At 39.3% G+C, this 62,756-nt stretch overlaps 5 protein-coding genes across 5 annotated transcripts; 3 read left to right on the top strand and 2 right to left on the bottom strand.

Annotated features, from left to right (window-relative positions):
* The first annotated feature begins 12,386 nt into the window (after window positions 1-12,386).
* fzr1b (fizzy/cell division cycle 20 related 1b) lies at window positions 12,387-24,775 on the top strand. Its single transcript, XM_087811462.1, has 13 exons — window positions 12,387-12,484; window positions 13,492-13,593; window positions 13,736-13,799; window positions 13,886-14,013; window positions 18,852-18,934; window positions 19,590-19,773; window positions 19,841-19,906; window positions 20,872-20,974; window positions 21,036-21,217; window positions 22,478-22,711; window positions 22,782-22,886; window positions 22,949-23,041; window positions 24,413-24,775. Exons 1-13 carry the CDS (start codon window positions 12,410-12,412, stop codon window positions 24,452-24,454), a joined length of 1,461 nt encoding a protein of 486 aa, XP_087667588.1. The 5' UTR covers window positions 12,387-12,409; the 3' UTR covers window positions 24,455-24,775.
* Window positions 24,776-24,792: 17 nt separating this feature from the next.
* Window positions 24,793-34,902, bottom strand: LOC148063409 (importin-13-like). Its single transcript, XM_087811461.1, has 21 exons — window positions 34,714-34,902; window positions 33,442-33,567; window positions 32,748-33,373; window positions 32,550-32,690; window positions 32,353-32,494; window positions 32,070-32,236; window positions 31,890-32,010; window positions 31,680-31,827; window positions 30,447-30,628; window positions 30,349-30,375; window positions 30,144-30,278; window positions 29,294-29,431; window positions 29,105-29,185; window positions 28,064-28,201; window positions 27,906-28,002; window positions 26,458-26,510; window positions 26,338-26,404; window positions 26,219-26,277; window positions 26,064-26,150; window positions 24,973-25,154; window positions 24,793-24,910 (listed from the first exon to the last, which is right to left on the bottom strand). The coding sequence occupies exons 1-21, from the start codon at window positions 34,765-34,767 to the stop codon at window positions 24,817-24,819; spliced, it is 2,865 nt and encodes a 954-aa protein (XP_087667587.1). The 5' UTR covers window positions 34,768-34,902; the 3' UTR covers window positions 24,793-24,816.
* A 196-nt stretch (window positions 34,903-35,098) lies between these two features.
* Window positions 35,099-43,240, top strand: LOC148063408 (uncharacterized). Its single transcript, XM_087811392.1, has 5 exons — window positions 35,099-35,409; window positions 40,505-40,750; window positions 40,826-41,005; window positions 41,077-41,237; window positions 42,693-43,240. The coding sequence occupies exons 1-5, from the start codon at window positions 35,343-35,345 to the stop codon at window positions 42,735-42,737; spliced, it is 699 nt and encodes a 232-aa protein (XP_087667518.1). The 5' UTR covers window positions 35,099-35,342; the 3' UTR covers window positions 42,738-43,240.
* A 1,338-nt stretch (window positions 43,241-44,578) lies between these two features.
* mgst3a (microsomal glutathione S-transferase 3a) lies at window positions 44,579-46,074 on the bottom strand. The gene is made up of 6 exons (XM_087810730.1): window positions 45,990-46,074; window positions 45,357-45,483; window positions 45,212-45,285; window positions 45,054-45,111; window positions 44,918-44,990; window positions 44,579-44,856 (listed from the first exon to the last, which is right to left on the bottom strand). The coding sequence occupies exons 2-6, from the start codon at window positions 45,471-45,473 to the stop codon at window positions 44,711-44,713; spliced, it is 468 nt and encodes a 155-aa protein (XP_087666856.1). The 5' UTR covers window positions 45,474-45,483; window positions 45,990-46,074; the 3' UTR covers window positions 44,579-44,710.
* A 4,585-nt stretch (window positions 46,075-50,659) lies between these two features.
* On the top strand, window positions 50,660-62,145 carry LOC148063406 (leucine-rich repeat-containing protein 52-like). Its single transcript, XM_087810922.1, has 2 exons — window positions 50,660-51,563; window positions 60,772-62,145. The coding sequence occupies exons 1-2, from the start codon at window positions 50,894-50,896 to the stop codon at window positions 61,089-61,091; spliced, it is 990 nt and encodes a 329-aa protein (XP_087667048.1). The 5' UTR covers window positions 50,660-50,893; the 3' UTR covers window positions 61,092-62,145.
* The last annotated feature ends 611 nt before the right edge of the window (window positions 62,146-62,756 follow it).

Raw genomic sequence — 62,756 nt, 5'->3', positions numbered from 1 at the left:
AGTCCTTTCCTTCTTTGGCTTTAACCTGTGTTATCTCAGGGTCAAGGTGACCCGAAGGCCCGAGAACAAATGTGTTTGAGGTATACTTGACTCGACACTGACAAACGCACGCAAAAGAACAGCTGACAGAAAAGAAAAATGATGATGGTACTTCAAAAATATTGACAAATGTACTCAGAAACAGTTGAATATTGATATAAAAACCATAAATACATCAAGATTATTTATTTATATATATTATATATATGTACATACATATATATCGGGACCTAATTTATTTATTTGTTCTATAAAAAAATTGGGAGGGAAAAATAATTAGACTAAATGAAAACATACAAATTTAGAATTTTTAGAATTTAGAAGAATGTGACCTGTTTTTATAAATCCTATAAAAACAACTAGAAATGTCTGTCCTTTCCTTCTTTGGCTTTAACCTGTGTTATCTCAGGGTCAAGGTGACCCGAAGGCCCGAGGACAAATGTGTTTGAGGTATCCCTTGTGTTGTCTCTGGGTCAAGGTGACCCGAATGCCCAAGAACAAATGTGTTTAAGGTATAACTTGTGTCGTCTCTGGGTCAAAAGACTACTGATGGAAAAGAAAAATGATGATGGTACTTCAAAAATATTGACAAATGTACTCAGAAACATAGTTGAATATTGATATAAAAACCATAAATACATCAAGATTATTTATTTATATATATTATATATATGTACATACATATATATCGGGACCTAATTTATTTAGTTGTTCTATAAAAAAATTGGGAGGGAAAAATAATTAGACTAAATGAAACGAAAAAATACAAATTTAAGTAGGTCAACTGAACAGCAAATGACTTGACTACCTGAAGGGACGCACGTGGAACAGAATAATAAAATGTTAAAAAAAAATAATACCAGAAAACTATTCCTAAATTTCCCCCGATACGTTTAGAGGGAAATGCATTTTTGTCAACATTAACTCATAACAGCCGTTGCTAATGTGCTAAGCTAACCGCTAATTCAACTTGCTAAAAAACACTTAATTGCAAAGATAATTGTCTAAGCCATTTACTGTAAAACAAAAAAAACACTTGTCATAAAAAAGGTTTGTTGCTTATTATGTGCTATTATATATTAACTTAATTAATACATTACCACGGACGCTAGCGTGACAGCTAGCAGACTTAGCTTAAGTTACGCAAACAACTAGTTCACCGTAATAATCTACAAATATTTTTTATTATTTGATTTAAATACGGATGATTATTATGGCATTAATTTTTTTTTTAGAACTCAATTAAATAAATAATTATAGATGGTAAGTCCTATTTCATAATTCAAATCCTCAAAAAGAGGTCATTGGATACAATGAGATCATTTATTATAGTAACATAATAATAAATAATCGTAACATCATTGTTGTTATAATACATTTATACAAAAAAAAGGAGAGATTCAATTTTATTTCTGACAATTCTGAGCTTCTAAGAAATAGGCTTAACTGACCTTTTTTTATATTCTTATATGGAACCATTACCATATGAAGGTTTTAATGAGGATGTGACACATACTTTTGAGGTTTCTTTTGCGTCATGCTTCTGGTTTCGTAACTGAGGGGGGAAAAACCGGGTGAAAATGAAACCAACATTTCTGGATTTTTAATTCAACTCCTTCCCCGCAGTGACTCGGGTGATCGAGTTCGATCCCGTTGAACTCCGGCGCCTCTGAACTCGCCGTGTAAACAGGAAGAGACGAGGAGATAGTGGCGCGATGAGTCGGAGTCCTCGGGGCCTTCACTCTCCCGTGGCCTGAAGTTCCTCGACCTGATGATAGTCCTCTGGAAATACTGACATGTTGCGGTAGGATTTTGATCAGAGGCGACAGCTGAGGTATAACTGATGGGTGTTTAAATCCAGGTCAAACCTCAAACAAGCAGGTCGAACAAATGTCTGATTAATGCGGCTGTCACTGAGCTTATCATAATGGGTTCAAGGACACGGGTCATGGTAGGACACGGTGCTCGTGGGTAGATCTGAGTGCACAAAAGTGAAGGTGAGGTTTCTGTCAAGTTAATCAGTTTGGATGCAGACTAGTTAGGGCGGTGGATGATGAAACGTCAGGCAAGAATGTGACCTGTTTTTATAAATCCTATAAAAAACAACTAGAAATGTCTGTCCTTTCCTTCTTTGGCTTTAACCTGTGTTATCTCAGGGTCAAGGTGACCCGATGGCCCGAGAACAAATGTGTTTGAGGTATCCCTTGTGTTGTCTCTGGGTCAAGGTGACCCGAATGCCCAAGAACAAATGTGTTTAAGGTATAACTTGTGTCGTCTCTGGGATAAGGTGACTTGAAGGCCCGAGAACAAATGTGTTTGAGGTATCCCTTGTGTTGTCTCTGGGTCAAGGTGACCCGAATGCCCAAGAACAAATGTGTTTAAGGTATAACTTGTGTCGTCTCTGGGTCAAGGTGACCCGAAGGCCCAAGAACAAATGTGTTTGAGGTATCCCTTGTGTTGTCTCTGGGATAAGGTGACCCGAAGGCCCGAGAACAAATGTGTTTGAGGTATCCCTTGTGTTATCTCTGGGATAAGGTGACCCGAAGGCCCGAGAACAAATGTGTTTGAGGTATCCCTTGTGTTGTCTCTGGGTCAAGGTGACCCGAATGCCCAAGAACAAATGTGTTTAAGGTATAACTTGTGTCGTCTCTGGGTCAAGGTGACCCGAAGGCCCGAGAACAAATGTGTTTGAGGTATCCCTTGTGTTGTCTCTGGGATAAGGTGACCCGAAGGCCCGAGAACAAATGTGTTTGAGGTATCCCTTGTGTTGTATCTGGGTCAAGGTGACCCAAATGCCCAAGAACAAATGTGTTTAAGGTATAACTTGTGTCGTCTCTGGGTCAAGGTGACCCGAAGGCCCGATAACAAATGTGTTTGAGGTATCCCATGTGTTGCCTCTGGGTCAAGGTCAAGGGTCAATCTATGGAAGCCAGGGAGGTCGTTCACCTTGACACAGAGACAAGAACATCAGTTTGTGAATACATGTATACACTGGTATGTATATATTTTATTTTCACAATACTACTGTACTGTATTGATATTCAAATGTATCAATTTGTTTTGTTAAAATATATATTTTTTAAATGTTTTTTGTGGCTTTCAAATTACATTTTATTTTTAGTTCTTTAATGGTTTATAGTTCAATAAAGTGTGTGTAAAATAAAATAATTCCGCTTTTTTTAAAATCTACAGTTAACATGCAAATATTCACTGCGTTCAATCTTGGGTTGCAACAAAACTTGCAGCTGTCGTTACGTCCTTCGCAGCTGAATGAACAATGAAATCCTGGCGATGACTGAGGATGAGAGGATGCAGTCGACTCCAGACGCTTTAAAGCTGATGTTTGGCCGTATTTTGATTTCAAAACAAACAACAACGAAAGCAGTTACAACTTCATCAAGAGTCATGTGGTCTGTAAATTCCAGAGTCAAGCACTCGACAATACTACAAATATATCCTTGTTACTACAGTATCGAAGTATATCGCTATATAGATATCGTATTGTTGCCCCTGTATTGTTCTTGCCAATACGGACCTCTAAGTAAAAGTTCTTAAAACCTTAGAGCTGTTCAGTTTCAGTGACATTTTTTATGAAAAACCACGCTATCTAGAGTATGATATTATGAAGTATATGAAACCGGGGAATGTCTCGATTGAGAAGAACCACGGTGAGTTGTGGCCCAGTTAAAATCTGGTCCGTTGCAAGAATCAGAAGGTTCATGTGGGTAATGTGTATTTAAGTACTACTAAAGACCGACTTGTGTTCTCTGTAAAGGTTATGGTGGGAGTGACCGTCTTCTACTTCCTGTGGATTCAGCAGAACGAAGACTACTGCTGTCAGTAAACACGGACCAGGATCCGCTGCAGGGTTTTTTCTTTCCATGCTGGTGGTCCTCACTGCCATGGCAATAGGCCGTCGGTTTGTTTGAAACCAACACAGGTCCTGCGGTCTGGCGGCGGGTGACGTCAGCCGGGGGTTACTGCAGGCCGATCCCGGGCAGAACTGTCTGGGTTCTGGTCTAGCCCGACTGGATCCAGTTGACAGCCAGTTCACCTCCACGCTTCGCTCCAGAAGCCTTGCAGCGACGAGGCCGGCGGCCAGAGCCAGAGAGGAAGAGAACCACTTCCAGCAAAATAAACCTGCTCCCTCCACATCCACTCTAGGAAAACAAACGTCTTCCTGCCGTTTCTACTCGGCAGCTGCTGTTTGTTTTCAGTCGACTGTGGGAGAAATACAAGGAACTGTCGGGTATTCCAGGAGAGTTTAATAGCAGCCTGTATGGAAGGCTGGGATGAGCTCAGATGGGAAAGGGTGTGGAGAAGAATCTGGAAAATATCAGCTGTCGGCTATGATTTGAAGGAATCACGGAAAAATAAAAATGCAGAGAGAAAGTTTGTGTAACAACGGAGCTTGTGTTATAAATGTGATATATTGATAATATAGAAAGGGCATTCGACAAATACTGTATATCAGTAAATCTTTACCCATTTAATGAGGCTTAAGTGGTTTTCCCCAGAGAGTTTTCCTCCAGCCCTTGAGACGTTCTAATCCCGGGTCTGCCCCGGAATTCCCCTTTGTTGCCAGGAAAACCTTACTTAAGAGACGTCTAGAGCTTTGATCTACAATATAGGAAAATGACACATTTGGGGCAGCTGCATTTTTGGAAAAAAAAAAAAAAAAAACTTGAGCATTTTGTCCAATCAAAGCAATTGTTTTAGATAGAGCTGCGTTTGCTTGTACAATCCACCATTTTGACATTCCACTAGCTTTAGACCAGGAGATTGACTGACTTTGTTAGACGTTTCTTGAGATGAGATAAGCTACGAACGTCAGTCGCCACTCAGGTGTGAGTAAGGGTGTAAGAAAAATCGTTACATTTAAATATTGCAATATTTATTTAATATAATGTATTATTATGAGAAGTCCTTTCTGGTTTATATTTAAAGTAAGATTTATTTAAAATATAAAGATTTATTAATTTACAATTAACATGCAAATATTCAAGATGCTTATTTATTTTTGTGTTATTATTCTTATGGCCACTAGATGGAAGCAGTCATTAGGTCCTCCTCAATGAACTAGGAACAATGAAATCCCGGCGATGACTGAGGACGAGAGGATACAGTCGACACCATTAGCCTTTAAAGCTGATGTTTGGAAATATTTAAGTTTCAAAACAAATGAAAACAGTTACAACTTTGTCAAGAGTCATGTGGTCTGTTAATTCTGAAACACTCAAGTACTCGACAATACTACAAATATATACTTGTTTCTACAATGTTGCAATATGTCGCAATATATAGTATTTTTTCTCTGTATCGTGATACATATCGTATTGCCAGATTCTAACAAATACACAAGTCTAGTTGTGAATAGTGTCAGTGAAATTTGGCTAATGTGTCAGTTACCAAATTCATCATAAACCAATAAAAAACGGTTGATGGTGTTCCAGATTACCATCTGGATCCCCTGCCTTTTTGAAGGATATGAGTCAGGAGTTGTAGGGCAAAACTTCTTCAACTGTGTGTCTTGTGCAAGAATGTTCTTTAAATACTACTTCCTTTTTGCTTAAGTGCTTTGAAAATGCCACGAAAAACATGATTCCTTCTTTTGTCCCTGAAAAAATGTCAACTCAGCCCTTTTTTTTAAATCAAATGTGACATGTTGTTGTTGCCAGAGCTTCTGTCAGATATATTCGGGTAAACCCTGAATGTATGTCAGTGGTTATATATTAATATATAATCGATTGAAGAAGGTTTTCTGATGAAAAAAGGAAATAAATTCACCCTTGATTTGTGAGTCCAGGATGAAAAGCTCTTGTCACATCATATCTCTCGTGATGCGTTTAAGGACACGACACCAGTCTGACAGTGGCTTCCTCAGGGCTCTTCAGCCAGCACGCGGTTGCTGGATCTGAAGGGGAACATCCCTGTGGCGGTGCGCTGAAGAACACGTCTGATATATATGATTAAAAAAAAAAAGTATGCTAGCATCACAGCAGGGGTCACGAGTGGGCCGGCTGGATTTACATGGGGGTGGAAGACGACATGAATGACATATGCAGGCAGGGCTGTTTACGTGTCTGACACGGTGTGGGTGGTCGGTTTCTTTCGTTCTCATAATGGGGCGAAGAGACGAACAACATATTTATATTTTCGTATTGAAACGCTGTGTTAGCTTTACAGCCTCACGAGCTCTCTGAGTGAAATCTGGGTCAAGCCAAGGTAAACAGTGAACCCAGTGACTCCGCCGAGATCAATACCATCCTGCTTTGACTGAAAGTGAGAAATACTGAGCAGCAGTTCTGATCTTCGGTGCTGCAGAGAGAACAAGTGTGTGGGAGGCGAAGTGAGACGACAGTCTGCGAGAAGAACAAGAGAGAACGATGCAGATGTTATGTATGAATATTGTTCCAGATATGTTTCTCTTTCTTCAGTTATTGTAGAAATTAATAAGCTGTAATTATTATTTTAAAAGAAATGTTAGTCTCTACACACTAAGGTAGACACACAAACACACATGAACGAAAGGATACAATGAACACACAAACACACAGACAGACTCACACAAAAACATGGAGACACAAACACACAGATGGATAACAAAAACACTTGGACAAAAAGATACACTGACATGCTAATACACACAAAAACATGGAGACAAAACACAAAGACCTGGACACCCGTAAAAACATGGACAAAAGATACACAGAAACATTGAGACACAAAAACACATGGACAGACACACAAACAAGCAGACACATACACACAAAAACTCAGAGACACAAACACATAGATGGACAACACACACACTTGTACACACAGAATCAAATGGATGAAAAAAGATACACTGACACACAAAAAAACGCAGATAGATAAACACAAAAACATGGAGGCACAAAGACCTGGACACGCAAAAACACATGGACAAAAAGATACACTGTCACACAAACACACAGACAGACACACACACAAAAACATGGAGACACAAACACACAGATGGATAACAAAAACACTTTGACAAAAAGATACACTGACATGCTAATACACACAAAAACATGGGGACAAAACACAAAGACACGTAAACACATGGGCAAAAAGATACACAGAAACACAAAAACATTGAGACATAAAAACACATGGACTGACACACGAACAAGCACACAGATACACACACAAACTCTGAGACACTGAGATGGACAACACACACACTTGGACACACAAAATTAAATGGATGAAAAGATACACTGACACACAAAAACACAGATGGATAATCACATAGACCTGGACACACAGAAACAAATGGGCGAAAAGATATATCAACACACAAACAGACGGACACACAATGTCCAGCCAGATACATGGACAACACAAAAAGACATGGAAGGACGGACAAACAAACACAAACAGATGAATACACAAACACAAACAGAACAATAGCACACACGGGCAGCCAGACACATGGAAACACAAAACCACGAGGAAAGTGGATACAAGTACACACAAAATCATTGAGGGTTGTATGCACACAGTCCGATGGATGGAGGAAAAGACACAATAATACAGACCCACAAACACAAAAACACAAGAATGCAAAAACAGACAGAATACACATAACAAATAACACACACACACAGCAAACGTCAGAAAGACACAAACATAGGTTGTCTTAAAACAGATAAAGTTTTGATTTGGAGATTCTGCAACACAGAAGCATCTTTGTGGTCAGATGTAGGACAACACTAGTTTTGTACTTTGGTCACAAGTTCCCGTAATAATATCCACTCGAGCTGAGATCGATTACAGCTCAGATAAGAACTCATAGTTTCCCGCTCCATCGGACGAACCCGGATCTGGGATTCTACGACTCTGCCCTCGACCAACATGAACCTGCACGTTTCTCTGTGTGGAAGCTGATGGAGGATGCAGATAAGGAAGTGGATTCTGACTCGGACTGGCGATGGTCAGATTAGATTTTCTCACAGAGATGCTGGTTGTTTGTAAACATGCTGCTCATTTACCGACACACTCTGTTTTTTGTTTTTTTGGTTTCTCGCTTTGCTTATCATCGCAACATCTACATTGTTGCACAGGAGTCACTTCTGTAAACACATGTAAACTATGTATGACGCCGAGGGGAAGAAATCAGAGTTCAAAACACGGCAGGTCATAAATTCTAGTTTGTCATTTAAGTATGAAAAACATCCGTGGTTAGTCAAAAGTCATAAGTGTTTCAGATATTTTTTTAAGCTTTGAGATAAATGGTGTCAGAAGTAGGATGGTGGGACGGCTTTTGTTAGCGTACCTGATGTGTTTGATGGACGCTCTGTACGTCACGTCCGATACCCAAGACATAGCCTAGAATATCCGTCTGACTCCAATACCAATTCCATATATCTCCCTTATCGGGAATCGCTTCGGCTTCAGCTATGATTTCAATATGAACTGCGGGGAAGTTAAAACTAGTGGCGTGTCTTGAATCCCTTCTTTTTTTTTTGATTTACTACATTTTGTTTATTTCGGACATGCTATGTGGAAAAATAATCGGTTTAGGATTCTGATTTAGGCTCAGAAGTAGGATTTAAGACAGTTTTTTTAAGCATACCTCGTGTGTTTGATCATGTACTCTTTGTAGTAGGTACAACTTTGTAGCCTTGAATATCGGCCCTTACCGAAACAAATCCAATCTCTCTTGTTCTCTATCAGGGATGGCTTTGGCTCGACTTTGTTTCCATCACGTACTGCATTGAAGTTACAGTTTAATCTGGTGACGTGTCTTGGATCCTGATATTTTGTTTCGTATCGGACACTGTACCAATCCGCAACAACACAACAGTTTTCTCTTCACTTCCTTTGACAAATAGTGTCAGAAGTATGATTGGATTGAAGGACGGATTTTCTAGGCGTCCCTGGTGTGTTTGATACGTAATGTTTGTACACTGTAGCAGGGAGGGCTTGATACAGCAGATGTAGCCTTGAATATCGGTTCCTACGAAAACCAATCCTATATCTATTATTCTTTATCAGAAAGAACATCCATAATGTTTGTACACTCTGTATAGAAAGTATGGTTTGATAAAACTTCTTCACGTCTGATACCCAAGTTGTAGCCTTCAATATCGATCACTACCGGAACCAATCCAATATCTATGATTCTCTATCATTTTTGTATTCACTTCATTTTTGTTTCATATCAAACCTTGAATTTCGAATCAGTTTTCTCAATATTTCTTTTTGACATGTGGTGATAGAGGTAGGATAGTAAGAAACTTTTTAAAAGATTCGATACTGAAGTCGCAGCCTTTAATATCGGTTTCTGCCAAAAACAATTTCTCATTCTCAGAAAAAGCATGGCTTTGTCTCGACTCTGTCCAAGTCGAATTTTAAGTGTGTCAAGTATCTTTAGTACTTTTCCTCCCGATTTACACCTTTTTGTATCAAATCAAACTTGTTTTCTCTTCTTTCTTTTTGACAAATGGTATCAGAAGTAGGATGGTCACTTGATGGTGACATTATAATTAAACCAAAACAAGCACAATAGGAACCCCTGTATAATTGTTGTTCTATCGCCTATTTTAAATCAAAAATAACAAATAAATTAAGAGTTTGCGAAATATTATGTGGCGTTACATTAAAAAAAATGGATACAACAACAACAACCTCTATGTGTCTATGTTTAAGTTCAGGCATTTCCCATGAAGACGAGTCTGGAACTGGTACAAAACAAATGATGTTGGCTGATTGTAAACATCATCGCGAACACACAGCGATATGTCAACAGTCTTTATCTAGATCGTCAGGGACGTAAATAAGGGCCAGCCGAGTGTCTGGCGGCGTGTCGGGGGGGGTTCTGGCGGGCGGCCTACGTGCAGATCAGAAGGGCCACCAGAGGTTTTCGATGCCTCGACTCAACTCGTCCATGACGGGTTTCTCATCAAAGCAGCTCCACTCGTCCTTTTCCTTTCAATCTTCAAACACTGAGACTTTTATCTGTGTCAATTAAAGCGTGATCTTTGCCTCTGGTGTGATGGAAAGTCTCAATCGGGTCAAGTATAAAAACCCGTATTTATGCCAAAGTCACGCCGAGCCCTCCAGCAAACATGTGCCATCGATACCATCAGATCTGGACACATGTGAGTAATTAGGCCTCGTGATCATCAACGTGAGAGTTTGTTCAATTTGATTCTATTAAAGTGCTGGTTTGGGGGCTCTTTCGTGGTGAGGGAGCACCAACTATACTATAATTACAGGCGTCCATATCTCAGCTATACGAAAGCAAGGACCAGAACAGTTCAGTTTCTTTGTGCCCTGACTAGACCGCACAACAGTCTTTTCACCAAAATGTGATTCTCTATATGATTAGACAACTTGTCCCGAGTCAATTAGAAATCTTAGGTTAGGTTAAGTAGAACTTTATTGATTGTGTATCGTTTCAACCATTTGATTTTGAATGCAAAATAGTATCAATATTTTTGTTTCAAAAGCATTTTTTGAACGTTTTTTAATCAGATTGGAGTTTTTATTATATGTATTTTTAAACCACAAATAAAAGTTCTTTCTCAAAAATTTGGGAACTCTCAGGTGCAAATATTTTTCTTTCTAAGAATCATCCCTGGACCCAGACATGGGGAAGGTGCAGCACGGGGGCCACATGCGGCCCTTTGACTTAATTTATGCGGCCATAATGAGGCCGGAATAGAACATGTATAAAATGTTTCTGACAGCTAACAATTATTATTTTGTATTTATTTTTTAACTCTAAATAAAAAAAATGTAAAATATCCTGCAGTGATGCAAAAAAAAGTAAGATTTTTTTTTCCAATTTACACCCTTTTGTTTAAAATCGAACTTGCATTTGGGGCCAATTCTCCATTCTTTTTAAACAAGTGGGAAGTTTGATGGTCACTTTGACAAAATCAAGCACTATAGTCATCCATGTATTATTGTTCTTCTATTGCTGGCTTTAAAGCAAAAATAACAGATGAATAAATTCCTAAGCGTTTGCATAATATTATTCAGCATAGCACCACAAAAAGCAAAATTTATGTTGGGTTAGGAGAAGACTTGGAAATAAAAAACTAAATTAAATAAATTAAAAGAAATACGGACAAATGAAATTGCCCTGAAATATTTCTTGCCCCTCAAAAACATTTTTTGTGCTAGTGGATCCAGGATCTTTTCTGCAACAATTTCAAACGAAGGGTCCACACTGAGTCTGGTTCTGCTCGAGGTTTCTGCCTTCTAAAAGGAGTTTTTTTTACCTCGCCACTGTCACGCTGGGATTCACTCCTTGTTGATTTTGGAATCCGTTTTTCTTTTCTCCGATATAGTCTGGTTATGATTTGACACTTGGAGTAACATTTAATTAAATTGAATTATATATTGAGTTGTTGTTTTTTAGCGAAAGATTTATGACTATTTTATTGGCCTATCCATTTTTGAAAATAGATCTTTCTTTTCTTTTCTTACTCTCTCCTTTTCTCCAGTATATAATGTGGCCCCTGACACCTTGATGGATCTACTGACTCCTTTAAGAAACATCTTAAGACGTTTATATTTGTTCAGGCTTTTCCTTGATTTTCTTGAACTCCTGTTGTGTTTTCAGTTTTATCTTGACCTTTAAAGTATATACTTTATTGAATATTGTTTTGATTGTTTAAGCGCTTTGTGACCCTGGTCTGGAAAAGCGCTATACAAATAAAAATTACTTTCTTACTTACTTACTTTATTATTTATATCTATTATTATTATCTATTATTTATCTATAAGTTGTTGTCGATTGTGTTTGTTGTAATTTAGCGCCAACTGGTCATCATTTTTATTTTTCCGTCTCAACAAGTGAATCGACTGATAGAAAAACAGTTCAACAGCGACACCACGCGGCGACACGAGCACGGCATTCTTGGCGCAGTTCCGCGAGGCGTCCAGCAAGTGTCGCTGCCGAGCCGGAGAGCGCACAAGCAAGAGTCAACAGCACAATATTTCTGCTCCAGCTGATTCGGTCGCCATTTTTTTTCCCTTTCCGGACAACATAAACAAGAAGCAGTTTTTATTCCCGCTGCAGGATCCGCTCGTCTGCTGTCAGAAAAACCCGCTCAAGTCTTCCGGGCGACGATGCGGGCGGCGGGGGTGAGCTGAGGGCGACGGTTCGGGTGAGAAAAAGGGTGAGATAGACGCGGGTCGTGATGCACAAACACAATGTCATGACAACTGTCACGACTTTCACCTGCCGTCAGAAACCGTGACGAAGGCGTCCTTGTTTCTTCCACAGAGATGGGGCTCCGCGGGGGGATTCCACACCGGTAAAGGGGGGCGTTTAAAGACCAGGGGTGGGGGGTGAGGGAGGGAGGAGCAGGGGGTCCAGGCTGAGATGGACCAGGACTACGAGAGACGTCTGCTGAGGCAACTCAACCATCAGAACCTGCCCGAGGCTCGGCTGGTCAAGGTGTGTTTCTGAGGAATTCTCTTACGAAACGAGAGTCGAGATGAGTAAAATAAACATAAAAAAATATTAACTTAACTACTTTTCCCTTAAATACGAGTTAGTGGCCCCGGGGCCGAATCTGAAGTCCATTTCTGTGGCCCAAGATGAAAAGTAAAAAAGCTCTTTATTTTTTTAATTTCTAAGACACAATAAGAGTTTAACTGATGTAAAAGGAGAGGAAGTAGATTTAACGTTGAATTAAACACCCTTTTCTACGCTATGTATCGTTCGCAGTGGCCAGTACCTATTAAATCATAACGCTGACTCAGCAGGAGCTCTAGACTTGTTTCTCTGCAACAAAAATAGTCCCAGATAAGTTGTTTTTTACTTTTTTAAGTAGTTTATCTTTTGAGTAAACTCAACTTCTGACGTCCAACGTTACTCTAGTCTTAAAAAATATATATAAAAAATATATATAAAATATATATATATATTTTTTAGACATTAATAATCAATAAAACAGTTTTTTTCCCCTTTTTATTTCTTCCTGTCAGGCCCAGTAAAAAATGCCTAATCGGACCAGTACTAGTCCCTGGACAAGTACTGGTCCAGTGTTTTACATGACCAGCATAAGTCAGGATGTCAAGTGGATTTCGTCAGTTTACGATCAAATATGGAGCAACAAAAGCTATATTTATTGATAAATAGGAGTAAATTAGAAAGAGCAAACTGATCATTTGACTTGTCCGTCTCTGTGCACACAAAATAAGTTTTTTAATTTGTGTCATATTTGATACATTTGCCTTTAATTCTTACCTTTATAAAAAAAAAAAAAAAAGGTCAAAAAACTAGTTAGTTATGGACTGATTTGAAACTGGTTCTCCAAGCATACGTCATGTCTGAAGCTTAGTAAATATCTTTCTTCATTCTGTCGCCTTCATGAAGCCTCTGGTCTTACATAAGTTACCTGAGGAATTCAAGAATCTGCTTTTGACTGTCGGGTTTTTTTTCTCCGTGATTCTCTGCAGCCTGGAGGAGCGTCCTGTGGTCCCCTCAGTGTGAAGTCCGGGGACCGGTACATACCCACCCGAGCTGGAAGCAACTGGAGCATCAACTTTCACTACGCAAACGTGAGCCTTTCATCATCGTCGTCATCATCATCATCATCATCATCATCATCATCATCATCATCATCATCATCATCATCATCATCATCATCATCATCATCATCATCATCATCATCACTCCAACATTAACTCCGTCTCCATTCAGGAAAACTTTCGCTCGCCGAGCCAGAACCAGAAAGCAAAGGACGCCGGGTCAGACTCAAGCAAAGGTAGAGGAGTTGAAAACATAAAACATTTTTTTAATCTAAAATCGTCTGTGAAAAGCGTCTTCAGAGTTTGTTTGTGTTCACCGGAGACGGCGTGACGTACGCCGCCCTGCTGAGGAATGAGTTGCTGGGCGCGGGGATCGAGACGGTGCCGGACCCTCACGCCGACGATCGACGGCAGACGGTCGTCTGTCAAGACTCTCAGAGGCTTTTTAGGGTGAGTGAAGGGGTTTGGACACATCTTATGAAGCATAGAGGGCGCTCTTGAGTCTGTCATTTGGGGTTTTAAATAGTAGCAGTGAAGAAAAAGACTTAACCTGCATACACTATAGACATATATATATATATATATATATATATATATATATAGTATGTAACCAATGATTAACAAATACCATAGATAATGTAAATAAGTGGTTAAAAGTAGCTATAAACATATTTTCTATTAAATAGATGGTAAAACATATGAAAACAGTATCAAATATTTCAAATATATCAATATTTATAATTATTTTATTGTATAATTGTTTCTTTTATACACATTGTTCTTGATATGTATCTTAAAAAAAAGTATATAAGTATATATTTGAGTGACAAAAAAGAATAATTAAAACATATTTCTTAATTAAATAGTTGGTAAACGATTCATCAATGAAAAAATGTCAAATATTTGAACTTAAGATATTTATTTTGATTATATTGTATATTGTTTTATTTTATTAACATTTTCTTTAAATGTATCATCAAATAATTTTCTGACTAAAAAAAATATATATTTTATTGAATAGATAAACTTATAATCAAAGAGAAAATATAAAATATTCGAAATTAGGATGTTTATATACAGCAGCTTTTCATTTTATTTTACATTTAATCATTTTATATATATATTTCTTAACATGATCATAAAATATATCAATATATATATTTTTCTCCTAATTATTGTGTTGCAAAAAACACTTATCTTCTATTAAATAGATTGTAAAACATAATCAAAGAGGGAAAAAGATTTGTGATGATTTATATCGCTGCTTTATTGTATATTCTTTCATTTTCGATGTATTTTCTTTTTGAAACATATCATAAAATAATCAACAAAATATTATTTTTTGGACAAAAACATTTATTCAAACACATTTTAATTAAATATATGATGGAAATTATGATCTAAGAGGAAAAAATATTTAAAAAAAAAAGATAATTGTATTGTTTTTTTTATTACATATTGTTTCATTTTACATACATCTTCTTATTTTATTTTTTTTAAATTTCATAATATTTAACCTTTAAAAAAGGTGTACATATATATATATGGCGAAGATGGCGCCGCACGAGCAGCAGCTGGTTACAACAGCTCCCTCTTTCTTCTTACTTTTTATTACACTTTTTCCTTTTTTTTGGCGTCTTTTTAATTTTTTCTTTAGAGTGGTCGGATCTTGTTGCCGTTGTGCACAAAACGAGACCACTTTTACAACTTTTGCATACGGTTTTCTGCTATTTTCGTCACTTTTGGGAACTCCGTCGGCAGACACGCTCAGCGGGTCTATTGTTTACACAAGGGATCAGCTGTTGGGGTTGCGCAACACCGCTCTCTCTCTCAGCGCGGAATGGATGATTCCCGTGGAAATCAAGAGAAAAAAAAGCGGATGCAGAGCAGGTCGGATGAAACAAGAGAAGAAGCGTAAGTTCCGTCCCTTTATTCCATCGATCATCATGGGAAATGTACGTTCGATTGTGAATAAAACGGACGAGCTCGCTGCGCTGACCCGGCATCAGAGAGACTTCCGGGAGAGCAGCCTTCTATGTTTCACGGAGACCTGGCTGACGGAGAAGATCCCAGACTCTGTTGTTTCCCTGGAGGGGTTCAAGATGGTGCGTGCGGACCGGGACATGGATGGAAAGAGGAGAGGAGGAGGAGTGGCGGTGTTTATTAATGAGAGATGGAGCGATCCCGCTCATGTCTCCATTAAAGAACAAGTGTGCACTAAGGACATAGAGTTCGTTGCGGTGGGCATCCGCCCGTATTACATCCCGAGGGAGTTCTCACATGTGATTGTGTTCACTGTTTACATTCCTCCCTCTGCGGACGCAGCCGCAGCGAGCGAGAGGCTGAGCGCCTCAGTGTCGGACCTGCAGCTCAAACACCCGAACTCTCTCCTGCTCATTAACGGAGATTTCAACCATGCCTCACTTTCCTCCATTCTTCCCACTTTCACACAATACGTGAAGTGCCACACCCGGGAGGACAAGACTCTGGACCTTTTATATGCAAATGTAAAAGGTGCCTACACCTCCACCGCCCTGCCCCCCCTCGGCCGCTCTGATCACAACCTGATACGTCTGCGACCTGAATACACTCCCATGGTGAGGAGACAGCCTGCACAGAAAAGAACTGTTAAGATGTGGAATGATGAAGCCAAGGAGAGGCTGAGAGACTGCTTTGAGTCTACGGACTGGAGCGTGTTCTCTCATGGTGATGACATCGACACCTTCAATGACCATTCCACAGATTACATAAAGTTCTGTGAGGGCAACGTCACACCGACCCGCAAGGTGCGGTGCTTTGCCAACACCAAGCCATGGGTGACCCCTCAACTTCAAGTTCTGCTGAACAAGAAGAAGAGGGTGTTTGCTTCAGGGAGCAGAGAGGAGCTTAAGGAGGTCCAGCGTGAACTCAAGAAGGCGATCAGGATGGCCAAGGACGAATACAAGGGGAAACTGGAGGAGCAACTGGCGCAGGGCAACACAAGGGATGTGTGGAAAGGCCTGAAGAACATCTCAGGTCATGGCCAGAGTGGAGCCAGAGCCACAGCAGGGGGAGACCAAAGATGGGCCACTGAACTGAACCAGTATTTCAACCGGTTTGATCAGGGCCCCCCTCCCCCCTCCACCTCTGCCCCTCACTCTTCACAAAGCTGTTTTTCCCCTGCTTCAGCCCCCTCCCCCCAACTGTTCTCACCTCCAAGCCACCTTTCTCCACCCCAACAAGCCCTACTGCCTCAGCTGCCCAACCCCCCACAGCCACCTCTCTTTGTTACATCGGAACAGGTGAGGAGAGAATTAAGGCGACTGAAGATCAGGAAAGCTGCTGGACCAGATGGACTCAGCCCCAGACTGCTCAGGGACTGTGCTGATCAACTTTGTGAGTTGGTCACACACATCTTCAACCTGAGCCTCAAACTGGAGAAGGTCCCGGTCCAGTGGAAGACCTCCTGTGTGGTTCCGGTTCCCAAGGCGGTACACGCGAAGGAGCCGAGCCACTTCAGACCAGTCGCCCTGACCTCCCATCTGATGAAGACCTTGGAGAGGCTGGTACTCCGCGAGCTACGCACGACGGTGAGCTCTGCGTTGGATCCGCTGCAGTTCGCCTACAGGCCAAAGATGGGGGTGGATGACGCCGTCATCTACCTGCAGCACCGGGCACTGTCTCATCTGGAAGCCGCCGGTAGCACTGTGAGAGTCATGTTTTTTGACTTCTCAAGTGCTTTCAACACCATCCAGCCGGCGCTGCTAAGGAAGAAGATGGAGGACGCAGGAGTTGGGACACAGCTGGCAGCATGGACGATGGACTACCTCACCAACAGGCCGCAGTATGTGAGGCTGCAGGACTGCAGGTCTGAGGTGACCATCTGCAGCACCGGGGTGCCTCAAGGGACAGTGCTGTCACCTTTCCTTTTTTCCCTCTACACGGCGGACTTTACCTATGACTCCAGCAGCTGTCACCTCCAGAAGTTTTCTGACGACTCGGCCATTGTGGGCTGCGTGTCTGGGGGGGGCGAGCTGGAGTACAGGTCAGTCATCAAGGACTTTGTTGACTGGTGTGAGAGCAACTACCTTTGCTTAAACACCGGTAAGACAAGGGAGATGGTGATTGACTTCAGGAAAAAGTCCCCACCATATCAACCGGTGAGCATCCAGGGTTCGGACATTGAGCTGGTGGACAGCTTCAAATACCTGGGTGTTCACCTCAACAATAAACTGAACTGGTCCACACACATCAACGCCGTGTACAAGAAGGGCCGAAGTCGCCTCCACCTCCTGGGGAGACTGAGGTCCTTCGGAGTGTGCAGACCACTTTTAAGGACCTTTTATGACTCCGTGGTAGCCTCTGCTATCCACTACGCTGTGGTCTGCTGGGGAGCAGGCAGCACGGACCGGGACAGGAAGAGACTGAACAGGCTGGTCACGAGGGCCGGCTCTGTCCTGGGCCGCTCGCTGGACTCGGTGGAGGAGGTGGGAGAGAGGAGGACACTCTCCAGACTCTCCTCCATCAGGGACAACGCTCTCCACCCACTGCACCTGACCGTGGAGGAGCTGGCCAGCTCCTTCAGTGGCAGGCTCAGGCACCCCCAGTGTAGGACGGAGCGTTATAGAAGGTCCTTCATCCCAACTGGTGTCAGGATATTTAACTCTCTACTTTAAATATCCTGATGCTAATCCGTAGCGTGTTTTTCTTCTTGTGTGCTTTTTATTTTATTTTTTTTTCCGTTTTTTATTTCTATTTTATTTTATTTTTTATTCTATTTTATTTTGTTAATAGTGTCAATTTCTAATTTTGTAAATAATTTGTATATTTTTAAGATCGTTTTTATTTTATTTTGTATTATCTCTTGTACTATTTCTTTCTCCTTGCACTTTATTTTCTTCCAACTGCGCTGTTGTGAAAGTGTGTTTCCCCTCTGGGGATGAATAAAGCCTTTCTATTCTATTCTATTCTATATATCTATATAGAATATATGTATATTCATATTACTTTTAGTGACAAAAAACACAAATTAATCATGTTTTCAATTAATATTAATTCGATGGTGAAATGTATGTAAGTAAATTAAATTATGAAATAATTTAGTTATTTATATAGCTTTTTTTATTGTATAATTTTGCATTTAGTAAAGACTTTTTGAAATATATAATTAAATAAGTTTATAACAAATAAAAAAAACAGATTTTCCAAATTATTTCCAGTGACAGAAATACTTAAAATACAATAAAAATTAATTAGGTCGATATTTCCATGTTTTATATGTGTCTTTGTTTATTTTATATTTTTGCCAGTACACAGTCAACACTAAGCGAGTGCCTTTCGACAGTGATAGTGAAGTTTCGCCGTACTCCCTGTCCCCGCTCAGCAACAAAAGGTAAACATCTCTTTTTTAAGCAGTACTATAAAAGTTTGTCTCCCTTTACTGCAAGAACATTGTATTTGTCTTGAAAACTGAAGCGTCTCCAGCCACTCTGCTAATGTTTTTTTTACCTAATGAGAGAAAGACTCATTGAATGAATTTCAAGTGTCCATTTTTTTATTAAATTTATTTATCCTTATTTAAAATAAAAAATAAATTTAGATTATTGAAAAGTTGATTTTGTTTGTATTTAATAATTGAATTAAATAATTTGTATTATGAGATTTTGAATAGTTTCGTTAGTTTTTAATAATGTATTTAAAAATCCTTAATGAATGAATTCTTTTCCACATTTTTGATATTCTAATTCCAATAATCGAAAAATAAATGTAAAAAACAAGTAGCTTTAAAACTCAAAATAAAAACGTCTTTATACTATATTTTTAAAATATGGAATTTTGTATTTTGAACGTTTCAATCCAATAACAAATTCACACCTTCAACAAAATTCAACATTTAAAATGTAAAATTTAAGCCTTCAATATTCTGGTGGCACTAACATACTTTATTTGATATACAGTACTTTGTGTTTTCTTGTCCAGCCATTATGGCAATGAAGGCAACAGCCACTAAAACCCCTTCCTTAAAGAAAAATGTTTTCTTCCTTCAGCCACAAGTTGCTTCGTTCTCCACGTAAACCGGCGCGGAAGATTTCCAAAATCCCCTTCAAGGTGCTGGACGCTCCGGAGCTGCAGGACGACTTCTACCTCAACCTGGTGGACTGGTCGGCAGGAAACCTGCTGAGTGTGGGGCTGGGAGCCTGCGTCTACCTGTGGAGCGCCTGCACCAGCCAGGTGTGAGGGAAACTGGACGGTGTTCTCGGTGGAACAAGCTGTTTATTCACGGTTCTCTCCATCACAGGTGACCCGGTTATGCGATCTCTCCGTGGACGGGGACTCCGTGACGTCGGTTTGCTGGAATGAGAGGGTGAGTCCATATGGAAGTAGATCAGGATATTAAATGTTAGAATTTAACATTTTGAATGTTTAAACTTCTTTTTTTTTATTGATTGTTTTTTTTAAGCTTTGAATATATATTTTTTAATAACTGAATTACATAAATTATATATTGGAATTGTTACATTTAGAATTTAAATAAATCTGTATCTAAAAGTTTGTTTTTTTAATTGAATAACTGAATTAAATACTTTTTTATTTATATAATTTAATAAAAGGTGTAATCTTACAAAAAATTATACATTTTTCTCTTTTTGAACATATTCTCTCTTTTTTTTTATACACATATTCACATATTTTAAACTTCTTTTTGCATTTGATGTATTAAACTATTCAAAAATAATAATAAATAAAATTAAATACATTTTCAATATTGTTTTAATTTTTAGCCTCTTAAATTCAATATAAAATAATTGAGTCTATCGTACCAATGTTCTATATTTAAATTAAAAGTTAACATTAAAAAAATTAAAAATATATATTTGGAGTAAACGTATCCATCTGTATGAGTACCTTTTTTTTCGACGCTGGCAATTCTATTACAGTATTTTTTTATATATATAATTTTAAAGGATTATAATGTAGAATGACTGAATTTAGAACAATTTAATTTTATATTTTTAGAATATAAAATATAGATATATATATAAAAAAATATATGTGTCATTAATTTAGAAAAAATTCGATTTGTTTTTATTCAACTGTTTAAAAAAAAAGAAAATCCAACTTTCAATAAACAAATTATTAAATTTATTTAAAAAAAATCTAATTAATAGATTTAAAAACCCATCAACATTTAAGATAATAATAAAAAGAAAAATGAAAGTTTAAAAATGTGAAATTTCCCCAATATTCAATATTCCGATTGCACTGATAAACTTCCTTAAACAAGTGTCATGGATTGTCGAAGTAAAAAACAATGTTGATCCCAAACAGGGAAGTCTGGTCGCGGTCGGGACCCACAAAGGTTACGTCCAGATCTGGGACGCCGCAGGAGGACGGAAGCTGACCAGCCTGGAGGGTCACTCGGCTCGTGTCGGTCGGTCCAACACAAACTTTTAACGAGTTAATTCTGAGACTGACGTGTCGGGTCGATGAAGGTGCGCTGGCCTGGAACGGGGAGCAGTTGTCGTCGGGGAGCCGGGATCGAGTGATTCTCCAGCGGGACATCAGGACGCCGCCGCCGGCCGAGCGCAGGCTGCAGGGCCACAGGCAGGAAGTGTGCGGCCTCAAATGGTCCCCGGACCACCAGCACCTAGCTTCGGGGGGGAACGACAACAAGGTGAGCGACTCTTTCTAGATAATCAGTCCCATCAGAATATTGAATATGTTTCAAGAATTATTTTTTTAAATAATTAAATTCAATTGTTTCTACATTAAAATCATTAAATATTTTTTAAAGGGAATATTTTTTAGAATAAATACATTATTTTACACATAGAGTTTGACATTCTTTTTGTTATTATTCTAAATTAAATCTTCTACACACATAGAGTTTCTTATAATGCAAAAATAATTTGTTTTTAATTCAATATTTGTAGCCTTTTAAACATAGAACTGTTGGTATTAAAGTGCATTTTTTTTTTACATAGTTTGACCTTCTAAATGTAATGATTCAAAAATACATTTTTTTAAATTCTTATATAATTTTGATATACCAAATATGATCATTTGAAAATAACATTTAATTCAATATTTTTTAAATCGTAGCTTTTTAAATTCAATATAAAAAAGTTGCTATAATAGTGTCACCAGACATAACCAAGAGAGTACCGAGCTACTCGATCGAATTTTCAGCCAATCATGTGACGCGCAGATGATCAGGTGACCTTTCGATTAAGTAGCTTGTTACTCTTTTGGTGTCGTCTGATGCAGGCGAGGGCCATTAAAATTCCTCAGGGGCCACATTATCTACCTTTGTAAAGGGCCATCACAGAAAATAGAACAAAACCTAAACTTTGAGCCATGACATTTTCCAACAAAGCTTATATAAGGTGCAATAAAAAAAATATAAAAATAAAAAGGATGATAAAAAACATGTTTTTAACAACATTTTTTAATTTTACTTCAAACTTATTTTGAGGAAAAAGAAATGCTACCAAAAATGACAAATAAAAACTTAAGTGAAAACAGTTAAAAACGTCCTTAAAAAAGCTGTTGTGGTTTTATTATATGTTGAAATAAAAAATGAAATACATAATTAATTACCTATCAATAGGCATTTCTACATGATTATACTACTCATGAGTACTGCAAAAACACAGTCAAAGGGGCCGCACCTTGGTTTGGACGCAATATTATAGCAACAACATTTTTATATTGAATTTAAAAAAAACTTTGATTATGTAAATGTATTATTGCATTTTTTTAAATTAGAATATCAAAATATATTTGTATCATAAAAATATTTGTATAAAATTATAAAAATTACAAATAAATTCAACCTATCATTACAAAAATAATAATTCAATTATTTTTAAAAATCCATGCCAAACAATAAAAACCATCACCGTTTGAACATCTTCCTCGCCGGCGTCTGCAGCTGCTGGTGTGGAACAGCTCCAGTCTTCTGCCCATGCAGCAGTACAGCGACCACCTGGCGGCGGTGAAGGCCATCGCCTGGTCGCCGCACCAGCACGGCCTCCTGGCGTCCGGCGGCGGCACCGCCGACCGCTGCCTTCGCTTCTGGAACACGCTGACGGGTCAGGCCCTGCAGAGCACCGACACGGGGTCACAAGTCTGCAACCTGGCCTGGTCCAAGCACGCCAACGAACTGGTGAGCGACCACTTTTTACACCACCGCCCCTTTTTTTCAATCGACTCAACACTTGGATCTGGTTCTTCAGGTGAGCACTCACGGATACTCTCAGAACCAGATCCTGGTCTGGAAGTACCCGTCACTAACACAGGTGGCCAAGCTGACCGGACACTCCTACAGGGTCCTGTACCTGGTAAGAACTTCATTTTTGTTGACTCATCAATAATCATGAGCTGGAACCGTCTTCGTGTTCAGGCTGTTTCTCCGGACGGCGAGGCCATCGTGACGGGGGCGGGAGACGAGACGCTTCGCTTCTGGAACGTCTTTAGTAAAACACGCTGCACCAAGGTGAGCAAACGCCTGCGTAAGAGGGAAATTATGGGATGTTAGTGGGTCTGAAATATAAGTGTCTTCAGAATATTGAATATTTTGTATTGAAATGTTGTTTCGAAGCATTGAATATATCGTTTATATTCATTTAATTCAAATATTTGTATATTGAAAGGTTACATTATTTTTAAATAATTGAATTATACAATTTGAATATTTTCAAAATAAAAGACTAAAAATGTTTTATTCATATTAGTAAGTAAGTAAGTAATTTTTATTTGTATAGTGCTTTTCCAGACCAGGGTCACAAAGCGCTTAGACAATCAAAACAATATTCAATAAAGTATATACTTTAAAGGGCAAGATAACACTGAGAATAATAATACTTAAAAATTAAATTTTCTGATTCAATATATTTTTAAAATCCAAGCATTTTAAATTCAATATCAATACAGAAATGTTTTTTATAAAAGTGTTCGACATTAATGTATCTATGAACATAGAGTTTGATATTTTGATTCCAATAATTAAAATAAAATTCTACCAAATAGAATATTTTTTCTTTCGTAGTATTTTAAATTCCATAAGGAATGTTGGTATAATATATATATATATATAAACATACATAGATAGAGTTTCTTATAATGCAAAAATAAATGTTCTAAATTTGAATATAGATTGATATTCTAATTATAATATTTAAACATTTGTTTTTAATTCAATATTTCTTTAATTTGTAGCCTTTTAAACATAGAACTGTTGGTATATTCATTTTTTTCACGTAGAGTTTGACATTCTAAATGTAATAATTCAAAAATACATTTTCTTAAATTCAAATATCATTTGATATACCAAATATGATACTTTGAAAATAACATTTAATTCAATATCTTTTAATTTGTAGCCTTTTAAATTCAATATAGAAATGTTGGTACAAAAGTGCAAACATTAATTAATTTTTTTTCACAATGTTCTAACTAAGAAATATCAATTCGTAATCTTTAAATGTAACATAAAAAGCCTGCTATAGAAGTATATTAAATTTAAGAGGCTAAAACTGAAAAACATTGAATTAAAAAAATGTAAATATTGGAATCAGAGTAGAAAACTACATTGTAAAAAAGTTAATTTTGATATTATTCTAAATTATTAATCCAATTAAAACAAATTCAACCTTTCAATATACAAATGATAGAATTCAATTATAAAGATATAATTAAATGCTTAAAAGAAAACGTTGAATCAAAAAATTGCAGGTTTCGACGTTTGAAATGTCAAATTAAACCATTCAATATTCCGATGTCACATCATCTTTCACCTCAATCCTCTTAAACTGTCTTAATATCATTTAGAAAGTCTGATCATAACTGGTTTTCTTCCGATGCTCAGGAGTCAAAGTCGGTTCTGAACCTCTTCACAAGGATCCGGTAGTGGACAGTGCTGGTCACCAACACTCACAGAGCTCCCACTCCACTGGGACAGTTGCACTTCTCCAAGCGAGGCTGCAGGGGGCGTCACTGATCATGGAGCGTGACCTCACTTTTTACGTTGCTGTGTTTTTTTTTGTTTTTTTTTTCAGTTCCGGAAGAGTTCATTGTTTTTAAGAAGATATATCAAAGATAAAAGTGTACGACGGCGACAACACGAGACATTTTTGTAACAGAGTGAAGACGGAGGGAAATATTTTGATAGACGACACAGAGAGAGTCAATAAATGAGTCACAGTTGATCATCAAACTGTGATAAACGGTTTCTGCTTTTTTTATTTCTTCAAAAAAAAATATTGAGTCATACTAGAACTCAGAGTGTCCGGACCCCTGTAGACCCCGACACAGCAGAGAGAACTCCTTCACCAGATCCTTCATGTGACGCTTGTTCGTTTGCTCCCTGAAAGAAACGGGGACACAAATTGATACTGTTGCAGTGCATTATGGGGCCTGAGGTCGTACCTGAGCAGCTGCTGACTGAAGTTGTGTTTTTGTTCTGGGGTGACGTGGGCTGAGGGGAACCCCGGGGTCTCCAGAGTCTCCGACAGCCACTCATTGAGCAGGACTGGATGGTACCGGTTCAGACTCAGCAGGACGTCCGCAAAATGTTCCGTGAGACTGCGAGGAGAGTCGCCACCGACCGCCTGGCAGAGAATATGTATATAAATAAAAGCACCATATAGAAATCCTTTAAGAATGTAATTACTATTTCACATATGTTACTATGTTACATACTACATATGTTTAAAACCTTTGTTTAAATACCCTTTTGCACCTCTTTTCTTCCCTTACTTGTACTCCCGGTTTTATATTTCTCATAGAGCTTTTATATTATATTTTTCTAATTAGATGTTTATAAAATGAAATGTTACACCATTTATTTTACATAACTTATTTTGCATTTGATACATTTTAAATTGTAAAACATTTGAATGAACTATTTATTTTCTGTTCAATCTTTAATTTAAATTAATTTGAAAAATGAAATTATATACAATCAAATTAAGACTAAAGCTTATTTTAGTATATGTTTTTTTTTTTTTTAGGTTTTCAATTAATATTAAATCGTCCCTTCCTTCTTTTTTACTTGACGGCCCATATTAAAGTCACAGTATATGATGTGGCTCCTAAAGAAAATGTATTTATCCATCGCTGTTCGACATCATTCAAAACATATAAACATATATAAAATAAATAATACAAACTAGTGGAGCGCTTATAGTTGCAACACTTACTCCGCTCCATCAGGGGGCACAAGCGAGCAAAACATACACTACACAACAAGACGCTCCCATTCAAAACAAACGGCGCTTCAAGTCAAACAAGTAAAAACTCTAAAAGTCTTGTTTTAAATGTGCTCAAAAACTTAACAACTTCGTCGTCCTTTATTGAATTCGATTAAATATTCTAAATAATGTTCTAATAATATTTATTGTTCTGTGAAATGCTTTTTTTTTCATTTTAAATACTGCAACAAATATTTGTATTAATTAAAAGTATGGTTTAATTATTATGAAGTAATGAATTAGGTGTTAAAAAGTCTACAAAGTCACCTGTAGAATGGCCTCAGTCAGCATCTTTCCACTTTGCTGCAGCACTTCACTCAGACACGTGTCTTTACATCTTGGCAGCAGCTGAGTCTGCAGGTTTTTTATCCAAAATAATGAGCCAAACTTTGTTTCACGTTTTAAATCCAAAATGTACTCACGAAGAAAAGACTTGCAGCTTTGACCGTGGGAGTCTCCGGGAATTTCAGCGTCATAATTCCTGGGAAATGGGATTTATTGTGAAGTTTATTAAAGGTGTGGCATTAGTTGAGACACTCACCACAGAAGAAGAGAGTTTTAACATCCAGGTGAGCAGACAGATACCAGTCAGGTTTCCTCTTGAGGATCTAGAACAATAAAGAATGAAAAACACTTCCATAAATGAGATGAATGGAATTACCTGAGCGTGGAGGTACATGAAGGACTCGGCAATGTCCGGATGTTCTCTTGGACCTGCACAGCAACAGTAGGTATGACATGTTTATTTACTTTCATTATTTTATCCTGCTGAGAATAATGAAATGTTGATTATTATTCTTTAATGTTAATGAGTATGACTTCAAACTTCAAACTCTAAAACCTACTTAGTTTTGCACATTTAGATGTTATTTATTTAAAATGTTAAAACCCATATTATTTTTTAAATAATAAATGTAGATACATTCTTAATTTTTCGAGGTTATGAAGGATGATAAATGACATTATTATAAATAAATACATGTATAAATACATAACTAAATAAATAAATCTGTTGAAAAATGCCAAAATAAATAAGGTCTGATTCTATCCTTGTCAAAGAACAGTACCATGTGCCGGAGCTATGTATATATAAAGATTTTTAAATGTATACGTTTGGAATTGTATGTATTTGTACAGTTATTTATGTATTTCGTTGCTTCAACATGTATTTATTTATGTACGTATATATTTTGTCTTTTATTTGTACACGTATTCAAACAGTGAAATAACAAAATAAGTATATATAAGTGTGTATCTATACAGAAAAGCACCATTTTTCAAAAATAAAATCAGAAGTCATTTATTTATTTTTGTCATTTTGGTATTTAGTCACATTTATTTATAATTATGGCATTTATTGTCCTTCATTGGAGGTCAAAAAGTATTTAAGTATATTACAAATGTTCATGTTTTTATATATATATATATGTAAAAAAAATTAAATTCATTATAATTTACTATTTTTAATACGGATGTGTCTTTAGAAATCTGGCGATATGAATCACATTAGAATACAGGGGTAATGATACGATTTAAAGTGATACTGTAGTAACAACAATATATTTGTAGTATTGTCGAGTACTTGACTCTGGTTTTGCACAATTTACAGACCACATGACTCTTGATGAAGTCGTCACCGCTTTCATTTGTTTTGAAACCAAAATATGTTCAAATATCAACTTTAAAAGCTGCTGGAGTCGACTGTATCCTCTCGTCCTCAGTCATTTCAGGATCTCACAGGATTAAATTGTTCCTTAAGCTTCAGAGGACTGCCATCAAGCGGCCACACATTAATAACACAAAAATTAATAAACTCTGTTAATATTTGAATGTTAGTTGTAATAAAAAATAATAAAAAATGTGTATATATACTGTATATATATATATATATATATATATATATATATATATATATTTTATATACACTTCATTTAAAAAAATTGAAACTATGATAAAGTAAAAGTATTGATACAGTGCTGGTGAATATCGGTATGGTATCGTGAAAAAAACTTTTGTGATATTTAAGTGTATCCATTCTTTTCTCACACCCCTAAATGGTAGCAAGTATCTGGACAACAGGATGCTGTCCAGAGTGTCCTTCCCCATTACCTTGTTGAAATATGTTGAGTGTGGCCGATGTCAAAACCTCTGTCAGTCGCTTGATCGCAGGAACGTGTTGCTCTTCTCCGGCGAATATATGAACCAGCTGGAATCAACGCGTCTTTTATACGATGCCGAAGTTATGGATGCATCACGAGAGCCTTTACCTGGCAGGCCAGGTCCAGAGCGGAGGCTTGAGGGAAGGTGCTGTAGATCTGACCCAACATGTCGCTCAGCTGAGCCACCATGGGGCCGAAGTCGTGAAGCAGGGTCCGCACTGACTTGTCGAACACGCCGCACACGGCCTGAGGAGAAGCACTTCGAAGTAGATCATGTCTCTACATCACATGCGTCACTAAAATCTCTTCATGTGTCGGATGGTTTGTAAAATATCAAGTCGATTAACGTTTATGTTGCTGTACTGACATATAAATATAAGGCGTCGGCAAAAAAAAATTATACACTTAAATAAGATTCTTGTTTTTTCTTTCAACATGTATCTATATCAACCGTCTTTTTCCGGCTTTCAAATCCTACTTTAATTTGATCATCGTTCTTCTATTGTTTTTATCTACATAAAAAATATACTATTTTAAACTTGCAATTAACAAGCAAATATTCACAGTGTTTCTTCATTTTTGTGATGCAATTTAACTTTCAGCTGCTAGGTGGCAGCAGTCATTACGTCCTCTGCAGCTGAAGGAACAATTAAATCCCGGCGGAGACTGAGGACAAGAGGATACAGTCGACTCTGGCAGCTTTTAAAACTGATTTTCTGACATATTTTGGTTTAAAATGTGTTTTTTTTAAACAGTTACGACTTTTCCGCGTGGTCTGTAAATTATTCAACAGCAGAGTCAAGTACTGGAAGAATACTACAAATATATACTTGTTTCTACAGTATTGCATTGTATCGTATCACCTGGGTTCTTGCCAATACACACCCCTTTAAGATAGGTGATTAGCAAAGTTAAAGAAAAGGAGATTATGGCTGTCAAAAAGTATACAGGGAATCACAATAATAGTTAAAAAACAATAGTAAAAAAAGAAACAGGAATTGTATCATCCTTGTTAAAGACAGTTTGCTGAATATGAAGGTAGTTCCAAGAGTACTAAAAGAATTCTGCCTCTTGTTTGATTGACTTTGACACTCCTGCTATAATGGTCGGATGATGTAAAATGTTGAAATGTTTTCGTCTCTTACTTACCTCTACGACCTCCGAGTCATGGAGCCATTTATTGAGGAGCGTCTGAATCAGTGTGTACACCTGCTGCAGCACAACCACGACCTAAATATGAAATATGATTATCCGTAATGGACAAGATGCATAACTATAATGCAGGTATTTAATTTAGAAATAATGTTGTTTTCTCGTCATAAAAGGTCCAAAACTCACAGGGTTGTGTTCCACCTGGGACGGTGACGGTTCTGCTCCCTCTAAGCCGTCTGTGTGTGTGTTGATGTCCAGGGTGGTGAAGAGGCTGGACAACATTCCCAGGATGTGGATTATTGACTTTTTGTTGGTGGAATCAGGCTGTAAAGAACGCAGGTGAAGAGAAACACGTTAAGAAATGTATTTTATCATTATTAGGCAGTACTTCTTATGGAAGTATATCCACACCTTTTTTACGAGTTGAATTATTGTATTTTTATAATTGTATTCAATCATTTCTATATCTAAAGGTAGAACATTATTTTTTAATAATTTAATGAAAAAATGTGAATATTTTCAAAATTAAAGCTTTTTTCAATTTGAATTATTAATAATAAATATTATTTAATTCCTAGAATTTTAAATTACAATTTAAAATGCATATAATCGTGCCATTGTTGCTACGAAGTATGCCACGATGAATTGACGCCATATGACTGTTTTTATCACATTATTGGGCGAAATTGATCGAGCATTTTGGCTTTTTTTCCGTATTGAATTTAAAAGGGTCAAATTAAAAAACATTGAATTCAGAAAATGTGTAAATTATTTCGATTACAATATCAAACTCTATATGTAAAAAAACCCCAAAACATTTACTTTGAAAATAATGTTTTTTAATGAAATATTAAAAACACAAATTACACCTTTCAATATAAAAATGATTGAATTCAGTAATTCAATGAAAAAAAATCGACCTTCCAAAATACACATTATTTAATAAGATTACTTAAAATAAAGAGTTGATTAAAATACGATTTGAAATGTTCAACCTTTCAATAGCGATGGCTCTGATATACTTCCCAAGTCTTACCTCCTGCTGAGCGAGCGCATCCAGGTGTTGAACATGTGGGCTGATGAGTGAAGTTAAACTTCCCAAGATGTCCTTGGCCGGGAGTGCAGACAGCAAGAAGCCCAGAGCCTGCATCAGCCACATGCACTGGCTGCTCTGCAGACACAAGCCACCGTGCTTCACCTTCCATCGAGAGCAATCTAGCAACAAGCGGATCTCGTCTCACCTTGTGGATGTCTTTCACCAGAACGTCCTGTTCAGAAAACAGACGTGTCAAAAACTACATTGAGAGCTGCAGGGGGGGGGGGTCGTTGACCTGCTGACCTGGGACACCGTCAAGATATTCTGGGCGTAAGGGCCGAGGTCCGGCCGACACTCCCGGCAGATCCTCTTCAGAGTGGACACGCTGGACACGGACAGCTCCGGCTTGGACAGACCCTGCAGCACCATCGGCAATATGCTGCCCAGCATCACGGGGTGGTCCGACAGCCACTCGCTCAAAGACCCTTCGACAGAGAAGGACATGCTGCAAGTATGAGTGGCGACTTCCTGTGGAGTTGTGAGGGATACCAGCTGGTGCATGGGGGTCGGCCAATGAGGTTTCCAACTCAGTGTAAACCAGTCCATCTTCGCCGTATGCTAATGAGCTAAGTTGTTAGCATCAGGTCATTTATAAACTGTTATGTGTGCGTGTACAAGGAGGTGGGATTTATTATTGATTTGGTGATATTGCGACGCGCCGGCGGCTCCTCTCTGATGTCGCTCAGTGTCGAGGGAAACCGATGCAAGTCCAGCGAAACTGAGCGTTATAAGTTATATTTTTTGTGGAAATAAACAAAAGGGAAATATAGCATAATTTTCCTTATCTAAACACCTGGACCTCCCCTACAGTACTCGCTGCTGCGCTCGACCGCGGCTCCAACTTTTGGGTGAAGGAAAAATGTTGCATTAATATCGATATCGCAATTCAGGAAACACCAATATCGAATATCGCACATATTTCCAATATCGTGCAGCCCTACTTTGTACAGTTACAATTCCTTCATATTTAGTTAATCACATTTCAGAAAATCAGATGCGGCTTTAAATGTAACCCGGACATCCCGTTGGGGTGAAAGTCTTGAAGTACCTTCGTTCCAAAGCTCTCTAAAAAGTTCACGTTTGTATCGTGTGACGTCATCACGTAGGAACTTCCCGGAAAGTCAAAATGGCCGTTTACAGAGTAATGCTCAGAGATTCTGTTTTTCTTGATTAATTTTCCTGCTTCTCACCTTAAGAAATCCGGGCTTTTATTGACAAACCCGCAGCGGCTTTTGGAATAGTTCAGATTAAAGACACGACCCTACCTCCCCAATGAGTTGCATCCCCTGTTACAACCGTAACATTAAACTCTACATTGATTTCCCATGTAAATTACTTTCAACGCAACATTGGGTTTAGAAGGCTTTCCCTGAATTAAGAAGGGTATTTAAAGAAATGTCGAAAAGTTTCCTTACAGAGCATTCATGATATTCAATATTTGGGGCGACCCATTTGATCTCTACTGAGGTCACTCACCTATAGTGTACATGACCGTGTCGGCCAGCATCACATTGCTGATGTTGATTCGGGGGATCAGGCCGATGAGACCTGGGATGACGTCAGAATAGTTGACATCCATGGTCTCGGCGATGGACTGGAACCCAAACAACAACGCTTCTATGTCCTAGAGGAAGGAGGATCTTTAGAGGATTATGACGTGTCCTTTCCTTAGCGTGACAGCTTCACCTGCCAGGCAGATGTTTGCTGGGGGTCCATGAGCTGCCTCCCCAGCCGGTCGTAGAGGTTACTGAGCAGTTCCGATCCCAACATCTCGTACACGTACATCAGCGTGTCGGAGATGTCTATTCTGAAAAAAGAAACTTCAGGATTTAAACAAGCTCTCAAGCATTGGGAACGGACCTTCACCTGTAAATCCTGAACTGTTCCTTGTCGTCTGAGGACCAGGAGGCAAAGTCTTCCTCAGATGGATAGTGAGACTTGTGTAGCAAAACTTCAACCAGTTGGAAGTAAACCGGCCTGTAGACCTGAAGGTAGACCGTTTGTTTCTCCTCCTCTAATGACAGTATGTCATCCTGAAAAGGAGTTTTGGAAGTAAAATCAAAATCCGTAGACGACGACTTGTCCAGGATGTAACAAAAGATATTCTCTCCATTCCAACAACAAAAGAGAAGAAACTGGGATTTTCAACCTGTAGCGTGTACCAGAAAGTGAGAGTGAGCGAGCTGGTGGTTTCTTGGACCGGGTAATGCCCGGGGATGCCGGTGCAAAACAGAATCATGTTCACCAGAGCGAGATACTCCTGCCAGTGATCCACCTTCTCCAGGAAGACCCTTAACATGGGAGAACTTTCAGAAGGACGTTAACCATTGAAAGGTCTTTGCTCACCTGGAGTGTGTTTCTCCCATGGCGACACACACCCGGCAGATGCCATGAGATGTCTCCATGTCTCCGTCCTGAGCTGCCTTCTTGAGCTGCTCGTGGAGTCCCAGAACCAGAGGCAACAAACTCAAGAGTGCGTCGACGTACCTTTTAAAAGACTTGATGGGTTACGGTCCACGCTTTCAACCTACGAGTGTGACTCACCTGTGGCAGTCCGGCCGTGAAATGGCGGTGACTATGGTCTCAACGGCGGTCTCGAACAGCTCTTTGTCGGACAGCATGGTGAAGCAGTCCTGGACTAGCTTGTGGCTTTCCCTGAGCGGTATGTCTAGTCCCACCCAGCTCGACGAGCATCGCATAACCTTTTCTTTGACCTGGGTCGAAGAGTCCTGGCTCTGGAGCAGTTGACAAAGCATAGGGCACACTGAGGACCACTCCCCAGCGAGGGCCCCCCTCAACTCAGCGCGGCGATCCTGAGTCAACCGGCTGCTCTGAAACTCCTCTGGCAGAACGATGAGTAGCTCCAGCAGAGCCAGGCAGTGGATATGTGGGGAGGCCTCGGCTCCTTCAGGGGTCAGTTTGTTGGGACGGAAGGCTTCCACAATGTCCGCCACCGGATGCGACCAGGCCTGGGGAATCAAGTTCAGCGCCATAGAAGCCAGCGCCACGCACAGCCGCGTTAACACCATTTTAGGCCCGGACGAGAAGCGCAAGATGTTTGAGAGGAGCTGCGTTCTCAGGTTCTCGTGCTCGCCAGTTGGAAGATCGCTCCAATGACGTGAGATCTTTGTGTGGAGGGTGCTGGCGCCAAAGAACTGAACCTCTGGCAGCTACAGGGGGGGGATTAAACAATATCATAAGTCGAATGCTTGGCGCTCATAGTCACGAGGACACGGACCTTGTCGGGGCCGAGCAGGGTCCAGCAGAACTGCCACGCCTGGGTCGACGCCTGAGCGTGGGTCAGCCACTTCTGGGCCAAATTCTTGTGATCCATATCTGGATCAAAGTACAGCTGGTAGAGAGCCTGGTGAGACACGATACACAAGCGTGACCTTCTAAGAGAGGACTCAAATTATTAACCCGTCTTAGTTGTTATCCCTGGACTGTCCACCGGATCATGGGGTACGTGTAGAGGACGAGGCAGGAGATTTATTAGGTGATGATGTTTGATGATGATATAGTGATTTTGGAGTGATAGTAAGGAGAATATGGAGGGGAAACATGTAGATCTAAAAGAGGAATACAGTGCAGACATTGGTGTCTAGAACATGGATATGGATTTTTTAAATAGTTAGCAAGATACATGATTAAAACCCGCCCCAGGGTCTTATCCCGGTTCAACTTCGAGTCTCTTACAAATGACTGAGATCTTCCAAACATCTTGTGGAGAAGATTAATGGCTTTCACCTGCGATCTTGTTCTTTTGCTCACTGCCCAGAATTCATAACCAGAGGGGATTGGTAAATTAAGAGCTTTGCCTTTTGGCTCAGCTCTCTCTACACCACAACATACTGAAACAGAGTCCATAAATAGTAACAAGGAAAATATTACTAAAACAATTAATTGTATTTATATTATAAGTCATTATTCAATGACAGATATAAAAGGAAATAATGATAATTCAATGAAATTGTCCCAAAAAAAGCCAAAATTATGTTATTTATTCATTATATTATAAATCATAAAACTATGGTCAACTTATGTAAATGTGATTTTCTCTTAAAAAGTACTTAAATATAAAAAAAGAAAAAGAAAATCAGGGAAATTGTCACAAAAAGCTAAGATTATGTTTATTTCATTCATATTTACATTATAAAACACCTAAATCATGTAACTATGATTTTAGATCAGGACTGTACAATGAGTACATAGTGTGGACAATGAAAAAGTCCAAACACTGATGAACAGTTGTCGGCAAAGAATAAAAATGTGTCGTCGCGGGAACTAATCCAAAGCACTTGGTGCCGGTTATTATTAGGGCAGCATATGCTTTAAAGTCGGCATCAAGTTACAGAGGTGCAACTCACGGTCCCCCACGATAAACTGAAACTTCATGCTTTGGTTAGTTTCTTCTAGTTGGTGAGTGTGTGTGTGTGGAGTTAGTCCTGCTCAGGTCAGAGACCTCTTGGGGGTTTTTTTGGGTGCAGAATTCACATGAGAAAACACTCACCGACTCCACATTCTCCAGTGAGATCTCCACCGGCGTGACTCCCTGCTGCTCCATCTGCAGCTCCCGGATGGTCTCAGTAGAAAGTGTCCACTCGAGTGTGTTTCTTAAAGGTCACTCATGTCCAAAGAGTGACGTCATGCTGACCTCTGGACGGACATCAGAGATCCTGACTCACATGAAATAGTGACACTCATGACTGACATTCCCACAGCATGACAGTGTTGGTGTGTGTGTGAGTGTGTGTATGTGTGTGTGTGTGACGCCCCCCACGTAACAACTGACGCACTGACCCCTGATTGGACAGAACCATGTGCACGGAGAGGACTCACAACATCCAAGTGATGCAAATGCAGGCAGATCGCAGGAGGAGAGTGCGAGGGAACGAGAGGATACGTCTTGGAGATCCGGATTTTTAATGGAGTTTAATGGAAAATTCGAGGGGTTGTACCCGGAGTACACCCCGCCCACTTCTGCCCGACTCCCTCTGGGTATTTATAGCGATGATGATGATGATGATGATGATGATGTGTCCCGTCGACACACGTAACGGAAACACACGCGCAGCACAGGAGAGGACCAGCCATCGACTCTCGTCTGATACTATTTCCTTTTAAGAAGAATCCAATGAGATGAGGCTGGACATGACTGCGGTGTTGGTGCTGTTGCTGCTGCTCACCGGCGCGTCTCAGGCTGTAGGTAAGTTCCGTTGAGAGCGAGTGTGTGAGAGGGATTTAAAAATGTTTATTGATAATATTGTGGTTCTGAAAAAAAAAGATAAATATTAACTTCATTATTGTAACGCAGCATCAGTTAAAAGACAACGGTGACGCATCGATTTGCTGATCTCTGATTGGTCGGATTCTTGTCATGTGACTACAAACAGTTAGGTTACCTACAACATAGCTTTTCGAATTATTATTATTTTTATCACAAATATAATTAAAAATGAGTAGAGGAGTTTATTTTTTATCAACTCTGTTGCGTGTGTGTGTTTTTTTTTTAATAATAAAAAATATATACGAATTGTATTAAACGACAATGTCATAGTGTCATTTTTAATCGCAAACGCATAAGAAGAAATAAACGCAAAAAGCTAAGAAACAGGGAGAAATCTTTCAAGTAAAAATAGTTCAAGGGAATTGTCACAAACAAGCTAAGATTATGTTAATAAATAGTTTATTTATCGCCATTATATTATAAGTCATAGTGTGGTAAGAGTGAAGAAGCAGAGAAGGAGTCGAACACAACTTTATTCTTCACTCAGCAAAACCAACTGCAGGTGTCTTGCCCAGACACAACACCCTGATGGGTGAGATGAAACCGCGCAGGTCCTAGTGCCCGCCACACTACCCCCCCCAGAACACCCAGAAGGGAAAACTCAGGGTCTATATGGTGCCTTTATAAGCCTCCCAAAACGGCTGCGTCGTCCGTCTGCTGAAGAGTGAGCTTCAGCACCAGTGTCCACACTCTGAGCAGCTTCAGTCACTCTCTTGGAAGGCGGTCGGCCCCGACGGGGAACCTGTGCCGGGGACAAAATCTCATCAGCCACCATGTGAGCAGGCTTGAGCCGGTCAACAGTCACATGCTCTCTTCGGCCCCCCATGTCCAACACAAAATACTTTGGGCCTGGCTCAAGAACCCTAAAAGGTCCATCGTATGGCGGTTGAAGTGGTGTGCGGTGCGCATCATGACGCACAAAAACAAAAAGAGCATTCTGTAGCTGAACAGGCACAAATATTTTAGGGAAACAGTGATGAACAGGTCCCGGGACCCTAGCTCCGTCCGAACTATCGGTCACACGGAACTGTGGAGCAGAGTTAACAGGCAAAAATTCCCCAGGGATGCGCAGGGGCTGTCCAATGACCAACTCCGCGGCGGATGCCTCAAGATCCTCTTTCGGAGCGGAACGTAACCCAAGCAAAACCCAGGGTAATCGATCCACCCAGTTCGAATCCGTAAGCGTAGCGCGTAAGGCTGCTTTTAACGACCGGTGGAACCTTTCGCACATGCCGTTCGACTGCGGGTGGTACGCTGTAGTGCGGTGTGTCCGCACGCCTAAGGATCTCGCTAGTGTCGACCACAACTCTGAAACGAACTGGGGGCCCCTGTCGGATGTTATATCAGAGGGCACCCCAAAACGAGCAACCCAGGTTGAGAGGAACGCTCGCGCAACGTCTGCAGAGGTCGTGGAGGAAAGAGGGACAACTTCAGGCCACCGAGTTGTTCTATCCACCATGGTGAACAGGTGAGTGAAACCTTGCGATGGCGGCAATGGACCAACCAAGTCCACATGCACATGATCAAACCTCCTGGCAGGAATAGGAAAAGGCTCAAGCGGGGCCTTCGTGTGTGTGTGGACTTTCGCCCGCTGACACGCAACACAAGCGGCTGCCCACTCCTTAACATCCCTGCGTAGCCCTGGCCAGACAAATCTAGCACTGACCATCTTGACTGATGCCTTAACCCCGGGATGTGAGAGGGAGTGTACCGAATTGTAAACACGCCGACGCCAAACTATCGGAACAAGGGGCCGTGGGCGACCGGTAGAAACGTCGCAGAGGAGCACGGGACCACCTTCTTGAACCACAGCTTCCTCCAGCTTAAGGCTTGTATCTCCCGATCGGAGAGAAACAATATCTGGGTCGGTGGCTTGGTCAGCAGCCATGGCTGAGACATCAAACCCCAGCTGAACAGGGCACACCAGCGCACGTGACAAACAATCCGCCACGTGGTTAGACTTCCCAGCTACATGTCGAATATCGGTCGTGAATTCTGAAACGGCGGCAAGATGGCGCTGTTGACGGGCTGACCAGGGCTCAGAGACCTTCGACATAGCAAACATCAAAGGTTTATGATCCACGTACGCGGTGAAAGGCCGACCTTCGAGCAAGAACCGAAAATGGCGTGTAGCCAGGTACAGTGCCAGTAACTCTCGGTCAAAAACACTGTACCTGCATTCACTGTCTCGAAGCTTGCGGCTAAAAAACGCTAGAGGCTGCCACACACCTCCAACATGCTGCTCAACCACAGCTCCCACAGCTATGTCCGAAGCGTCTGTTGACAACGATAAACGCGCAGCCGGTTTAGGGTGTGCTAGGAGGGTTGCTCGAGCCAAGGCCGATTTGGCCGACTCGAAGGCCTGGATCCGTTCCGGGGTCCAGTCGACAGGATCCTTAGCTGCCCGCTTGCGCAAAGCGTCGTACAGGGGCTTCAGGATGTGGGCGGCATGGGGAAGAAAACGATTGTAAAAATTGACCATGCCCAGAAACTCCTGAAGGCCTTTAGTCGTGCTGGGCAAGGGAAATTCCGCGACGGCCTGAACTTTTAATGGCAAGGGAACCGCACCTTCTGCCGAAACGCGGTGGCCTAAAAAATCAATAACGTGCAGACCAAATTGACACTTGGTATTATTGATAATCAAGCCATGTTGCTCGAGCCGCTGAAAAACCTGCTTCAGGTGGTCTATGTGCTCTTCAGCCGACGCGCTAGCCACCAATATGTCGTCAAGATAGACAAACACAAAAGCGAGGTCCCGCAAAACAGAGTCCATCAATCTCTGAAATGTCTGCGCTGCGCCTTTAAGACCAAAAGGCATGCGGAGGAACTCAAATAACCCAAACGGGGTTATTACTGCGGTCTTTGCTACATCGTCTGCATGCACTGGAACTTGGTGATAACCGCGCACCAGGTCCACTTTTGAAAACACACTAGCACCGGCTAGGTGTACAGAAAAGTCCTGAATGTGTGGAACAGGATAACGGTCGTGCGAAGTGATGTTATTTAGACGCCGAAAGTCACCACACGGTCGCCACGAGCCATCAGCCTTAGGTACCATGTGAAGAGGCGAGGCCCACGGGCTGTCAGAACGCCTGACTATGCCTAAACGTTCCATGGTGGCAAACTCTTCTTTGGCGATGGACATTTTCATGGAATCAAGACGACGTGCACGTGCAAACACTGGAGGACCAACTGTTGGAATATAATGTTCCACACCATGGCGGGCCACTGCAGCCGAAAAAGCAGGTTTAGTAAGCGATGGAAACTCAGCAAGTAACCGTTGATAAACATCGCCCGCAGCTAAAAAGTTAGCGTGTGGTACATGCACAGATCCCCCAGTAACACATGGAAAAGTGGTGAAAGACACAGAATGAATCAAACGCCTGTTAGCAACATCTACAAGTAACCCATTTGCACACAGGAAGTCTGCGCCAATAATAGGAACAGTAATTGAAGCTACTACAAAGTCCCACTTGAATGTGTGTCCCTGAAAATTCACAGTCACGAACCTCGATCCAAAAGTTGAGATGCTAGATCCATTTGCTGCGCTCAACTGCAACCCACATCTCTGAGTCTTCAAGTCCCGGTGGGTCGCAGGGAGCAAACTTTTCTGAGAACCCGAGTCCACCAAAAAACGAGTCCCGGAGACTGAATCTTTGATGAACAGCAGCTCTTCATGGTCACCAGAACCCACAGCTGCTACTGGGTGCTGGCGCTGGCGTTTCCCGAAGCCTCAAAAGAGCAAGGTGGAACACATCGTCGTGCTCTGCGGCCAAAACGCTGATGGAAATGACACCAGCTGCTCTCGCGCCTCTTTCTCACTCCCGCCACCACTCCAGCGTCGCCGACCTCCGGAACAGTGGAGACACTCTGCACGTGGAACTGTGTTGTCGCCAGCAGGACACGATCCGCTTCTTCGGCCAGACCACGACAGTCTCCCGCGGTCAAGCACGCAGAGTTTGCCAGTGCAGCGCGCACAGGAGGAGGAAGTTGACGCAGGAACAAATGAAGAAAAAGAAATCCACCTTCATCTGGTCCCAGTAGAGAAAGCATTCTGTCCATCAAATCCACCGCCGACCCGTCGCTCAGACCCGACAAGGACAGCAGTCGTTCTGCCCTCTCGGCCGCCGAGAGAGAAAATCTCCGGAGCAGAAGATCTTTGAGCGCGACATACTTGTGACGTTGTGGCGGATCTCTAAGCAGCGCCATGGAGCGACGAGTCGTCTGTTGATCGAGTGCAGACACGACCAGGTAATACTTGGAGTCATCGTCGGTAACTCCGCGAAGGTGAAACAGCGCCTCGACATGCTGGAACCAGGACGCGGGATCACTTTGCCAGAAGTCCGGGAGTTTAACAGCGGAGGCGGGGGCAGGCTGCGCAGGTGAGCGAGACACGTCGGAGGAGGAAACTCCGTGGTCTTCGTCACCAAACATGCTCAAAAACGGGGTCACCAATGTGGTAAGAGTGAAGAAGCAGAGAAGGAGTCGAACACAACTTTATTCTTCACTCAGCAAAACCAACTGCAGGTGTCTTGCCCAGACACAACACCCTGATGGGTGAGATGAAACCGCGCAGGTCCTAGTGCCCGCCACAATAGACCTTAATCGTGTAAACGTGATTTTAAAAGGAGTCATTGAATTGTGAAAAAAGAAAAATAAAGAAAAATGTTTTTAAAATGATTCTAGGAAATAGTCATAAAATAGCTATATTTTTTGCAAACATTTTTAAATTAAAGGTGATGAGAGTTCGATTTAATGGCAATGTCAATTATTTTTAAATAAAAAATGCATTGTGTATGCAACTGTTATTTATTATGTCCCCTTTCTTGTAAATATGTTTTTAATAATAAATAAATAACATTTTAGTACACACATAAATGTAAGGACAAGAGGACAAGAATCACCAACATTGTTTTTTCAGAATGACTGATAACCATCAGAAACTGATTTTCAGATGATTTTTCTTTGTATCTAGAAACATAGTTTTAAATGATGACAGTGTTTTCCAACACAGGCGACAGCACGACTTCCGTCTCCACCACGATGGCTTTAGAAACAGACGACGGTCCACGAGAGTCAGCTGACCTGACATCAGACCCGGCACACACGGTCCATCAGCAGATATGTAATACCACAACTTCAACTGCAGACACCACGGAGGAAACATCCCGGACGACATTCTTCACTGAGGAAAAATCCAGAAGTGACTTGTTAGTGTCAGAGGATCCACCTGGAGTGACGAGGGCTGAGCCGACCTCAGGTTGCAATTTTAATAGATGATGCTTGTGATCTAGACTGTGAGTGATTTGTTCACTTGTTTTTTTTTTTGTTTTAGCTTCGACTGGTTCACTACTGCAGACCTCCAGTGAGCATCTGACCTCCACCTTCACGTCTACATCCGTCCTCACCTCCACCCACATGTCTACACCACCAACAACAACCACAGGACCACGTCCTGGTCCTGCAGGGCCGACTCATATAGAGCGCCCGTCTCAACTGAAAGTAGGAGATGAAGGTGCTTTACCGCTGTTTTTTTGATCATTAGCAAATGATATATTTTTAAAAAAAAAAAGTATATCTTTGCAGATTTAGAGGAGCGTCGCCCACGTTCAGCTCTGGACCCACTACTCGCCGCCTTGCTCTCCATCTTCATCATCACCACTGCTGTAGTCTTCGTGGTTCTGTTCCTCAAACTTCGCCAGAGAACGAACCACCCAGAGTTCCACAGGTTGCACGATTTACCAATGGTGAGTTCATCAGGTTTGTTGCTTAAGGCAGTTATTATCAAAGAGAGAATCAGTAAAAATATTTAAAATGTTTAACATTTTAAAGATGCATACAAGTATCAAAAACCTTTTTACAGAAGCACAAATGATAAAAATAATAATTCCATAATAAATAGTTATAATTCCATTAAAACTAAAATAACCATGTGATTAAGTTTAAACTGGCGTTTGAACTGCTGGCAAAGAGAATACTTTTACCGTCACTGCCCAAAATGTAATGAGCAGCTTTTCTTTTTGGCTCAGCTCTTTCTTCACCACCATATACTAATACAGAGTCATGTAATAGTAATAAAGGAAATAATTCAACAATTTTTTTTTACATTTGTTTTATTTATTAATAATTAATTGTATTATAAATCAAAGAACAGACATGGAATGGACAAATCATGTGAATTTGTTTTTTTAAGCACTTGTTATTGCATTTACTTATTTGTGTCTGATTGATAAGTCCTAAAACAATTATTAGTGGTATTCAAACAGTTTATTCTCTTATGATTAGTTGAGCAATGGTGAGTTCATCGTGCCTGTTAGCTAAAAGCTAACATTTATTATCACTCTGTTGACAATTGACAGAATCAGTCAAATAATTTCAGATTTCAACATTTGAATTTCTTAAAGATGCACATAAAAAACAAAAAAAAACCCATTTCACAAATCTGTACTACTAATACTAACAATAATATATATAATAATGTAATAAATAAAAAATGGTGCTATTAAAACAAAAGTCATGTAATTTTGAGAACAGGAGGTTGAACTGATGACCAAGAAACTACTTTTAAGGGTTATTTTAACAATGTCCAGAAATTGACTATTTGTTGGGACAAGCTGAGAATTTTTGATCACATTTCACTTGTCTTTCTTGATCTTTTACACATCCATATTTTTAAACATTTTAAGTCTTGCCTATTTGATGTAATGCTACTTTTCTGGATGTTGTTTTCCCCTAGATAGTTATTGTGACTAAATGGTTTATTGATATACAGGCTCTTAAAAGATTTATTTCTGACCACATTATAAGTAGGGGATCGGGGGTCAACGATGCGATATATAGAGATAATGTAGGAACAAGAATATATTTGTATTATTGTCGAGTACTTGACTCTGGTGTTGCAGAATTTACAGACCACTTGACTCTTGACGAAGTCGTAACTGCATTAATTTGTTTTTAACCAAAATATGTCCAAACATCAGCATTAAAAACAGCTGGAGTCCACTGTATCCTCTTGTCCTCAGTCATCACCGGGATCTCATGGGATGTCATTTGTTTAGCTGCGGGGGACGTTATGACTTATAATGGCAGCAATTTAATTGCACACATATGCATTAAATAGATAAAACGCTGTGATTATTTTAATATCCTGCTTGTCTTACATGAAACTCTTCAAGAATCCATGTTCTTTATTTCGTCTCCAGGATGATTTGTTGGAGGACACGCCGCTCTCCAGATACAGCTACTGATGAAGCAACACAATGGTCTCAAGATATTGAATTGTCTGGAAAAGTATTTGTTTTGTGGAAACTCCGACAGCTTCAGGATGTTGTGGTTTTAAATTGTATTATTAGTTTTATTATTATTAATTTATTTTTACAGGATATTATTTATTTCAACATTCCTTCTAAAATTCAATTGAGGACTGTTTGTGTTTGTTCTGCAATTTGAAGAGGCACACTGAGCTCTAGTGGCCACCTGTGGTATTGCAGCACTGAATATGTGCATAATTGAACATAAAAAGTTTGTGAGAGTGACTTGTGGTAAAAGTAACAAAGATCGTAGTTGCTGCAGTGTTCATGGACATGTTGCATCACGTCTGTAAATATTGAACCTGCTTTTTTTTTCTGTATTTCCAAGTGTCATTGAAGTGCCCTTGATGAAGTACCATTGTTGTATCTATGTTAATAGTTATTTAAAGTAGTTTTAATAAAACTCTTTCTAAATATGTTTTATTATACCTAATGAATAAAGAGAGTTTTTAATGTCGCCTACTTCATTTTTACTGTTGACCTGAATTTTATCAATATTTTTCGGGATGACTGATAAAGAGGAAGTGACGCGGAGGAAATGAGGCTCCGTCTGCAGGTGAACCCCGAAAGGTGTGTAGAGATTTCTGTGGGTCTCCCAGACCAGGATTTATGTTGCTTTAATAGTTTCAATTTCAACAAAGAACTTTTCCCGACCAGACTGAAGTATTTCCGGAGGGCGGCAGGTTCCGGTCGCAGAGGCGTCACGTGGTTCACGTACGTAATACCGTTCAGTCGCGCCAAACTTTGACTTTTGGAACAGTTTCGTTTCGCTTGATCTTCTAAAATGTTCGGAGAACTTGTTCCTTGTTTCGACTATTGTTAATACAATTATTTTATTTGATCAGTTTTTAATTTCCTTATTTCAATCGATTAATTGTATACGTTTTTGTCATTTTACGACGTCATTCCCCGTTATCTTTACCGCGGTGCAAATGTTTTTTTTTAACTGTGACACGGACATCGTGTACAACCGAAATTATATTTAATTTATCAGACTTTTATATAGTTAATACTTTTACTATAACAATTATACTTTTATTCAATGCACTTTTAAAAGTAAAGTTTATTTGGAAATATTGAGAACATTTTTATTTTTATTATTATTTAGTAACTATTAAAGTAAGTACTTTTTTCTTTTTTTTTTGCAAATAAACTTTCACAGACCAGGCTGACAGGGTGCTTAAACAACAAAACAATACACAGTTATACAAATTAAAGCACCTATTGTAGTTTATGATTTCTTGTTGTGTACTTTTGTTTCAGTTAATTGTTGCAAAATGATTGTTTAAAATGCAATATTTATGTAATGCAACGTTCAATATGGAAAGACATATGGTGTGTGTTAGTGTTGCAGTTGTAACAAGGAATTAATAAAGTAGGTCAAAGTCAAAGAGCACTATCGTTTCCGCCCACGGTCCTAAAACTGAAACCCCCCCTTTGAGGAAGAAGTAAATGCAAATTTTAAATGTAAACAGATAAGAAAGTATTTTCTGGTATACAGTGTTTGATACAAACTCGCGAGCCATGATGATGGCTGAGATTAACTTGTCTAGACAGGTATCGTGGATTTTGACCCGTTGCTCAATCTACAACCCGACACACCCTCAGTGTACACTCGACTTTACATTGAGTGAATCACAGCTGCTGAACAATGGGAGTGTTTTAGGTAAATAAAAGAGATTATTGAACTAAGATCTCAAGTGTAACAACGTTTTAATTCAACATTGAGAAGTAATCCATGGAAAGTGCTGAGTCATGCTAGAGGCACAGACATGGACGACAGTTGATATAGTTTATTAACCATCTGTAAATAAGGCATGTCCACTGTTGTACAGCGGCTTTGTTGCCTTAACAATCTCTTAGAAAACCATTGGTTATATAAAAAAAAGAGACAAAGAGGCTGATCATCACTACTGGGTAATAACTCTGGGGGGTCCAAAGCGTCCCACCCAAGGTCGCGTGCAGCCCAGCAAGCTGAATCCGTATCTAATGGTGGTCACCATCATTCCCATCAAAGCGATATTTCCAAAAGCTCCTCGCATTCTTTTTTTGGGATCTGATCAGGGAAAAGTTGTGATTAGTTAATGGAGAAATACTAAATCTCTCAGTTGTCTCACCTCCAGTGGAGTATCCGTGAGCGTAGACCTCCCTGCCGACGATCCACACGGCTCCGAGTCCACTTGCCAGTCGCTACAACACAGAATTAAACACATCATTCCCGATTCAAAGTCCGATGTATCGTCCTGAACTCACCGGGCAGTGCAAGCCGCTGAAAACCAGGCAGAAGAGGAAGGCGGGGTAGATCTCCAGCCTTTAAAAAAAAACAGAAAACATTCCTTCCTTTCACCGTCTTTGCTTTGTGTGGACAAGGTGACTCATCGTGTCCCTGCAACACCTCCGACTACACTCACGTGTTCTGGTGTGCACGCTGGATACAGTTGAAAATGTGTCCGGTTTCAGGGTCATCACTGTACATGGTGGGGTACTGAAGAAGAAAAATAAACATTTGTTTAAACGATTAAAAAAGAAAAAAAAAGTTTTAATGTCACTTCCTACCTCAACGTTGTACTTCTTCCGGGCTAGGCCAACTCTCATCCCAAGATGTCCGACCATTATGATACTGGCGGCACCGGTTAGGACCACATACCCGAACTCTTTTGAGAGGACACCCATGGTGGCAGATCTGGTCAGAGATGAAGCGGCAAAAGTTGAGGAAAAACTGGTTTGATGTCATCTTGATAACACGACTGTGATCAAGTTTGAAACTGATAAGGCTCGGATACGAGTTAAATACTGCATAAAATGTCATGCAAAATGAGTTTATATCTTGTGTTGTATTTATCTTATTAAATAATTCGTGTTATTAGTTTAAACTTCGTGTATACACCTGTTCACTCGTTGACTTTACCAAGTTCAAGTGTACTTGACTTGACCTTTGCAACAATTTTTATATGCAATACAAATCGGACTTAAAATTATTTTATATCTAATTAAAAATGATGCAAAATGAAGGAGGGGAAAAAAATCGGAAGTTAATTCTCTGCAGACTTTACGTATACACGTTTTAAGTAAGTATGTAACTTACATTATATAACAGCTGAGTTACGAATCGTACAAAATAAAAACAAATGTTCAGCCTAAAAAGATTCGTTTATAAACTAGTATTTTTGCTATCAAGCGAGCGTTTACCTTCCAGATGTGTTGCGCAGTTAAAGTCCAGTGAAGAATGACTTCCTGCTCGCGCGTATAAACACTGACGCTGGAGACGCCCAGAGTGCGCAGGAGCTGCTACGGAAGCCTCTCTCGGTCATTTCGTCACTGCGGCGCCTGCTCAGGAGCGTCACTTTTTTTTGTTTCCTAGATGCTTAAAAAGTCGGAATATAGTCATGTTTTATAATTACAGCACATTAAGCAAAAGTTTCCAGTCGAAACATGTTACTATTACATTTTGTTTCTGCTGTGTCAATTGTGTTTTAAATATTTTTGTTTTAATAATAATGTGCGTTAACAAGCGATAAAAATGATTTAATCTGGATTTCGACACTGAATCACCTGAATGGTCATTTTTCACCATCATTTGAGGTCAAAGCTTTGAATTGAAAGCACAGTATGCAAAAATGAAATACACAAATATTTGTATGCAAACTAGTAAGTACTATTCGTGCCTTTTATTGTCTGGATAAAAATAATAAAATGGTATTTACTGTTCAATCTTATCTGATTATGAAATCCAAAAGTCATGTGAGGTTATTATATTACAGGTCAAAGGGTGATTAATCAATGACAAGGGTGGGGCATCAGAATATAAAAGACAGGAAGTGACTTTGCACTTTTAAAATACCTGTTGCTGCAGGTGTTTAATCTAAAGAGGGCAGGTTAATCGTCGTCAGGGCTATGATAATGAACAATAGAAGATTATAAAGCAACAGTTCTACCTAACCTAACCTAACAGAGGTGTGTGTTTGTAAGAATGGTAGAAATGTGCGTTTTCAAAGTGTGGAACTCTTTATTCTTTTAAACGGAGAAAATTCAACAATAAAAGCTGTAATCTACTATTCTTAGCATCACCATATATAGAGTAGTAAGTAAGTAAGTAAGTAATTTTTATTTGTATAGAGCTTTTCCAGACCAGGGTCACAAAGCGCTTTAAAAATCAAAACAATATTCAATAAATTATATACTTTAAAGGGCAAGATAAAACTGATAACACAACAGGAGTTCCAGATACTCAAGGAGTAGGATAAACTTTTTTAGACTTGTTATAACTCTAAAGTTCAAGATTAGAAACGGCGGTAAAGTTTTGTCTCAATTATATGTTAGTTTGCTATTAATGCAACACAACACATTTTTTCCCCAATTATTTTTCAGTATCCTTTTCTATTCATGTGTATTTATTTTCCCCATGTTATGCTTTATGTTTTCTTTGTTTGTTATATCTACTGCTACTAATCTGGCTTTAATGAAGTAAATCTATGTATCTGTTGTCATTTTTCTCAACCATTTTCTCAACATCAGTCAGGATTAGAGTTTAAACTGTTGCAGTTCCTTATGAAGCAAGTACACGGGAGAGCAATCTTCTTTATTTTGTAGTGAAACTTTGTGAATATTTCCACTAGAGTCTTACTTCAACTGTAAAATGTCTTGAGATAACTTTGTTATGATAAGACACTTTAAATAAAATTGAATTGAATTTGCTATAAAAGTGATATATTTATGATTTTTAATTATATCATGGCCCAGACATTTTCAACTTGAGGCTCGGGGGGCAAAATAGACCCGCAAAAAGTGATTTATTAGTTCTGCCAAATGGTCAAATATACCAGTTCATTGATGCGCTATGGGACAGAATTTAATCATTTCAACAATAATAAAGAGTATGAACATTAAATAAAACAACATTGAAGGAAAATAGGATGAATTGGTTGATTACATTTTAACTTTCATTTACAGTTAAGTGTACAGTATATACTTTTTCTCTGGCACAAACTCAATTGGAAAACAACTTATATTTTTTTTTATCCATTAGGGGAAAATGTGAAAAAATGAAAAAGTTTTTGTCTAAACACCATGATTGTACGGTTTAAAAAAAGTTTATTTCGACTGTATTGTTGTTGATAAAAAATATGTTCATAAACGATGAATTGACGATAGAATTCTCCACTTTCAATATATGCAGTTAAGGACGTGGCCGCTAGATGTCGACATGATCACGATAGCTGTTCCACACACCCTGGCTCATCGGTCCAGGAACAGATCGTCCACCACCGAGGGTTTCTCTTTTTATTTTGGGAGTGAGAGGAGAGAGAGAGTGATTAATGGGTGAGTTGTCGACTTTGCTCTCGAGGTCTGTCAGACAGCAGCACATCTGTCCTCCTCCTCCACCTCCATCATGCTGACTCTGATTCAGCACTTCAACACCTACACAGACGACCAAGAATAGATCTCTCACGGAGACTGACGAGTGGAAACAAGGGAGGAAAACAACTGCTGCCGGAGACCACCCTGTCCCATCTCATCACATCACCCTCCGCCAGTGTCGGTCTACGTGTGGCCTGTTGTCTCCCGATGAAGACAAATATTTGGAGTCTCATCCCAGTGAAGATGTGATCTCAGTCGAGGTAACCTCATCGTGGAGGGAATCCACATGAAATTAATCCCCAACCAAACAAGAATATTATGCATGAATATTTTGACTTCATCATAGAGGTCAAGAGGTGAGCAGTCTTGGGGTCTTCAGAGTCATTTTTAAAAGGCGATCAGAGGGTTTACGAAAAATGGGTTTGAAAGCTTTAAAATAATTACCAGCTTGATCATAGTTTAGAAAATAACTTCAGCTGCTTTGTATGAAATGACAAAACATAAAATCCAGTGTGGTCTGTATTGATTAACATTTAAGTTACATCTGCAGAAAGTGTTATTTGTGGCTGGTAAAAGGTTAATAATGACACATTTGTCAAGAGTCGTAAAGAAAAAAATGGGTTAATTTAATGGAAGAGAAGAGATAATGAATATTATGATGAAACAATATTGCTAGAAGTTGATCATAGGAAAGTATTTAAAATCAAAATTTCGGTGGGAAAATACCTTTAAAATTAATATTTTAAAAAAAATATTAAACTAGATAATTCTGTATATTTTCCAATGGATTTTACTGAAACAGACGAACTTCAGCTGCTGCCCCCTTGACACGTTTTCTTCTTTTTTTTTTTAATATTTAGAAACTTTACAATGCTGTACCATTCACAACTTTACAATTTTAAATTTATACCAATTCTCTTTTAATAGTATCCTTCTTATTGAGACTTTGGTAACAATATTTAAGATTAACTCCATATGATGCATGATTTTCAAGTTCAAGTTTTTTATTTGTCAAATATACTATATGCACGATATACAGCACAGATGAAATTGCAGTACTCTCAGACCCAAAGTGTAAAACAGGCAGTAAAGAAAATAAGTAAACTTCTATAAATAGAAAGGACATTAAATAAAACAGTCAACAAGACATAAAATAAACAATCAAAAAGACTTTTATTTAGCAGAATAGGAATTTATTTCATTTCAAGTTCCCCTTTCATAAAAACATCCTCAATTTGATTTATATTAATCGCATTTATTTATTTATTATTATTTATTTGCAGATATAGATTCAGTTTTTCAAAAAATGTCACCTAAAGGTGGCTGCTGCTAGTAACGTGTTGATGAAGCTTCATGAAACAGTGTCATGTTGTTTAGAGGTCAGTAGGTGGCGCCATGAGTTTAAAAATGACGGGACATTTCATTGAAACGGCCATCTGCCATCTAGTGGACTCTGAAAATATTGACACTGCTTCATGAAGCTTCATCCGACCAAAACTAGCTGCTGCTAGCACAGTTATTGCTGAGCTAAGATAACCAGTGTAGCATTACGTTTAGATTCTTGTTTAATGAACATGGATTCAAATAAATTATTATGGGCTGGTAACATTTGCAATGTCCTTGTAATAGCCAGAGTAAGGCTAAGGCTGTTGGTTGGTTAATGATAAAATAAAAAAGGCGACAAGTGAAATTCAAACTTTAATCATTTTCTTGTCATCCTCATAGACTAATGGTTTGGATTATTTCTGCAGTAATATGTTCCTTTAAAAGTTACAGACAAAAAAGTTTGTTCATTTTAATGTAGAGTCTGGAGCTCAGTTCAAATACCTCCATACTGCTCGTCTGTAACGTCTTGTATCTTGTATTGAAGCCTCGACATTAGGATTTGATATTAAAAATAAATAAACAAGGCAACATTTTAAGATAGTTTTTTTAGCGAAACATCCCAGACCATCAATGTATATCTTGCACTTAAAAATCTTAAAATACACGGTGTTTTCAGAGCAATGTTTAGGCTTCAATACAAGAGAGACGTTACAGACGAGCAGTAAGGAGGTATTTGGATGTGTTTGGACTTGATAGAGATAAAGACGACGACAACTGAGCTCCAGTCACTACATTAAAATGAACAAACATTTTTTTCCTATAACTACAAAAAGAAAGATTACTCTGAAAATAATCCCAACCCTTAGTCTACATGAGGGCGAGTATATAAGTGATTTTTTTCTGAACCATCCCTGTAATAAAAAAGGGCACATTTTAAAAAGGAAATTCAACAAAAAGGCATCGATTAACTTTGAATCGATGACTTCTGGCACCTTCGCTCTCCTGTCCAGAGTGTCCACCCTCAGCCCTCTCTGAAGGATGATATCACTCCTCACCCCCTCCTCACCCTCCTCACCCTCCTCACCCTCCTCACCCTCCTCCCCTCCCTGGTGTTTAGTTTCGGAGCTAAAGGACGGAACAACTGTGGTCGCTGACAGGGGGCGCATGTTGGAGGGTCCAGACCAGAGCAGGGTGTTGAGATGACCGACGGTCTGAAGATCCGGGTCCAGCTCTCGAGGATGGAGTAGACGTTACGCACACGCGCTCTCCTCCTCCTCCACCTCCTCCTCCTCCTCCTCCTCCAGACCCTCTCGCGGATCTCCTGCTTCTGTGGACGCGCGCACGAGGGTAGTACCCATGAAGGATGTGACTGGGTCTGACCCGGGCTGGATGAAGCCCCCGGCGGTGTCATGCGTCTTGCCCCGCAGCCGAGCGCGCGAACGTGGCGGCTCCTCCTCGCGCTGATCCTCCTCGCCTCCTCCTGCTCCTCCCGCGCGCTCGCGTCCCCGCTGTCGCTGCTGTCCACGGGCTGCCCGGACAGGTGCGTGTGCGATGACCAGCTGGTGGTCCAGTGCGCGGGGCAGCACCTGACCACGTTCCCGGTGGACCTCCCGCTGGCGACCCGGCAGCTGATCCTGTCCAACAACCGGATCCTGGAGCTCCCGCCGCTGGCGCTCAACTACCTGTCGGACCTGGTCTACCTGGACTGCAGCAACAACTCCCTGACCGAGATCTCGGAGTCCACTTTCGGGAACCTGCGGAAGCTGGCCTACTTGGACCTTTCTTTCAACACCCTGATCCGGATCGAGGACCGGACCTTCGGGCCGCTGGTGAGCCTGGTGATGCTGAGGATGACGGACAACCCCGGGCTGGTCCAGGTTCACCCGGACGCCTTCGTGGAGAACGCCGCCCTGCAGGTCCTGGACGTGAGTCGGAACAACTTGACGGCCCTGAACGTCAGCACCCTGATCGGACTGCCTTCCCTGCGCTCGCTGGGGCTCAGCGGGAACCCGTGGAGCTGCGAGTGCGACAACGAGGACCTGTGTCTGTGGGTCCACCTGGAGGGCTACAAGTTCCAAGGTCCAGCACTCGTTCATGCACTTTTATTTCAAGAAATACAACTTTTTATTTTCAATACTATCTCAGCTCGAACAGGTTCAATATGTTAACTAACTAGAAAAAGCACCCAGACAGCGCACACCTCCGCCAAGGAGCGAATTTTACACAGTAAGTAAGTAAGTAATTTATATTTATATAGCGCTTTTCTAGACCAGGGTCACAAAGCGCTTAAACAATCAAAACAATATTCAATAAAGTATATACTTTAAAGATCAAGATAAAAACTGATAACACAGCAAAGATTAATTATTCAATTACAAACTTTTACAATTGAATTGTTGTATTTCGCTCACAATAATTAAAAATAAAGGTTTGACCACTTTGAATTGGGAAGGATTTCAACCACTACAACACAGTGAGCGTTAAAATCACTTTAAAATCTTATGTAGCAAACCTAAAACTAAATTAAATTGCAAAAAATGAACATTTGATTCAATTATAGCCTGATTCATTATGTTGTTACCGTTTTATTTTTGTTAGTGTTGAGTGGTAGCTGTGAGAAGCATCAGTTTTTTAAGTTGTAATAATACATTTATTGACAGACAGATAGATAAAAAACAACAGTTTTAACGAAAGTAAGACAGAATTTTTAAAGTTAAGATAAGTATTCTATGGTAAAAAATAAAGCTTTAAAATGAATGTTAAAGTGGGAAAATACAAAACAGAAATCACAGTGACGCAGTGGGCAAGTTTATGGGTTTTTATGAAAACTAATTATTTTTAAAATCTCAAATTCTATTTCAATATATTTTTCAGTTCATGGCTAACAAACATAACCTCCTTGGCAGATGTATTTGCCAGATAAGTGCTCACACACAAGGCTCTGGTGTTACGTAACAAATGATTCACTAATTAAGAGCTTGTTAAGTCATCCATCGTTTCAAATGTCAGTTCTCCAGTTTCTTTGTGCTCAAGTCGAGAACATGAGCTTATTTCCTGTGAAGGTGAGTGAACCGTCGCGACTGTGTCACGGAGCTAATCCATGTTTTCTCTCTCGGCTCGATGACCAAATCCGGCCCACCAGGTCTCTTTATGTGGCCCACAAGTGATCGTTCCAAGATTCAAGACAAATGGGTCAGAAGTCTAAAAGTTGAGGAGGAGGTTCTAAGAATGCGTGTCGATAAATATATATAAAGTTAAATGTCTGTCTTTATAAATCTGAAAAGCAAGTTAGACTTTACTAAACTTACAACCAACTTTTTGTCAAATATTTACGGTATGAAAAATAGAAATTTGCATGTGAGGGAATACAATTCTCCCAAAACTCTTTTCAAGCAACCGACAGTTTGCATGTGGGTTGAACTACCGTAATACTTTACAAATGTGCATCGGACATTACATTATCTTCTTCCTTAACTGCGTGAACTCACCCTTAAAAAGTGTGAAATCTTTATGTCTTATAATGTATGAGAATCTATAAAAAATGTATACAGAATATAAATGTATATAAACATGACCTATAGTGTTCTGAGTATAATAGTTTTCTGGACATGTTTGTTAAGTTGACACCTGCTAGTGGACCTTTTGGTCTACTCTGTATATAAACTCAATTAAAGTGAGTTTACTAAGCCTGGACAGACGTGACGCCAAACGCCTGTTTCAGAATTTGTTTAAAAAGAGTCTAAATATAAAACTAAATCATGTCAGAAGCATCTTAATATTAAAACACAGCAAGATGCAGAAGATGGATTTAAAAATCCAATGAAAAACAATGGCCAAATGGCAAGAAATTGTAGTTGCTTTTGAGCCATGAACAGGCAAGAGGTGCAGCATGTGAAAAAAAATAATACTGCGCTTTTGTTCTGTCCTATATTTGTAGATGTTTAAATAATTTCTATCACAGTTTATCGAACATGTGTTTATCCATAATTTAACATGGATGATGGTTTCCACTACAGGCAGCTGAGAAACCATGGAAAGAATGATCCCCCTTTCATACGCTCTTCTTCTCCCGTTTCTACTTTTTTGTTTATGCTGCAGATGCTTCTTGCTACTGGAAACCTCCGGCTATTTACGAGCGTTGACATCATGTAGGGCAACATTGCGGGGGCTGGAAATACCACGATATAATGATTCATACCAATTATGTGTTTTATTTACGTGATTTAAAAAAATTATTGATGTAAAATGTTAAAGATTTCAGGTTATCCATAATTAAAATGATTATTTACAAAGTTACACTAAAATACTTGTTTCATAATCACATGATTGCATTTTGGTTTTGAAAAATTATATTACATTTATTTTTACTTAATACTAAGCTTTAATATAATTCCACTTTACAGTATTGTGGGAAAATTCACAGACCAATCGTCCATCCTCACTATAACATTTATCACTGGGGAAAATGCCAGTAATTTTTTTTTTTAACTAAGTCAATTAATTTTCTTTAATTAAAATAAATGATTACACAGTGCAAGTATCATGATAATTCAGGTAACAGTGGGTAATTACATTGATTTTAATTATAAACAAACATGTGTAACTGATTTCAACAATTACACAATTTATTTTAAGGGACAATACATATATTTTTTGTATTAAATAACTAAAAAAAAGTAATTTCCTCTTTAAAATTGGCAAAGATTCTATCTGCATGTCCCCCCAGTTACAAGATACATTAATATTACATCCTAAGTGTATTCATTAAGTTTAAGGCTTTTTTTAAGTTTAAGGTTTTATTTAGAAAAAAACATTTTTCGTTTTCAATCAACATAAATATGAAATTCCCCTCGGCTCACAACTCAATTACATCAAATAAACAAACATTTATTTTTTTATTTTTCTTGTTATGAGACATTTGGTAGCAGTTTGTGCAAATAAACACATTTAATAAAGTTAGAAAAAGGAAAAAATGACAATATTATCATGCTATCATTATTTTGTTTTGCAAATTGCAAAGTGTGTGACCCTGGCTAGCCAGGACTGAGGAGAAAATATGTTTATTTTTCTCACTGAAACCTTAAATAGATTGGACCACATGCCTCGTCCTCAGCTTTGAGGTCAGTTTTCTTGAACCAGACGGAAGCAAAAATCTTTCTCGGCGAAAACACGAAAATCCGTTTCTGATACTAATTAGGATTTGGTGGATATGTCACTTCACAGAAGGTCAGCTTCTATTTATAGAGCGTCTAAATGAGCAAGCAGCCGGTCAGAGCTGCAACAGCTCCGGCTCGCCCACCAGAGCGAACGACAGGCTTCCCTCACTCGCGCTCCCACACACTTCCACACCGCATAGATCTGCGCAGCTTAGAGCCAGTCCACGTGGAATCTGTCCTATTTCCATGCCGCTCGCTGCCTTTTGTCTAAGTTAATTTGGAGCCGGGCCTGTTCCTGTGACAGCTGCTGGCGACGAGAGTAAATATAGTCGCGACTTAAATCGACACAAAGATGAGTTTCGTCATCAAAGATGACCCGTCTGCGTCTACCTGTCCCCAGTACACCTTCGAATTAAAAAGGACTGGGATTTTTCTTATGTAATTAAAACGGGGTGTAATAGAAAGAATCTGAACCTCGATACGTATCACGATAGGAAACAATATGGTATATTTCGAAAGGCAGAAGGATATATTTGTACTATTGTCCTTGTCATTAAAATGTCGCTGAAACTGAAGAGCTCTAAGGTTTTAAGCACTTTTAGATAGAGGTCCGTATTGGCAAGAACAATACAGGGGCAACGATATGATATCCATATAGCGATATACTTAGATTCTGTAGGAACAAGTATATATATATGTAGTATTGTCGAGTACTTGACTCTGGTGTTACAACTTTTACAGACCACATGACTCTTCACTAAGTCGTCACTGTTTTTACTTGTTTTTGAAACCAAAATATGTCTAAACATCAGCTTTTAAATGCTGCTGCAGTCAACTGTATCCTCTCGTCCACAGTCATCGCTGGAATCCTGCAGGATTTCATCGTAACTTTAGCTGTGGAGGACATAATGTGATGAAGAATAATTGTGTTAAAAAAGTTGAATTATTTTATTAACAATTTTTTTAAATATTGTTGTAGAAGAAAAGGACAACAAAAAGACGAGAGGACCTCAGGACCACAGCGGGATGACTCGGCTCTTTATTGAAGAAGTCACAGTTCTTGAATTCACACGATCATTCGTTTATTGACCAACGGCCGGAGCATCGTCTGCTCGTCCAAATCCTCAAACATATTTTAAAGACATTTACAGTGGGCAGTTTTTTCGGAGGGATATTCTTTCCTCGAAATGACATGAATTCCCGACAGGGCTACCTGCTTTTAGTCCCCCAGTCTTTTGGGCGAAAATACATTTTGTCGGCATCTTTACAGATTCTGATTCTTCGCTGACTCTTCGGATATTTCGGATCAAGAGACCATTAGTTCTTTGGTCGGCTCTTTGGCCACATGGACGTACCCTTTTTTTTGGGGCGATAAATTCTCAATTATATATATATATAACCCAGGGGTGGGCAATTAAAATTGTTCAAGGGCCACATTAAATTCTGTGAATCTTGTTAGGGGCCGTCAAGCAAAAGGAAAGATGAAAGAATCCCTAAAAAAAAAGGAAATGCATCAATAGGATTTTTTTTTCAAAACATTTCTAAAATTAACTTAAAAAAATGTTTTGAGGGATTAATATATACACAAAAAATAACACAAAAAAAGGAGGGAAGTGTTATGTGTAAATGTAAATGAATATTACATACAAAATACATTTGTTAATGCATTAGAACCATTTATACATGATCATACTTGACATTACGAGGGCCGCATAAATACAGTCAAAGGGCCGCACTTTGCCCAGGTCTATAAAAGGACCGTAAAAGGACTATGATTAAAAAATCTAAATACAGCGATATATGGTTGTATTGATATTTTCATGGACTTCAGAAGTCTGGTTTGGGGTCGCATGCTCCAGTTTTTCTCACCCATGCCCTCCAGACCTCACACAGTTCGAGCGGCAGGAGAGATGCCGGACGTTTCCGTCGCTCAGAGCTGGAAGAAGGAACCAACAGATTCTCATCCTCTGTCTGGCCTCCCCGGTCGGATCAGCTCTTCCACTTGTTATATAAGGGGTTCATCTGGAAATAGAACGGCGAGGTTGGGGGAAGGAGAGAGGAAAGCCCTTTTTCGTTTGATGCCAGGCGTTGTGGGGGAGGAGGCCCGAGCTCGAAGGGCTTTCCTTGCGAAAAAAACTGTCAGCGACACGTGCGCCCGTGCATTCGCTGCAAGGATGCCGATGAAAGATGGGAAGTCTTATCGCATCGAGCTGCGCTTGTCTGAGCGTCGCCGCGATGGGATTGTGCGGATGTCTGTGTGCGTTTAAGTGGCCTGACGACGCATTATGCGAGCGGCGCCTCAGCCACAGAGAGGATCAGCTTCACATTCTCCATCTACAGGCTTAGAAGAGCCGCACGTTTTTTTTTTGTTTTTTTTATTTAGTCAGAGCCGAGCGTCTCGGAGGAGGAAGTCTCAGATTAATGCCCAATTTCATATCTGGAGAGTTTACATTTCGGTTGCGTTGCCAAGTCTCATCACACTTGCACGCGTTTTCCAAATCGAATCCACAAATTCCTTATGACTCCTCCGTGACCTCACGTTACTAGCATGTGTTGATAGAACCTCAAGTTATCCACGTAACGAGCTGAGCCAGAAGGCAATGCCATGAGGATTCCTAGCATTGGGTTTCCTATTTTTCGACAGTGTCTAGCAAAATTTGGAGAAGCTGTGTCGTCTGAAGAGCAGCTATCACATGTATTAAGCTCAGTAGCTAGCATACTGTGTGCTAACCACAACACAAATTATGAATTTTTAAATTACTGTTTATTTCATTCAAAACAAAGTATGCCATTTAGACAAGTCGTCTTTTACTGCTTTCTACGGACTAACTTGATCGTGTGAAATTCCAATAAAAAAAACATTTCATAAACCTCTTGATGAAAGCCTCAAAACCTTTTCAGCGATTATATTTATCCAAGGTATCACTGTTTAAACAAATGCTTATTTAGATTTATACATATTTTTAAGATAAAAATAATTCCAGTTATTGACTAGATCAGTGGGTCCTGTCAGTCCACGATCTGGGAACACATGCACAGTGACATATTTCGATCCTCCATGTTTTTATGGCAACTAGATACAACAAAAAAGTAGCGTGGATCTGGGAAATCAGCGATCAATGTGCTCATGTGTGTTGCATTCAAAATACACAACTTTATTCATGTAATCGTTGACATAGCGTCTCTCCGAGTTTCAAAGCATCGATTTTATGAAAGATAAGAGGAAAATAATTCATTGTGTCTAAACATTCTACTGGTTAAAATCAAGATCACTATTAAGACGTTCCAGGGAAAGTTCTGGTTGGCCAGCATGTCCGTTTAAGTTTAGAGGAAAACGTAAAGGGAGTTTATCTGTTTTGTCTGTTTTGTCGGTGGTTGATTTTGGAGGCTCCCAGTTTATCACGGGCTGAATCATTGTGTCATGTTTCAACTGATCGTACAAGTCGTAGAAAACGTTCTGATGTTTTAGAGTAAATGTAAAAAACATAAAAACGTAATTTAAATTTATAGCTAAGAATGTATTGTCTCATTGAGTCTCAAAACATCGACTTTATGAAAGATAAATAGGAACAAATAATGGAGTCTGTGTACATTTTATATACAAATCATTTTCCTCTTATCTTTCATAAAATTGATGCTTATAGACTCGAAAAGACTCTATGTCATCGGCTATATAAATAAAGTCGTGTTTCCCAGATCGTTTCCCCTGCTATATTTTTGTCCGAATCTACTTGCCGTAAAAACATGGAGCACCGAAATATGTCACTACATAAACATGCGACTCTTGTCGAGTGAAAATGAGTAAAACACAAACTCTAGAAACAAAACTTCATAGTCTTTATCGCATATAAATAATGCTGAAACACAAACTCACACATTGGCACCATGTCCCTAAAACTACGAGACACAAACATAGAGAACACCATCGTCGGCATACAATCAAATATAAATTGATGCAAATACACAAACATCTTGTTACGACCAGTCCAGTGTTATTGCTGATTCAGCGTTTTATGGTGAGATGATGCTACTTAACTGTAGTTTTTTAGCAGCTCATGCCATTATATTTTAACTTTTTTCTCTTTCTCTCCTTCACTCAGAGATCTTGAACATACAACTTGAAGTATATTAATAATATACAGTATATAATATTGTCATTAAAAAGATAGACTAAATAAATCCACCCCAGGATACAAATCGAAACCAACACTAAAACCCCAAATAATCAAGTTCTCATTAATGTTTAAACAACAAAATAAGACGAATCAAACATCCTCTAGTGAAGTTTATCTTGAGCTTGATGTTGCCTCAGAAGCTCCACACTTGCTCAGTGTTAAATAACCGAGAAGAGAAAATAAACCGGATGAATTATTCAAACTCTCTCTCCTTCTTTTTTTTTTCCCCCTCCTCGTCCTGGATTAGAGCCTCACTCGTGCCTTTGTGTCTGCCTGGAACCGAAGATAATGGGTTTTCTCATCAGCAGCCGGCGACGACCACAACTAAGACCCCGCAAATCCTGACGGCCAATATTGAGTCCCGTCTCTCCGCAGCACGTGTTCATATATATACTGTTCCAGAGCAGCAGATTGAAACATGGCGCTCGTTGAGCACTTTAATCCCAAAATCAGTTTGAATCTTGTTGGATGTTTGACACTCGTCTTTAATTGGATCAAGTTCTTTTTTTAAAAGCTGTTCTTGGTAAAGTTTTGACTTGTACTGTATATTGAGTTGGTTCAGACCAACCAGCCCAGAGTAGGCCATATGTTTACATTCAATTTAATGTGTCATTAATCAACAAGCGTCCATGTTTGATCAAAAATACAAATTGGACCGAATCCATTGAGCCCTTTTATGGGACTTTTTAGCCATTCATATTTTGGATTTAGAACTTTATTATGGACCACATGTCACAAGACATGCTGGTCCTTGATAAACCATCTCTACCTTCAATCTCTACACTTACAGGATCCTATGCTGTATAGTACAAGAAAAAAAAGTTTTTCCTTGATCTGACAATGGATTTGACTTTAATACAGCCGAGTCCAAACCTTTTTTTGGGGGGGCTCATGTGATGAAGTGGAAACTAGCCAAGTGTGAACGGTTACTTCCAAGGGTTTATCTTATTCTGAAGTTTAAAATAGAAAGTGTATAAACCTTATTCTGTATTTAGGAATAAAGGAGACAGTGGGCCCCATTAAATATACTAGGGGTTGTAAATGGCCCCCGGGCTGCACTTTAGACAGGTTTGTTTCTGGCGCCCCCTTCTGTTAGGACAGTCCAATTGCAACAATGTAGACGTGTTGTGGAAACTGAAGTGTCTCCTGTGCAGAGAAAGTTTTCTTTAGACTCAAATTGTTCTGTCTTCGCAAGCCTCAAAAAAGCTCTCATGGGTATAATTGAAATAAATGCAATCGCCGTCTCCGAACCACTGTGGAAGAAGTGGTGATCATTTAGGTTACCAAAGATAGATGGGTAAATAGATAAATACTTTATTGATCCATCGGGAGGAGAAATTATTTTGTCCAGCAGCAATAATTCTAGTGATGGGCCTGTGAAGCTTCATGAAACAGTGTCATGTTGTTTAGAGGTCAGTAGGTGGCGCCATCAGTTTAAAAATGATGTTATGTTTTATCAGAACAGATGTGCAAAACGGAGGAAAATAGTGCAGACACCGCCATCTAGTGGAATCTGAAAATAATGACACTGCTTCATGAAGCTTCATGTGACCATCACTAAATAAAACATCCATAAATACATGTAAAAACAATATATACAATTAAAGAAAAAAAAGATTAAAATAAATAATTTAAAACAAAGTCATGTAGAGAACAGGCAACGTTAAAATAATAGTTGGAAAATAACGACTGCTTGAAGAAAACCAATGATGTCAAAATGTTATTTGGTCTATTTAAGGTTTTAATATAATTTCAATGTACATCTTAGACCTTTAGTTTATACCTATAAAGGTAGACGATTAGTGTGTAAAAAATGAAAAGGGAAACTGGAGTCACTTAAGAGCTAATGTCTACAGTAGAAGTTCTGAGCTTCACTCTCCAAGTAAGATGGAGTTTCCTCTTTGAACAACTCTGATCTGAGAGCAGCTTCTTGACTCTGGTCCTTGTGCTCCACAGACGAGGGCCAGACGGTGTGCGGCTCCCCGGACGACATGCAGGGCCGGCGTCTGGGCGAGGTGGGGATCGAGCTGCGGACGTTGTGCCACCACAGCCTGGGCTCCTGGGACTACCTCTTCTTCGTCATCATCGGCTTCATCATCTTCGCCGCCGGCACCGTGTCGGCCTGGATGATGGGCGTGGTGATGGTGCTCTACGAGCGCTACGTCAAGAAGAAGGACGAGCACCAGGAGCCGGACGACGACGCGTCGGAGGCGTGCGAGTCGCCGGGCCGGAGCGAACACGACAACGGGAAGTTGAAAATGACAGACGTGGTGTAGACTTTGTTCCCCGATCCTGTGGATTCCCTCGAGTGCCTCCTGTCCACTTTCAGGACTCTTGCATGCAAAGTGGACATTTCCTGTTTCTGGGACAGTGACACTGTGAAAAAACATGATTTTTATTTATGATTCTTTATCATTGTATTTGTTTAGAAAAGTAGGCTGAGTAAACTAGATTATTTAAAAATGTATTTTTTTGGCCAACTAAAAACTTAACTAGACAAAAAACTTGAGGTGAAGAAAACGACCAAACATAACGCTACTGCTAATGCTAAGCTAGCGCTTCAATGCTAACCATTTCTCAAAACTGTTGGTTGAAGAAGTCATATTGAAATAATTGTTCCTCTTTTAATAATACATTTGGACACAGATTATTCTCATTTCAAAAATGTTCAGTGATATTGTGTTTTTTAAAAACATTGTAAAATTGTATTTATGCTAACAGCGAGCTTAGCTTATTGATCAACATTGAAGTTAATCCAACGCTATGACTGTCAAATGACAGCTTTTCTCATCGACTATTGATTAAAATATTGGGTTTATTTAGATAAAGAGAGAATACATTGAATATTTTCAACATTCACTACAAGTTAAGTCAATTCTAAACTCAATCCGAACATTTAGACTTAGATTTATTTACATTTTGGGTGAATTTATGAAGCTTTTTGTTTGTGAATAGTTTATCCACGGTACTTTTGTTGCTCTCATTTATCAGTCCAAGACACACATTCATTTATTTTAAAAATACCTGCAGCCATTGCACAGTGGAAAGCAGCTCAGCGGGACGGCATGTAGACAAGACAGCTTGAATCTCTACGTTATTATTTTTAGCTTAAGAAAGCAGCACCTTGTTTGTTCCTGCATGAACTGGAATCAGTCTGACACGCTGCACTTCAAAGCATTTTTTCCATGATTAAAAAAACCAACATATTCTTCACTGAAATAAGTGTCTTAAGAGTATATATTTGTGATAATAATTCCGCAATAAAACAGCTAAAGCACTACCAATGGAAAGAGGGGAAACTACTTATTAAAGTGTTACAAGGAAAGTGAACGGGTGTCAAATGTCGGATTGTATATTAATTTATGAAAGAAGGTTTTGACGCTCATTGAAATTGTTGAACTCAGTAAATATTTTCCTAAAGCGTTCTTTGTTCGGTCTTTTTTCTTTTTTTACTTTATCGTGAGATAGTTTTGGCCACTTAAAATGAAATGTCAAAACCAAAATGACGTTCAAGTCAATTCGAAGAAGGTATGAATAAAAAAAACAAACAAACAAACAAACAAAAAAAATAATAAAAAAGGGAATATTAAAACTAGAATACTTTTTTTGTATTTCCTTTTATATCCATTTTAATTTTACAAATATAAATAATAAAATATCTATATTAAAAGTAAAGTGTATTTATTTAAATGAGTTCTTCTATTTTATTCTAAAGAAACTCTGAGAAAAAAAAGAGAACGTTTTAAGCCAATATTTTCAGCTTCTTATTAATAGTATGGTGTAAAATATTTTTATTTTTTACATTGGGGTTATAGTTACTCATGAGGGCCACACTAATGGAGTCAAAGGGCCACGTTTGGCTATTAATTACTCATGAACAGGATGAATCTATCTTTCCCTTTAAAGTATACACTTTATTGAATATTTTTTTGATTGTTTAA

This window comes from Callionymus lyra, chromosome 16 (assembly GCF_982586985.1).
Source record: "Callionymus lyra chromosome 16, fCalLyr1.hap1.1, whole genome shotgun sequence".
In the NCBI taxonomy this organism is placed as follows: Eukaryota; Metazoa; Chordata; class Actinopteri; order Syngnathiformes; family Callionymidae; genus Callionymus; species Callionymus lyra.
The sequence above is the reverse complement of the archived record's forward strand: the minus strand, read 5'-3'. Positions and strand labels throughout refer to the sequence as shown.

What these genes read in the sequence shown, in the direction of transcription:
- fzr1b (XM_087811462.1), top strand. Translation starts at nt 12,410, where the DNA reads ATGGACCAGGACTACGAGAGACGTCTGCTGAGGCAACTCAACCATCAG. An exon ending in CCGAGGCTCGGCTGGTCAAG is followed by an intron (nt 12,485 to 13,491) that starts GTGTGTTTCTGA and finishes GATTCTCTGCAG; the next exon opens with CCTGGAGGAGCGTCCTGTGG. An exon ending in ACTCTCAGAGGCTTTTTAGG is followed by an intron (nt 14,014 to 18,851) that starts GTGAGTGAAGGG and finishes TATTTTTGCCAG; the next exon opens with TACACAGTCAACACTAAGCG.
- LOC148063409 (XM_087811461.1), bottom strand. Translation starts at nt 34,767, where the DNA reads ATGGAGCAGCAGGGAGTCACGCCGGTGGAGATCTCACTGGAGAATGTG. An exon ending in TGGTGAAAGACATCCACAAG is followed by an intron (nt 30,279 to 30,348) that starts GTGAGACGAGAT and finishes TTGTGTCTGCAG; the next exon opens with AGCAGCCAGTGCATGTGGCT. An exon ending in ACTCAACATATTTCAACAAG is followed by an intron (nt 26,511 to 27,905) that starts GTAATGGGGAAG and finishes GTTGCTGTGCAG; the next exon opens with GTCCAAGAGAACATCCGGAC.
- LOC148063408 (XM_087811392.1), top strand. Translation starts at nt 35,343, where the DNA reads ATGAGGCTGGACATGACTGCGGTGTTGGTGCTGTTGCTGCTGCTCACC. An exon ending in GAGGGCTGAGCCGACCTCAG is followed by an intron (nt 40,751 to 40,825) that starts GTTGCAATTTTA and finishes TTTTTGTTTTAG; the next exon opens with CTTCGACTGGTTCACTACTG. An exon ending in ACTGAAAGTAGGAGATGAAG is followed by an intron (nt 41,006 to 41,076) that starts GTGCTTTACCGC and finishes ATATCTTTGCAG; the next exon opens with ATTTAGAGGAGCGTCGCCCA.
- mgst3a (XM_087810730.1), bottom strand. Translation starts at nt 45,473, where the DNA reads ATGGGTGTCCTCTCAAAAGAGTTCGGGTATGTGGTCCTAACCGGTGCC. An exon ending in GGAAGAAGTACAACGTTGAG is followed by an intron (nt 45,286 to 45,356) that starts GTAGGAAGTGAC and finishes TTTCTTCTTCAG; the next exon opens with TACCCCACCATGTACAGTGA. An exon ending in TCAGCGGCTTGCACTGCCCG is followed by an intron (nt 44,991 to 45,053) that starts GTGAGTTCAGGA and finishes TCTGTGTTGTAG; the next exon opens with CGACTGGCAAGTGGACTCGG.
- LOC148063406 (XM_087810922.1), top strand. Translation starts at nt 50,894, where the DNA reads ATGCGTCTTGCCCCGCAGCCGAGCGCGCGAACGTGGCGGCTCCTCCTC. An exon ending in GGAGGGCTACAAGTTCCAAG is followed by an intron (nt 51,564 to 60,771) that starts GTCCAGCACTCG and finishes TGTGCTCCACAG; the next exon opens with ACGAGGGCCAGACGGTGTGC.